Genomic DNA, 72,089 nt, shown 5'->3' with positions numbered 1-72,089 from the left:
AGAGGAGCAGAGGAGAATCTCCAGACACGAATTGGCAAAGCACAGACAGCATATTATATGTTAAGTAATATATGGAAATCTAATGAGATAAAACTGGACACCAAAGGAAAAATCTTTAATAGCAATGTAAAGGCAGTACTATTATACGGATCACAAACTTGGAGAATAAAAAAACACAACACTGGAAAGATTCAGTCCTTCATCAATAAATGCTTACGAAAACTTCTAAGAATATTTTGGCCCAGCAGAACTACAAACTCAGACTTATGGGAAAAAACCAAGCAAGAACCAATACATAAAGAAATAAGAAAGAGAAGATGGAAATGGGTGGGCCATACTCTGCGGAAACCAGACACAGACAGAACAAAACAAGCATTGGAATTCCAACCTCCAGAAAAACGGAAACAGGGGAGGCCGATAAATACATGGAAGAAAACAATTATTAAAGAAGCAGAAAACGTCGGCCTAACCTGGAAAGAAGTTAGAGAAAAAGCACAAGATCGGCAAAAATGGAGAATGACAGTAGATGCCCTATGTTCCAGTGGGAACGAAGAGGATAAGTAAGTAAGTGCAAATCCACAAACAAGGTAAATTGCCAATATTTTTCTTCGCGTTAGAGATAACGAAAAAAAGTTATTTGAACAAGTTGTTCCAAATATTATTCCAACCCCCCATAATAAATTTCATCACAAAATTCGCACTTTTAGTTTTTTTATCATTTGTAGTCAGGATCCTAAAATTGGTTGTCCCGAGAGCGGAGACTGCCGGCCGGCCAGCCTCCCTTGGTAAGTCTCCGGGCAGCGTGTGTTTTAAGCGATAATGCAGCGTTAAGAAGACCGGGTCTCCTTAAACGCTGCTGCGCTGCGCGGAGCATTAGCAAGTGAGGCTTTCCGGTCGGCAGCCTCCGCTCTCGGGACAACTAATTTTAGGATACTGACTACAAATAATGAAAAACTAAAACTGCGAATATTTTGATGAAATTTGGTATGTGGGGTTAGAATAATATTTGGAACAACTTGTTCAAATAACTTTTTCGATATCTCTAACGTAAAGCAAAATAGCAAAGTAACCAAATCAGTGTAGCATGTGTAAAAAATTCATGGGGAGGCTAAGCCTCCCTTGCCTCCTCTGACCAGCCACCACTGGTTCATGGTAGGCAACAATGGAATTATAAAATAAAAAAATATAAATGTATAAGTGTTACTATAAATTCTCGCATTTCAAAAATATAAAATATTTGTTTGAATTATAAACAAGCTACCAAAGTTATAATGTGAATACTATCTTGATGAATCTAAATTCCGATTTAGATATGCTTTTGGAATAAGAGAACTCGTGTTTGTTTTAAATAGGTACATTAGTATACTGCAACTGTCCGCATCAGATAAAAGAAATATTTTTATATTTTTAGGCAACGAAAAATTCTTTGTACTAGTATATCTCGCAAAATCGTAATAATTTATCAAAAAAAAGTGTACACACAAAAGATTTGCAAGCAGCAAAAAATAGATTGAGTTAACTTAGCTCGAAAGCCAGAGATAGTTGCATTCATTACATTGCTTTTTCATTTTTAATTAGGTAGAGGGTTTACGAGTAGGTTTACCTACATATAAAAAACGACGCACAAATTATGACTGAGTTTACAGGAATATTTATATACAGGTTGTCCAGAAACTCTACCGACAAACGAAGACAGGAGATTCCTCAAATAATTTTAAGACATTTTAACCCAATTCATGGGTTATGAGGGCCTATGAAATAGACGGATCAATATACTCACAGACAGCCAAGCATCACTGAAGGCACTAATGAGCCCGAAAGTGACGTCAAGGCTGGTATGGGAATGCCGGCAAGGACTGGAAGAACTGGCCGAAAGAAATAGTGTAACTCTATTCTGGGTGCCAGGACACACCGGGGTAGACGGTAATGAGAAAGCAGATGAGCTGGCAAGGAACGGTTCATCAACTTCATATTTTGGCCCAGAACCTGCTCTAGGAGTACCTAAAACAATAATTAGGGGACAAGTCAGGGAATGGGTCAAAAACAAACACAAATAATACTGAGGGAACGTACCTGGTCAGCGACACGGGAGGCCCTTAATGAGGGAACCCTCAAAATGGAGAGCTGAGGAACTAATAAAATTACATAGGAGTCAGCTCCGCATAATTACAGGTCTTATCACGGGTCACTGTGCCCTGAAAGGACACCTGAATAGAATTGGGCTGTACGAAGGGAACCTTAACTGCAGACTGTGCAATAGGGGAACTGAAACAGCATACCATGTACTGTATGAGTGTGAGGCTTTGGATCACAAGAGGCAGGCTATTTATGGACAACCAAAATTAAGTCCAGCAGAATATGCCACCCAACCCATGCTAAGGATGTACAATTTGGTACGTGGAACCAAGCTTGTGGATTGGGTGACATAAAAGGTAGGATGGTTGGCACAATAAGCTCATGAGGCTGCAGTGCCATCGGAGACATATGTCAGACGACCTCCAAAAAAAAACCCCAATTCATCTAGTCCGAAAATGCTTCCTAAATGAGCTAGAGCTATTTGAAGATGGCGTCTGGTAATTAGTTTTTCTTAAATATCTTCAGAACACTCCTATCTAGAAAGAGGAAAATTGGTACACGTATTAATCTTTTACAGATAAATCGATTCCATCCATTGCAAATTTCTGGTACCAGTCATAGGCGTCCGTTTTTGGTAGGGCAACAGTTATATTATCGCACAACTTTTTGTTTTTAATTTTTAAGCATTTTTGAGTCTGTATTATTAACATGTAAGGCATTATAGTACTAAAAGGTACTCTTACTATAAGTCGATAGGATACACCATTTTCTAGAAAAATTGATTTGAAAATTTTTCGTTTTTTGAATATCAAAAAAACATAAAAAAAACTATTTAGAAAAACAAAAAGTGGTACGTTTATTTATATTCCAGAGATGGATCGATTTCATTAATTGCGAATTTCTGATACCGGTCATATGCGTCCGTTTTGGGTAGGTCAACGGTTATTACATTGCATAACTTTTTTGTCTTTAATTTTTAAGAATTTTTAAATCTAGATTATTAAATTATAAGGTACTCTAGTACTAAATGTTACTCTTGCTTTAAGTTGGTAAAATAAACAGTTCTTTTTTGAAAATTGTGTTCAATTTTTTTTTTAAATTCAGGAAACGAAAAATTTTCAAGTCGATTTTTATAGAAAACGGTGTGTCCTACCAACTTAAAGCAAGAGTACTTTTTAGTACTAGAATACCTCACAATTTAATATTCCAGTATCAAAAATGCTTAAGAGTTAAAAACAAAACAGTTGTGCGATAAAATAACCGTTGCCCCACCCAAAACGGACGCCTACCACTGGTAATAGAAATTCATAATGGATGAAATCGATTTATCTCTGGAAGATAAATATGTGTACCAATTTTTGTTTTTCTAACTAAAAGCGTTCTGCAGGTATTTAAGAAAAACTAATTACAAGACGCCATCTTCAAAGAGCTATAGCTCCCTTAGGAAACATTTTCGGACTAGGTGTATTTGGTTAAATTGTCTTAAAATTATCTGAGGGATCTCCTGTCTTCATTTGTCGGTAGAGTTTCTGGACACCCTGTATAGGCGACCGGAACACCCCTAATTTGAGGCTTAGAAATTGAAAAAGCGACCATGATAGGAGAATGGCAAATTTTGGTCATTTTTTATATTTTCGAGGTCGGTGAATCCGAATAGGAAGTTTATTTTTATCTAGAGTGGGTGGAACATGTTCAAAAATCAAATTTTATGCAAAAATGCGAAAAATCTATTTTGATGATTTTTCATATTTACCTCGCTGTATCTTTGGTCGCTGTAAATATTTCCTTTTTAAAATTTTACTGTTTCATCTTTTGAGTATTTAGACGACAACGAGATTTGTCCAAAATGTTGTTGTTAATTTTTAAACATTTTGTCGTCAGATTTCGTTAGTTTCATGTTTAGTTAAACAAGTTGAGTGACAAAATATAATTTTAACCAACACAGCAACAAAACATAGTTCATGAAGAAGTTTTCTGGAAAATTTCAAGTCAAAATAAGCAATGAGAAAAAATTTATGGAACTTTAAAGACGAGTGGCACTTTTCAAAAAAAAAAACACGATTATTTCTCGAGATACTGACCACACCACGGTGTGGTGAATGGCTAATTTTTGTCTTGCTTTGTGTTTTTTATGGTGCTGAAAACAAAAATAAGGTTTATTTTGAATTATATGTGGGGGAAAATATATTAAAAAGCTAAATTTCAAATTTTGTCACTCAACTTTTGCGATCTAACTTTGAAAATCAGGAATCTGCACCTTTTACTTTAAACAATTCACAATTTTTATTATAACGAGACAGAAAGATTCACCCCTGTGATGTATCAAACAAGTTGTAAATAACGTGCACGTTATCCTTCATTTACGTTAAATTCTACAAATTGATGTGATGTATGACAAATAACGTTTCTCAAAAACGTTATCTGGTAACATAACAGGTACATTTTTAACGAGACCTATTTAACCTCTTGTTATAAAATAACGTGTAGTATAAAGAATACATAAATATAAAAATGGACAATTTAGTCCAGAATTTTGTCAGATTGTGAACGTCGGGTTATTAAAATAATTAGATGATGCCATTACAAGGTTTGTTAAAGTTATTTTTTAGAAATAGTTTATTTTTTTGAGGTTCTGTTATTTGTAAACAAAAACATTTTATTCATATAAATTAAGAAAACATAGAGACTATAGAGACCAGTTTGGCCAGATTGGGTAAATCCATTTGAATGTTCATTTTGTAGTTTATTTTAATCCTTGTTGAGCCATTTTATAACAACAACACGACAGGCAAAAATTAAATAAAATGCACAATAGAAATAACACCTCACTGCTCAAGGACCGAGAACCGGGAATTTCAAATAACATCTTGGTTTTGATACCAGATGTGCGATGAACAAGATGCGTACTTCGCTGCACGCTGCATGTTTATGTCTGTCTTCCTCTAACTTATTCAAGTTCTGTATACTGTTATTCTTGTCATGAAAGACGATACTTAAGGTTTGTTCCAAGACGACACATTTGTACGATCCCTTGAACCGTCACGAAATCGATTGGATTGTTTTAATGCGCAGAATCGCCCTTGAACGGTTTTCTTTCGATCCCGAACCGAATACCGGTACGTAACCCTCTTGGAACGTATTTGTGTACCATTTCAAGTTCGACATGCGCCTGAGCCATTTTCAGTACGAGTACCACAGTACCACTAATAGTTTGCTAGAACATGTTCATTAAACATCACTTCAGCTTCAAAATCTTCCTCAGAATCGATATCTGATATAAAATCGCTGTCTTCTATGAAAAAAAAATAATAAATTATCCATATTTTAAGACTAATTTGAAAAAAAAAAGAATTAATAATTATTTAAACGAAAATAAAGATTCACAGGTACTAATAGCGTGAATTGTGGATTATTCTATTATTGAATCATCAGCTGATCTAAGAGCAGTGACCACTAAAAATGAAAACAATCCTAACTGCGCAAGGCAGTACAAATAGTTTCTGCTTGAAGGCATGTATCAAAAGGACCGTTCAGTTACCGATTTCGAAACGGTACATGGATCGATTGGAACAACACAGTGTACGACACGAATCATCGTTCATGTTCGCTTGGAACGCATTTTTTATAATGCGCATGACGAGGGCAGTACGAAGGACGGTTTTCATGTCACTTGGAACGCGCCTTTAAACGTTTTGAAAATACCATGCTGGATAACGTACACGTTAAAAACATGATACATCACATCTAATGTTTGGCAACACGTTATACAAGCTGTTATAATCAAACGTTATGTTAACATAACGTGTACACATTATTTATAACGGGTTTGTTACATCACAGGGGTGAATATATACTGAATTTCAGAAAAAAAATATTAAAATGAAACAGAATTATTACATGCAAAAAATGTGATTTCATTTTTTTATTTTTAGGGTAAAATTGCGATTTTGCCAATGTTAATCCACGTAAAATTCTAAATAAACCTAATTTTCGTTTTCAGCACCATCAAAAACATAAAGTATGACCAAAATTAGCCATTCACCACAGCATGGTCATCGCACCACACAGTATCTCAAGAAATAAGCGTTTTTGTGGCATGCGGCTCGTCTATAAACTCATATAACTCTTTTCCTATTGCATATTTTGACTTAAAATTTGCCAGAAAACTTCTTCATGAATAATGTTTTATTACTGTGTTGGTTAAAATTATAAGCTTAAAGTTTGTCGCTTAACTTTTTTATGTAAACAGGAAACTAACGAAAATCTGACGACAAATTGTTTAAAAATTAACAACTCCTTTTAATTCGTACAAACATTTCGTACAAAGCTTGTTGATATCTAAATACTTCAAAGATGACACAGTAAAATTTTTAAAAGAAATGTTTACTGCGACCATAGATACAGCGAGATAAATTTGAAAAATCCTCAAAATTGATTTGTCGCATGTTTGCATAAAATTTGATTTTTGGACATGTTCCATCAATTCTAGATAAAAAATAAGCTTCATATTCAGATTCAACGACCTCGAAAACATAAAGAAGCACAAAAATTGGTCATTCACCTTAAAGTTGATTTTCGTGGTCGGTATAACTTAATTTTAGGGGTTGCTGCCGCTCGCCTAATATATTTGTTCCTTTCTTTACCTTAATGAATTATAAGTAGACATAATATTTAGCATCCAAATCCGCAAACTAAATCAGAACAAACATAAAACTTAGAACGAGAGAAAATGAATATATTGTGTAAAGTATGTCAAGATGTTTTCACGATACTTCACAAAGGGGTCCCTCTAACTCTAACTTCCCTCATATTCAACATCGACCCATATTCACCAAAATTTTCACAACCATACCAATAGTATCCACATTAACTCGATTATGATGTAATCTCCAAAAAGCTATAGTATTTTTACTACAAAAACGTTATTACGTAGGTCAAAATTTTTGACGTAAGAGAACTGTCAAAACATTAGATTGTGACTTTTCATTATTGCCATATTTATAATAAACATGACAGTAATGGAAAGTCACATTCTAATGTTTTGACAGTTCTCTTACGTCAAAAATTTTGACCTACGTAATAACGTTTTTGTAGTAAAAATACTATAATAGGATTGCATTTTGAAAAGACTTGGATAAAAGCCTAGTCTGAATCCCCCAAAAGCTGCACACTGAGAGAATTTTGCGAGCGCTGTCATAAACATAACCCAGAAACAGGTATGCCCAGAGGATACTGAAACTTGTTCATCAATGTACTTGAGCATGCTTCGAGGTCGCTGGAATGGGAAAATAGGAATACATATCGATGGCGAGATCCTTAGCCACCGAAAATTCGCAGATGACAATAAATATGTTTATTTCAGATGACTTCAGATTATTTCAGAGAAATCTTCTTCTTCTTTACGTTCCATCATTTCTATTCTAACTTTTGACACTACAGCCTGAAAGAGTTCAGTTGAGCTGCATCCAAAACATTCTCTGAGATTTTTCAGCCAGGACATTTTTCGTCTACCTTGAATATTTCCCTGCATTATTAGTTTTAGGAGCTCATATCTGTCACCACGTGTTATATGACCTAAGTATTGCAATTTTCTTATTTTGACGGAATCCAATATCACCCTCCTCTTCTCTTTTCTTCTGAGAAATCTATAAGAAATCTCCACTGATATGTTAAATGAACTCAGCGATGCAGCACGTAAGATAGATCTGAATATTAATATTTAAGTACTTACCAGAAGACAAAAATGACGAAAAATTTAATTCCGGGCCATCTTTTTAAGGTAGAAGACTTGAAAATTAAAAATATCACAAGGAAAAAATTCCTGTACTGGCTGTATACCATAAATCACAAAAAATAAAAACCTTATCTTGTACAAGGTATATTTAAAATCCCTAAAAAGGGCTGTATCACAACAAAACGTTTTCGGAATCAATATTCCATCATCAGTGTTATCACCTAAAATAAGTCTAACTCTATAAGGAAAACAAACGTGAGGTTGAATTTTGACAAAGGTAAAAAGGTGAATAGATAGTTATACTTACAGGTTTACATGCTTTAAGCCACCAAAATGTACGGGCAAAAACCCTAAAATTAATATTAAACAGTTGGGGTTACATTATATTATCTGATTTTAAAGGATGTTAAAAATATTTCCAGATTAACCCCTGGCATCACATGACATCAACCATATTGGTTGGGAAATTGTAAATGTAGGTAGAACCTTACATGACAGAGTTTAGGTGACAACTGACCGGAATGGCCCTCTGAAGCATGTCAGCACTAGACTGACACCGTACCCATAGAGGTATATATTAACATAGAGGGAGCCGTCACTCCGCGCTTCCTGACGACAAGATCTCGTCGACTGGTTTGCGGTATCTCTTTCTAGCACATTGTATCGATAAACTAAGATGACATTAAGTGTGAGTATAGGCACGGAAGGGAAGGACAACTGTCGCAGCTTTACTATGCGTAAGAGTGAAACAGCACTAATCCAAAGAAAAAAGATGGTGTCGTCACTTCACTCTGAATGACACTCTCTCTATGTTAATATATACCTCTATGACCGTACCTTGACAGAATGTAATAATATGTGTAGTTACTTCAACCAAAAGAATTTAAATTTTATGGTAATATTTAAAATAATAACAGTAGTGAAAAAATTTGTTGGGATTAAAATTAATCTACCCTAAACAAATATGATGGACAAAAGTTAAAAATTATAGAATCAAACAGAAGTGAACTAATACTTTCTTTAGGGTAGGCAATTATCATTACATAGTATTGAATATTATAGATTGTAAATACAGAGTTGTACTTTTCTAAGCTGATGTTATAAGCTTAATATTTGGTGTAATTTATTAATAGAAGGATCCAACAAAATAGATAAAAGATGATATATATTTAGTTTGGCTGAAGAAATATGTATTACCAGATGTGAATGTAAATAAGAAAAGTAGTAATGAGGAGACCGAGAAATTTAGAGACACGACATCAAAGTATCTGGAGATGAAAAACTAGTAATGATGGGACAGGAAGGATATAAGGTTATTAGTGTGTAAGAAATGAAAAAGAAGTAGTGATGAAAGAAGGAATGTAAGTTGATATTGGTGAGTTGGTCTGTTACAGAAAATTAGACTGTGAATGAGGTTTAAATGAGTGTAATAAGTCATAGGTATAACTTATCGAAAATGTAGTTTAGAGTCGAAGTTTAAATGAAGATGGATATGTAAAGAGGAATTGATGAATGGTGGATATTTTGACTATGAGAAAAGTTGGCGATGTAATGGAATGAAGTCTTGATTAAACGATATATGACGGTTAACGCAATTAGGGCTGTTTTGTTTTTCGTTGACTATTTCTAGGTCCTCATACAGGTCTAATTTTAGGTAGTCTTTCTGGAGAATGTTTCTTGAAAATTAAAGTTTTTTCAACTATATAAACAGTGGATTTATGGTAAAAAATTACTAGTCAAATTACAAGCTGCTAGAGAGAATAACTCTGAGATGGAAACACATGGAAAATTGTGTGATATTTCTAAAATATCTGGTATAGTTACCAACAAATTATTAGAAGAACCTTTTATTTTAGCTTATTACAAAGTCATTTGTATTTGAGTGGTGTCGTTAAATTCCGAGCGGTAAACATACTGAATAGCAGGTACCAATACTTAATAATTAAAAGTACAATAAACTAAAATATATAAAATATATATAAAATATGTATACTAAAATATCTTCCCTTTATAACAAACATAAGTACCTGTCTGATACAACTTCAAAATTTATTTAATAATTGAATCACTCTGTACATCGAATCCAAGCTCTTGTAGCCGTAGAATTAAATGCAGTATACAAAAGCCATAACTGATAATATTGCTTTTGCCTCATTGTTTTACAAACACTTCTAATTCGTATGCAAATGTTAAACACATTTTGGATCTACTAATTTTACGTTTCTAAATGTTATTACTACATTGTATGTATTATGCTGAATACTATAAAAAAAGATATTACTGATTGATTTAAATTCTATACAATAATTTATAGTAAATTACTCATTATATTAAGTCTGCTTTTTCTTTTAATGGCGCTACAACCCTTTGTGAGTCTTGGCTTGCTTAACAATGTTTTTACATTCTGCACTGTCGAACAGGGCCGTAAGTACGATGTTGGGGGCCCCGGGGCAAACTTGATCTGGTAGGGGGCCCCCAGCGGAAGGGTGGTCCGAAAAAGTGTTTGATATTTAACCCCTTGAAAACGCCTTTTAATGCATCCCATGACTGAAGTTTCTTGTACCTATATATTGCAATTTTAGTTGACCAACACAAAAAAAGAGACAAGAAAAGTCAAATAGGTACAAGCAATGAAAGAAGAAAAAAAAACGACAAATGGAAAATAATAGGCTATTAGCAGAAAGACAAGAAAACGCTTTAAAGAACTTAAAAGAAAAACAACAAAATGAATGGATGGTAAAACAAAATGAGATAATATTATATAAAAAGGTGAAAGGCAAATTACAACATAATATGCAGAACTTCGAAGACTGCAAAGAAATTATAAGAAGCCATCTAAAAGACGAAGATGGGTGCTAGACGATTAACCTGTCACACTAATTTAAGACATATTTTCATATAATAGAAGTATATTTACTACTAACCTTTTATTTATTGGTTTAAGTGGTGCAGGTGAAACAGGTTAAAATCGATCATTGAAGTTATTATAGTCTGGGCTGATTATCGGGGAATAGGCCATTTTTGGGAAAAGTTATTTACCAGCAATTTTATTGCTGGAATCGAATTATAAGATCCTATATATTAATAATATAGGTATGCAAAGTCCTCAGATAGTATGCTACTTTTTTTATAAACAAAATGGCGCCCGAAAATCGTGTTTTTTTTAATTATTGCTCTAGAACTCCGAAGATTTTAACTTTACAACAAAAATACTCAAATAAAAATTCACCGTGATTAAATTCTGCATAGAGACGTGTTTTTCCCGATCTGCTCCGACGAAAATTTTCCTCGGAAAATGCGGGTTTTCCCAACAAAATCTTTAATTTTCAAATAAAGTTTTAGATAAGTAACTATTTACCAATAATTAAATAATTTGGTGACTTCAAAGCCTTCTTGGTTTAGATTATAGTTCCAGAAGCTGGTGAAAATTAAACGAATATTTTAGCAACAATTCAATTGTTAATTAATAATTTACGGTCGCAATAATAACCAAAATAATTATGATGCACTGATCAAACTTTGAAATCTTACAAAGATGAGATGCCTATTTAACATTTTGTCGACAAAATATAAATTTTTTATTTTTTTGCATAATCTTTAAATGTTTAAAAAAAATAGTTATAAACAAATTAACGTTTCTCAGAACGTTTTTATTATATTATAATTTTAAAAAATAGCTAAAATGCGCATTTCAAATATCTTGAAAATGAATGCTTTAAAACTTTTTTGCAACCATTTGCAAAAAAGTTATGAAATAGCAAAATAAACATACTATTACTACGGTGTTAATAATTTTTTTTAATTCTTTCAAAGCGTAGAAGTGAGCTTAAATTTAATTATTTTTAAAACAATATCGATTATCAGCTTAATGGTTATATTTTAATTAAAGATTATAAATATATTTTTTTGTAATTTACACGCGCGAAAGTAGAATAATACAGTACCGTAGCTACCAGCCCACTTACACAACTCGCGCGAGTTTAAGCGTGTCAGTCGCTTCGAGTGAACATTATATCTCCGGCTCTGTATCAAGCCTACTTTCGCGCTAAAAATTACAAAAAAAAGTATTTTTAATCTTTGATTAAAATTTAACCATTGCACTAATTTTTGACATTCTTTGTGAGTAATTAGATTGTACCATAGACTCACTTTTAAGCTTTGAAACAATTAAAACAAATTATAAACAATGGAGATATCGTATATTTATTTTGCTGTTTCCTAACTTTTTTGCAAATGGTTGGAAAATTTTTTTAAAGCATTCGTTTTCAAGACCTATGAAATACGCATTTTAAGTATTTTTTAAAATTAGAATATAATAAACAATTTCTAAGAAATGTTAATTTGTTTATAACAATTTTTTTTAAACATTTAAAGATTATGCAAAAAATGAAAAATTTATATTTTGTCGACAAAATATTAAATAGGCATCACACCTTTATAATCTTTCTAAGTTTGATCAATGTCTCATGATTATTTTGGTTGTTATTGCGACTGTAAATTGTTAATTAACAATTGAATTGTTGCTAAAATATTCGTTTCATTTTAACCGGCTTCTGAATTTATAATCTATACCAAGAAAGCTTTTATTCCACCAAGCTATATAATTATTGATAAATAATTACTGGCCCAAAAAATTTATTTGAAAATTCGAGATTTTGTTGGGAAAACCCACATTTTCCGAGGAAAATTTTCGTCGGAGAAAATCGGGAAAAACATGCCTCTATGTAGAATTAAATTGGGGTGAATTTTTATTTGAGTATTTTTGGTGTGAAATTAAAATCTTCCGAGTTATAGAGCAATAATTGAAAAAAATACGATTTGTCGGCGCCATTTTGTTTATAAAAAAAGTAGCACACTATCTGTGGACTTTGCATACCTATATTAATAATATATAAGATCTTATAATTCGATTAAAGCAATAAAATTGCTGGTGAATAACCTTTCTTTGTACTTTACTAATTAGACCAACGTATTATAACTATTTTTTTTTTTCAAAATTTAAAGATTATGCAAATAAAAAGAAAAATTTATATTTTGTCGATAAAATATTAAACAAGCATCTCATCTTTATAATCTTTATAAGTTTGATCAATGTATCATGATTATTTTGGTTATTATTGCGATCGTAAATTGTTAATTAACAATTGAATTGTTGCTAAAATATTCGTTTAATTTTCACCGGCTTCTGGAATTACAATCTATACCAAGAAATGTTTGATGTCACTAAGTTATTTAATTATTGATTAATAATTACTTACCTAAAACTTTATTTGAAAATTATAGTTTTTGTTAGGAAAACCCGCATTTTCCGAGGAAAATTGTCGTCGGAACAAATCGTGAAAAACAGATCTCTATGCAGAATTTAATTGTGGTGAATTTTTATTTCGGTGTTTTTGTTGTAAAGTTAAAATCTTCGGAGTTATAGAGCAATAATTGAAAAAAATACGATTTGTCGGCGCCATTTTGTTTATAAAAAAGTAACACACTATCTGCGGACTTTGCATACCTATATTATTAATATATAGGATCTTATAATTCGATTCCAGCAATAAAATTGCTGGTAAATAACTTTTCCATGAATTTTGCTAATTAGCCCAGAGTATTACGACAACTCGAAGTAGAACTTGACTGAAAGTACTTTGAAAAGTTTATTTGACCTCGTTAAAATCTATACACGACCAACCAAACGGGGCCTCTGTGGGGCCCTCCTTGGCCGGTGGCCCCGTGGCACTGCCCCGGTTGCCCCAATGGTAGTTACGGCCCTGCTGTCAGATACTTTCCTTCGCCACTACCTGATGTTCATGGTTTTAAAATCTCTCTCTACGTCGTCTAGCGATATTTTATGGTGCCTTCCTCTTGTTCTATTTCCTTGAGGCTTCCATCTCTGGATTACTTCTACAGCTAGATTATCTGGCATTCTTTCTAAATGACCAAGCCAGTTTATGTAACTTTTTAAATCTAACAATATCTGCCCTCTGCATTAGTTCATCCAACTGGCAGTTCCTTTTAATTCGCCACGAATCATCGCTGCAATTGGTTGGTCCAAATATCTTCCTCAAGTATTTTGCGCTCAAATTTTCCAGTTAATTTTCATCAGTGATTGAGAGAGTCCACGTTTCACATCCATATGTGACCACTTATACTCTCGATTCAGTAACTTACTTTTCATTAAGTCTTTGTATGCATAAATGCAATTATTGCCGCTAAGAATCCGTGCTTGTATTTCTTGACTGGTGTTTTTGTCATATATTATTGAGCCTAAGTAGAGAAAAGGAAGGAAGGAATTAGTAACCATTATCCTACACAAGAAAGGGGACAAAACAGATATAAAAAACTACCGTCCTATAACACTCCTCAATGTAATGTATAAACTCCTAAAAAAATTTTAACCAATAGATTGACGACAAAATTCGACGGATACCAGCCGTAAAAACAAGCTGCTTTTAGAAAGGGATTTAGCTTAAATGACCATTTATTAAGTATGAAAATCCTTATATAGAACGAGTAAATGAATACCACATCCCTCTATATACAGGGCAAGGCAAATAAAGGGCCTATTAGAAATATCTCGAGAACTAAAGGCAACAGAATCATGCAAATTTGAATTAAGGGGTTTTGAAGAGTCATCTCTTTAATGAAAGTATTTTCATCTATTTGCTACTTCCGGTTATAACGGAAGTTGCTTATAACTTCGTTTTTTAATGGGACACCCTGTATACTTTTACATTTTTGGATTCTTTTCGATGTCTTCTTTCTTTAGAATATGAGGTTTTGTAATGTTATATAGGGTATTTTAAAAGATAATTACGTTTTTTTATTAATTTCGTAGCAATATTCACACCCTGTAGAATTGTAGTAGTTTGACATCTAAAACTCTACTTACGTTCTAATGATTTTTATTATAGTCTACTATTGTTAAGAATCATTAGTATAGCTAAATTTTTAATTTTAGTACACAGGGTTGGTCGAAACTAGGACTGAGTATTATCTGAGTTTTCTTAAATAGAACACCCTGTATTTTAGTATTGTAATTAAATGATATTTTATGGGACTTTTTTATTTCTTAAGCATTCCCTATACCTAACTGCTTTAATTTTTGCTTAATTGTTAATCGCACCAACAATCGTAACTACATAGGTATTTTGATAGCTAAACCATTATTGGTAATTTTAAGGATCAGTCTGGATTAATATGTATTTATTTCTGAAAAATTATTTGTGACTGAATTTTTTCACGGCCAACCTAATAAAATTTTACGTATTTTTTGTTGCAATTAATGTTTAGCTTGAATCAGCAATAACTTACAAATTAAAGCAATTAGGTATAGGGAATACTTATAAAATAAAAAAGTACCATGAAATATCATTTTATTACAATAATAAAATACAGGGTGTTTCATTTAAGAAAACTCAGAAAATATTCATTCCGAGTTTCGACCAACTCTGTATACTAAAATTTCAAAATTAGCTATACTAATGATTCTTAACAATAGTAGACTACATATATTAAAACTCACTTCAACGTAAGCAGAGTTTTTAATGTCAAACTATTACAATTCTACAGGGTGTGAATGTTGCTACGAAATTAATAAAAAAACGTAAATATCTTTTAAAATGCAAAAATGTAAAAATATACAGGGTGTCCCATTTAAAAAAAACGAAGTTATAAGCAACTTCCGGTATAACCGGAAGTTGCAAAGAGATGAAAATATTTTCGTTAAATAGATCATTCTTCAAAACCCCTTCATTACAATTTTCACGATTCTGTTGCCTTTAGTTCTCGAGATATTTCTAATGGGCCAGTTATCTGCCTCACCCTATATAGCATTCATCGATTTCGAAAAGGCTTTTGACAGTGTCGAACATTGGGCAGTGAAAAGTTCTTTGATTAACAACAGAATTGACCACAGATATACAGACCTAATAGCCAATATATTTAAAGAAGCCACAATAATTAAAGTATACGAAGGAACACAATAAATTCAAATAAATAGAGGCATAAGACAGGGTGACACAATATCACCGAAACTATTCAATCAGGCTCTGGAAGATATCTTTAAAAGATTAGAATGAGAAGATAAAGGTATAAAAATCTATGGACAACGCTTGAACCAGCTAAGGTACGCCGATGACATCGAATTGATAACCGATAAAAAAGAAGAATTGTTTGAAATGATGAAAGAACTGGACATAGAAACCGGAAAGATAGGCCTTAATATGAATTACAGCAAGACCAAAATCATAACAAATACAGATGAGGACATCACAATGAGGATCGGACAAGATGAAATAGAGCAAGTTTACGATTATATATATCTGGGTCAAATTATAAAACTTAACAAGGAAAACCAAACAGCAGAGATCAAAAGACGAGTTAGACTGGCATGGGAGGCATTTGGAACACTAAGCTCCTTAGTGAAGCTGCAGGGCGGGTGGAAAACATCCTTAAAAACAAAAGATATCCACAACATCTTAAGACCAAGGTATACAATCAATGCGTACTCCCTGTTCTCACTTACGGTTCCCAAACATGGACGTTTACGAAAGCAAACATGGACAAGATCATAAAAACTCAAAGAGCAATGGAAAGGCAATGGAAAGGCAAATGCATATAAGACTAATGGATAAAAAGAGAAACGAGTGGAAAAGAGAGAAAACCAAAAGTAGGGATGTTAGACAAGAAGTTGCAAAGTTGAAATGGAGATTTGCCGGACACACTATAAGATAAAAAGAAGACCAATGGAACAAAATTCTCATAAATTGGAGACCGTGGGAATATAAACGAAGCAGAGGAAGGCCACAAATGAGATGGGCAGATGATATCAAGAAGCACGTGGGCTCTAGGTGGATAACTGTAGCGACAGACAGAGAAGAATGGAAAAGGGTTGGGGAGGCCTATGTCCAAAGATGGACCAAAGAAGGCTAATTAGATAGAGAAGTAGAGAAAAGTGGGGGCATATTCGTAGGTATGGTTGTCTACCTCATGTTGATTCGGCTTTGTGCACTCTATATATTTTGTTTTACATAGTTTCATTATACAGGGTGAGTCATGAGGAACTGTACATACTCCTTTCTCGTATAGAGACCCCTATGGGGAATAACAAATGACCATTAAAAAGTGTCTGCTCCCATTGTTTAATAATATACAGGGCGAGTTTCGCATTTTGACAGAAATTTTTATTCGTCATAATTTTTGAACGGTCAGATCGATGTGTCTCTTATTTTGGTCAATCATTACACTATTGCCACCTAATCAACTGATTTATTCAAACTAGAAAAAAATCAGGTCCGGCTTTAAAAAAATTAGTTCGTTTGGGTCTTAGAAAAAATTTCACCCTGTATAAGCTTTTTGAAAACTCTAATATGAATTTTACAAATTAGACAAATAGGCAATTAAAATAACATATCTATTTTTTTTCGCACACGATTGCTTAATTTTTTATAAAAAAATTAAATTTGATTATGAATTAAAAGTTTGGTAAAGTGAACCATAGATTTAAAAAAATTAACTTTTATTACCAAAATTAATTTTTTTGGAACAAATATTTAATTTATGTTACCACCAATCAATTGATTTATTCAAACAAGAAAAAAATCAGGCCCGGATTTAAAAAATAAGTTCGTTTTGGTCTTAGAAAAAATTTCACCCTGTATACGCTTTTTGAAAACTCTAATATGATTTTTACAAATTAGACAAATAGGAAATTAAATGGCATATTTATTTTTGTCCCCACACGATTACTTATTTTTTTATAAAAAAAATCAAATTTGACTATGAATAATTAAAAGTTTGACAAAGTGAACCATAGATTTAAAAAAAATATCTTTTATTATAAAAATGAATTTTTTTTAACGAATATTTAATTTATGTTACCACCAATCAACTGATTTATTCAAACAAGAAAAAATCAGGCCCGGATTTAAAAAATAAGTTCGTTTTGGTCTTAGAAAAAATTTCACCCTGTATACGCTTTTTGAAAAATCTAATATGATTTTTACAAATTAGATAAATAGGCAATTAAAATGGCATATTTATTTTTTCCCCACACGATTACTTAATTTTTTATAAAAAAAATCATATTTGACTATGAATAATTAAAAGTTTGGTAAAGTGAACCACAGATTAAAAAAAAATAACTTTTATTACAAAAATGAATTTTTTTAACAAATATTTAATTTATGTTATCACCCAATCAACTGATTTATTCAAACTAGAAAAAAATCAGGCCCGGATTTAAAAAATTAGTTTGTTTGGGTCTTAGAAAAAATTTCACCTTGTATACGTTTTTTGAAAACTCTAATATAAATTTTACAAATAAGACAAATAGGCAATTAAAATGGCATATTTATTTTTTCCCCACACGATTACTTATTTTTTTATTAAAAAATCAAATTTGACTATGCATAAAAAGTTTGGCAAAGTTTTTGCAAAGATTTAAAAAAAATTAACTTTTTTACAAAAATTAATTTACAAAAACAACGTTTTTCTTAAAATTAAAAGTTTTACCATTTTTTTTTCTATAACACGTCTAGATCTAAAACTTCCCATAACACTTCTTTTGGACTCTATATTTTAACATAGACGTGATCAAATTGATAAATTTTAAATTTTTTCACCTAAGTTTTGCGATTTACAAGTTTGCAACTTTTACAAGAAGACTGAAAGTCTACAACAATTTTCATAGTCTTCATAATGGTAAGAGGTATGTGCTGTAAAAATTTCAGAAAAAAATATTAAAATGGAACAGAGTTGTAGCGAGTTAAACCGTGAGTTAATTTTTTTTTTCATTTTTAGAAAATTCCGATTTTGACAAATTTGATTTTTTAATAAAAAATTAAGTAATCGTGTGGGGAAAAAAACAAATATGCCATTTTAATTGCCTATCTGTCTTATTTGTAAAATTCATATTAGAGTTTTCAAAAAGGGTATACAGGGTGAAATTTTTTCTAAGACCAAAACGAACTAATTTTTTAAATCCAGACCTGATTTTTCTCTAGTTTGAATAAATCAGTTGATTGGATGGTAACATAAATTACTTAGTTGTGCAAAAAAAAATAATTTTTGTAAAAGAAGTTATTTTTTTTAATCTATGGTTCACTTAACCAAACTTTTAATTTATAGTAAAATTTGATTTTTTTATAAAAAATTAAGTAATCGTGTGCGGAAAAAAGTAAATATGCAATTTTAATTCCCTATTTGTCTTATTTGTAAAATTCATATTAGAGTTTTCAAAAAGCGTATACAGGGTAAAATTTTTTCTAAGACCCAAACGAACTAATTTTTTTAAAGCCGGACCTGATTTTTTTCTAGTTTGAATAAATTAGTTGATTAGGTGGTAATAGTGTAAAGATTGGCCAAAATAAGAGACACATCGATCTGACCGTTCAAAAATTATGACGAATACAAATTTCTGTCAAAATGCGAAACTCGCCCTGTATATTATTAAACAATGGGAGCAGACACTTTTTAACGGTTATTTGTTATTCCCCATAGGAGCCTCTATACGAGGTAGGAGTATGTACAGTTCCTCATGACTCACCCGGTATAGACATAGACCAAACGTAGAAGCTTCCCGTTTCAGCTCTATGGCTTTTTCGATTAAAAACCTTTTGTTGCGGCTTTATTATTATTATCACTCATTAAACATGTATTTTTCAGAAACTGAATTACTTTTTGGATACTGTTTAATTCATTTTTAAAATACCTCACAGTCTCAACTCAATTATATTTTTACATACTGAGCATGTAGTATATTACATAAATGTCAAAGTTGGACAAATGTATATTATCTAGAACGAGAAACGTGATTTCGCAAAAATAAATTTTATCTCTCATGTATAATGGTGTGCAATTATGTTCTGTATATTTTTGCAAGTAAAAATAATTCCGAATTAGCTATTTATGTAACAAATCGCCGAAACATGTGTTTTAAACTGTCCAACGTGAGGCATTGTTTAAAAAGTTCTTAGACAAATGGGAGCAAAATATTTCCCATAAATAAAAAATACACTTGTTATAAAAAGTTGTCTTTGCCGCACCAAGATACATAATAATATACAGATTACTCTTCATACTAGTATACAGGGTATTTAAAGAGTTATGACCATTTTTTTTTGAAGATCGCTCTGAAATAAATACTTGTAAATAAGGAATATATGAAAGAACTAATGAATGATATCATAAATAGAGCAGAATTACCAAAGGACTGGAAGAAAGACATTATACTACCAATGCACAAAAAGGGAGACAAGAGAAACTGTAATAATTACCGAGGTATCACCATATCAAGTATCCCTGGGAAGGTATTCGCAAGAATAATAGAGACAAGAATAAAACCCAAATAGAAACAACTATGGAAGACACACAGTGTGGATTCAGGAAGGACAGAAGCACGCAAGACCTAATATTCACATTAAGACAAGTAAGTGAGAAGGTAATCAAGAAGAATAGAGAGATACATATGTGCTTCATTGACCTGGAAAAGCCGTTTGACAGAATCCGAAGAAAGGACGTATGGAAGACACTAAAATAAAGGGGAGTCGACAGACACATAATAGAAGTAATAAAGGATATGTACAAAAATAATACAAATACAATAAGAACCAATAACGACGAATCCAGAGAATTTACTACAAGTCAAGGCGTCAAACAGGGATGCGTGCTCAGTCCACTGCTATTCTCAGTGGTACTGGATGAGGCGATAAAGAAAGCCAAGAGAAGAATGAGAAAACTAACATTAGGATACTGGCAAATGAAACGGACTCAATTATCGGAGCTACTATGTGCAGACGACATGGTATTGCTAGCAGAAAACAGAGAAGACTTACAGAACAATCTTGAAATCCTAGAAGAAGAACTATCAAACATAAATATGGAAATTAATACAGAGAAAAGAAAAACAATGATAATATCAAATACGATCAAGACACACGCAATAGAATTAGACGGGAAACAACTGGAGCAAGTAGAATATTTTAAATACCTAGGAGTAATAATCGAAGCAAATGGTAAACAAGACATGGAAATAAACGAGGGAATGGGACGAACAGGCAGCTTATTTAACGCTATGAAAACAGCATTTTTGGGGAAAAAAGAGATACCGGAGAAAGCAAAAACGGCAGTCGTTAAATCAGTAGTTAGACCAACAATCATGTATAGCAGCGAGACATGGACATTGACGGGGAGACAAAAATCCAGAGTCAATGCTATGGAAATGAGGTTCCTGAGGAAAATAGCAAACAGAAAGAGGATAGACAAAATACGAAACGAAACAATTAGACAAAACCTAAAACTGGAACCAATCAATGAAAAAATAGTGGAGGGATAACTAAGATGGTTCTGGCACGTGTGTAGAATGTCGAACGAGAGGCTTACAAAACGAGTGTTCGAAACGAGAGTGCAGGGGAGAAACAAAAGAGGAAGACCCAGAGTTATGTGTGTAGATGAAATCAGGAAAGAAGTCGAGAAGAAGGGATTGACATTGAAAAGTGCAAGAAACCTAACGCAAGATCGGAAAGCATGGAGACTACAATGCCAAACTCAACTCCATCAGCCTTACACCTAAAGGTATAAAGGCTTAGGACTAAGTAAAGTAAGTAAGTAAGTAAATAAGGAATATACAGGGGTTAGCATAAGTCAGTTTGTCGTCTGACTTGGTTCAAAAATAGTGTGGAAGTGGTAACGATGCTTGCCTTACCGAATTGGAGCAATGGGTGATGGGGAGTATGTGATTTATTCATGTTGTTAGTTTTAGTGATGTTGATTATAGTTACTTTCGAGTATTAGTTACAAATCGTTACTTTTGTATAAAGTAATCATTTACAGTATTCTTTACTTTGATTACTATGATTACTTTCGTTACTGTTGTATTTGAGTACCGGTAATCATATCGAGAGTCGTATTTCTCAGTAGGTAGGTATTTTGTATAGGTATTCCGATATAACAACGATCTTCACCGATCTGATTAAGGGATAGAAATGATTTGATTACTATGATTACTTTTGTTACTTTTGTATTTTGTAACGAAGTAATCAGAGTAATCAAAGTAGATACAATAGTCGTTACTTGCACTGTAGTACATTCTTTGACGGTAAAATATTGCAAAACCTCTAAATTTTAAAGAACTGCTTGTATTGACATGAGATTTGGCATACACATAGCTAATAAGTCAAAGAAAAAAAGTGATATTGTGCCGATGTGTGCTTTTGCCCTAGGGGTGACTTTCACCCCCTTTTGGGGGTGAAAAATATGTGTTCGAAATAAATCCTTAAATGAATAAAATGCCTAATTCTAAGCAACTTTCGTTCGATAAAGTTTTTTCACCAAGTTAATACTTTTCGAGTTATTTGCGAGTGAATATGTTAATTTTTTCTACAAAATAACTACGTTTTCAAACGGTTTTTCGCAAATAACTCAAAAAGTAAGTATTTGGTGGAAAAAAATTCTTATCAAAAATATAGCACATAAAAAAGTGAAAAACTTGGTGTATATATTAGGTCACTGTATCTCGTAGAAGCAGAGTTATAGCTAATGAAAAATAGGTTCATATTCGTCAAATTCCAAATCGTATATTTTAACGTGTCATAACCAAAAAACGAAGCACTTTTTGGGGAAAACTCATTTGAACTTTTTTAAAGTGTTTAAAAAAATGCTTATTTTTGTTTTTTAAATAAATTTTTAGCATCAAAAGTAAACAAGTTGCGCTCAAAATAAAGTTGGTCCCTTTTTTTTTGGTAAAAAATCTGGAAATTCAACCCCTAATTAGCATTTCAAATGAACTTAATTGTTATCACTTCACAAGTTTTTTACTCGCGTATGTATTGATCATACGATCTGTAAGTTTCATGGGTTCAAAGGCCTTATTTTTGAAAGAGCTCTAGTTAAAAGGGCTTGAACGAGTCACTTATCACGAGTGTATGCAAATTTAGAAACACCGAATCTTGACCAATTTTTGTCTTACAGAAAAACAAAAAAATACAAAATATTCAGAAAAGTAAAGCCGACTTTTTTATTGTTTAATACTTTTGGTATCTCTAACAATTTTTAAGTTATCTTGAAAAAAAAGCATTTTTTTCAAAATTAAAATTTCTAATATTTTACTTTAAAACCAGTTTTTTTTCAAAAATAAGCACTTTGAATCGATGAAACTTACAGATCATATAAACACAACATAAGTAAAGTAACCTGTGAAGCGATAACGATTAATTTCATTTAAGTTGCTAATTGGGGGGGTGATTTTCCTGATATTTTTTGTCAAAACAAAAGGGACCAACTTTATTTTGACCGTAACTTGCTTACATTTGATGCTAGAAATTTTTTTTATAAAAACAGAAATAAAGATTTTTTTTTCTATAATATAATAAATAATGTAATATAATATTTCTATAATATAATAAAGAATGTTTTCCCCAAGAATGCTTCATTATTTGGATATTTCACATTGAATTATTATATTTGGAATTTTTCGAATATGAACCTATTTCTCATTAGCTATAACTCTGCTTTTGCTAGGTATAGGGACCTAATGTATACACCATTTTTTTCACTTTTTTATAGGCTATAGTTTTGCTAAGAATATTTCTTTCGACAAAATGCTTACGTTTTGAGTTATTTGCGAAAAACCGTCTAAAAACATGGTTATTTTGTTGAAAAATGAACATATCCACTTGCAAATAACTCGAAAAGTATTGATTTGGTGAAAAAACTGTATAGAACAAAAGTTGCTTAAAATTAGTCAGTCTATCCATTTCGGAACTTATCTTGAACATATATTTTTTCACCCCCGAGATGGGGTGAAACTCACCCCCAGGGTAAAAGCACACATCGGCACCATATCACTTTTTTTCTATGACCTGTTAGCTATGCGCATGCCAAATTTCATGTCAATCCAAGCGGTTCTTTAAAATTTACAGCAAAAACCGTGAAAGAATTGACTACTGATACGATTGGTATTGTCCTTTTCATGATCATTTTTCAGTGCGTAACAAATGATAGGAAAAAGGGTAAGTCCGTGATAATACACATTTATGACATTTATTCTAACATGACATTTTAGTTAAATCTGACAGTTGTCACATTTTATTTTCAATTTGGAATAAAAACCAATCAAATGTGTTTCTTGCATTTATAAAATGGTATTTTCTTTGATTTGTATAGTCTTATAAATTATACAGATTATATTTGTAATATTATTATCTAATTAAAAAAAATATTTTTTTATTATGGCGCCATCTATCGACAACTAGAATAACTAGAATAAATGTTATAAAAATGTCACCGACGAAATTTAATCACCGACGTGCCTTTTTTTCTGTCACATACAATTTAATGCGTTAGAAGGAAATCGAAAAACTGTGACGCACTGAAAGATGATCATGAGAAATACTGTACGAAATAACGAAGTAATCAGAGTAATCAAAGTAACGATTGGCCTCTCTGTATAGTAATCGATACTTTCGGTATTCCTAAGTAACGAGTACCTTCTAATGAATAGTTACTTTTTCAACATCACTCGTTAGTTTACAATTATTATCGGTCACCGTGTTCACGTCGCTATAGCCAAAGACCCTGTAAAGTACACTACACAAAAAAGAATCTGTCGGTTGACTTCCTACCTGCGTTACCATGCATATTATTACCAGACGATATTCAATGCATTCACACGAAGTATTCAAATAGGCCTGTTAAGACAAAACATTTGTTGAGATGCCCAAGAATCCACAATTCTGTTTATTGGGCAGATGAAAACGCTCGCGAAACTATTGCTCGTGAGTTAAATATTCATGGAGTAAGAGTGTGGGCAGGGCTTCACGCCGGTGGTCTAGTTAGTCAGTATTTTTCTAAATGCGGCGTAAATGCAGAAAATCTTGAACTGCTTAGTGATTTAAAGAGGACATTTGAAAATAACACATAGTTTGCAGATATTCGCTATTTTTATAGAGCATGGACTTTAAATAAGAAGAAGAAGACAGAAGAGAAAGGAAGACAGGATAAGGGCAAGAGAGAACAACCAACAATAAATTAATGGCGTTATTAACGAAATTATTGTAATTAGTTATTCTTATGATTGTATTTACAAAAATTATTGTTATAGATCTTAATGGCCTGTTGCGCGTACTTATCAGTAAATGCCAGCAGTATAATACAAAATTGAAGATTAATAGACAAAGTGTCTAAATACAGATTAAAAATAGTTTTTAGGAGAACTACTTATAGGCCAGGAACCGAAGCTTTTTACCTCGCAATTTTTACAGAATGGATCGATTTGCTTGAAAATTTGAGAATAAGTAGTGGAAAGTCCAAGGATCAAAATTTATATTACGATTCCGAAAGGCGCTTTTACGATGGGGGTGGTTGCCCCCCATCTAGGGGATGGAAATTTTTTATTATATTTTGACCGCAAAAGTTGATAAAACATTCATTTTAAGAAAAAAACGTTTAATACATTTTTTTGATAAAATTAATAGTTTTCGATTTATTCGCTATCGAAAGTGTTAGTTTTGTATAGAAAAAATCAATGTTTTTCGATATAATCATTTACGATTCACTCAATTATTGCCGTAGAAAAAATATTTTCAAACCAATTTCTTAGAAACTAAATAACCTATAATTTTATATTAAAACATTTTTTCGGATCTCTGATGCTAATCTTTCTATTCTGAAGAAAATGGCATTTTTTAACAAACTATAAAAATTCGTTATTCGCTTTTAACTCCAGTTTTTTTAAAAACTAATCATTCTAAGCGAGTTAAACTTCTAAAATCTATCAATAATACATCAGTAAATAAGAAAAAATAAGGCCAATGATTAAAAACACAGCTAACTTACATTATTATGCTTCCAATTGGATTAATCCTTTTTTTTTCAAAAAATATATTGATTTTTTAACCATAACTTTTTATTTTTTATCTTAGAAAGTTTGGTAAAAATAATATGGTAGGTTTTTACAAGATCTATAAGCCTGTTAATAATAAAACTTTTTAAAATCCTCAGTCGCAAAAAGAGGTGACTTTGAAAAGGTTGGTAAAGGTGCTATTTTGCATGTTATTACAAGTTTTTATTGTCAATAGCTCACTCAACCTTCACCATAAAAAAATTGTTTTCAAACCAGGTTCTTGGGAATTAAATAAGCTACAATTTCATGTTGAAACAAATTTTCGTATCTCTGATGCTCATCTTGCTATTCTGAAGAAAAAGCCATTTTTTTCTAAACTGCAAAAATTCGTTATTCGCCTTTAACTAGATTTTTTTTAAAAACTAATCATTCCAAGCCAGTCAAATTTCTAGAACCTATTAGTAATACACAAATAAAAAAGAACCATTAGCGTCAATGACTAATTTTAATTAGAGTGGTGATTAGGGGGTTGCTTGCGATCACGTTTTAGCTGAAATAAACGGAGACTGACATTCTTTTCATTATGTCACTTAATTTTTGAGTCAGACACTTTTTTTTATTTCTGGATATAGATATATTTAAGTAATTTAAATTAGTTTGAACAAGTTGTCCTCGAAAAATGCATAGTTTTCCCGTCTTTTGACTTTGAAACTACAATATTAACGTTTTACGAAGAAGAGCCAACATAATATTATAATAAAGTATAGCTCGATTACTATTGGTCTAAAAGAAAGTTTCAAAAAATGGTTTTGTTTATTTTTTCAAAAGATACATTTTTGTTAAGTAAAGTTGTTATGATAAAACAAAAATTTTTTAGTTATTAGCAGAAAACTTATTAAAAACATTGAGTTTCTCGATAGCTAATAAATCGAAAACTATCAATTTTATCAAAAAAATGTATAGAACCTTTTTTGCTTAGTACGCACGTATTTACCAACTTTTGCGATTAAAATATAATAAAAAATTTCCACCCCGAGATGAGGTGGCAGCCACCCCCATGGTAAAAGCGCCTTTCGGCATGATATAGATTTTGATCCTTGGACTATCCACTAGTTATTCTCAAATTTTCAAGCAAATCGATCCATTCTGTAAAAATTGCGAGGTTTTGTCCTATTTTAAGCTTCATTACTTGGACTATTATAAATTCGAAACGTTATTTTTTTGTAAAAAGGATAATTCATTTATTAAATAATATTAGAAAATAAAAGAACAAAATTATCAAAATAATGATAACATCCTAACCTCAAAAGCAAAATGTTGTTATTAGAGCACTCTACAATAAACGAAATTTTCTGAGAGACCAAGGAAAGATACGATCTATTTAAGAATGGCATTATAATGTGAGTCCCCAAGATTTGAACGAACCTAACACCCACATAGAGAAAGGTGGTCCATAATTTGAGAGAGCTACGCTTTTCACACGTGGGGTACAAACTAAGTTAGACTAAGAGTGGGGATAAAATGGATTATTGTGTTCTTAACTAATATTAAAGCCTAAATATGCTTTCACTGGGAGAGGTTTTAGGCCATTGGGGTGGCAATGGAGATATAACAGGTACAAAAGAGTCATTATTTACGTATTGTACGATTTAAATTACGGTAAATAAGTGACTTGCTCGGAAATTAATTTGTGGATTCAAAGTTGTCCTTCACCTTTATTCAATTGTAGGTTAACTCCTGTTCATTGTAAAATTTAACAAAAGTACATTAAACAGGGTTTTAGGAGATTTTCCAATAAACGCCCAACTCATCTGACATTAATAAAAATAAATCGCTTCCAAGGCGAAGAACTCCATGGTTCTGTACAGAAGTAAAGGAAAAATATAAATAAAAAAGAGACAAAAGCCCACCCGAAATACATGTCAAGCAAGACACAATAGGCATACGATAATAATTATAAGACAATTATAAGAGGTCAAAGAACGGAGGTAAAGGAACTAATAGAACCAAAACACAGAAAATGATAAATGGTTTCAATATCTAAAAAAACTCTATGCAGAGCAAAAACAAATGACGCTAGAACCGGAAATACAAGAAATTGACACAAATGAAGAAGTTAATACAGTATGTCCCTGTAAGTTGTATCCATATGGAAAACTTTTTTATTATTAATTTTACGAAAAAAAGTTATTCGTTATAAAAAGTTGTGCATGATCCAAAACTCAAGATTCAACCATCAGATATCAAATTTTATGAATGTTATTCAAGGTATGTCAAAAAGTTTGAATTTCACTCAAGATGAAAGTAGCTCTATTTTTCACAATATTGAAAATTGCTATTATGAAAAGTTGTTTGGAACCAAAAACTATATTCTAATATGCAATTACATCCTTCTAATTGAAAAAAAATTATTTAAATTATGGATAACATTATTTTTAGTTATTTCAATTCTGATAACTCTTTCATTATTAATTTTACGAAAAAAAGTGATTCTAAATAAACAATTCTGGATGCTCTAAAACCTAAAATACAACCATCTTATATCAAATTTTATCAATTTTATACGAGGTATGCCAAAAACGATAAATTTAGATAAAAAGTAAAGTACCTTTAGGCAGGCCACACATCAAAGAAACATGAAACGTAAATTACGTTTCATGGAAATAAAACAGTGTTAACAAATATACGTCCGGCCATTTATGAAACTCACCGAAAATAAAAATGTGTCATGAGCATGAATCACACTCGTTTCATTGGTAGGCGGACTTTGAGATTTGTTTAGCAGTGTTTTAGTTTCATGAAACATGTTTTTCGTTTCGTGTTTCATGTTTTTCGTTTCATGTTTCTTTGGTGTGCGGCTTGGCTTATAGTTCAGAATATTTCAACTAGAAGGATGTAATTACATATTGCAACATAGTTTTTAATTCTAAATAACTTTTCATAATAACAATTTTCGATATTGTGAAAAATAAACGTATTTTACTCTTGAGCGAAAATCATATTTTGTGACATACTTCTTATAATATTAATAGAATTTGACATAAGATGGTTGTATTTTAGCTTTTAGACCATACAGAACTTTTTATTAAGAATCACTTATTTTCGTAAAGTTAATAATAAAAGAGTTATCTGAATTGAAATAACTGAAAATTAGGTTAGTTATCCATAATTTTTCAAAAAAAAAAAATTTTTTTTAATTAGAAGTATGTAATTGCATACTAGAATAGAGTTTTTAATTCCAAACAACTTTTCATAACAGCAATTTTCAATATTGTGGAAAATAAAGCTATTTTACTCTTGAGTGAAATTCAAACTTTTTGACATACCTCGTATAATATTCAAAAAATTTGATATTTGATGGTTGAATCTCAGGTTTTGGACCATGCAGAGCTTTTTATGAAGAATAACTTTTTTTCGTAAAATTAATAATAAAAAATTTACCAACATGGATACAACTTACAGGGACATACTGTATATAGCGAAAAAATATGCCAGGAAGTTCTCCTAGAGCAAAACATTTGTATGAGCATTAATGTAGAATTAATTAGCCATATACGATAAGCTGATGACACGCTAATAGCAACAGATAACCTATTAAATTTACAGTATTTACTGGAAAGCATACACACTCATTCTAACAAGTATGGTCTAAAACTGAAGCTCAAAAAGATTAACTTTATGATTGTAGCAAAGAAGCTATAGACCAACGAGAATGTAACCATAAATGATAAGCATGGTGAAAGAGTTAGGTCCTACAATTGGACACTAAAAAAAGATAAACATCATAAACATTGAGGCATTCGAGATGTTGTACTACAGGAGAATGTGGAAAATAGCATGGACAGAGAGAGTAACAAATGAAGGTGTTTTGCTGAAGATGGGGAAGAAATGCGAAGTCATAAAAACCATAAAAACGAGAAAACTGGAATATCTAGGTAACATAATAAGAGGGGAAAAGTACTCCCTCTTAAGGCTCATAATCCAAGGAAAAATCTCGGGAAAGATAAATGTGGGACGTAGGAGGATTTCCTGGTTGCAAAATTTAAGGAAGTGGTACGGGTGCAGTTCAATAAAATTGTTTAGAGCTGCAGCCAACAAACTTAAGATTGCTGTGATGGTAGCCGATAGGAGACGGTACTGCAAGAAGAATTACTAAAATAATTCTGGAGCAGCAAACAAAACAGCAATTAACAATATTAATTAAAAAAAATATATAAAACATAATAAAATACCGGAAGAATGGAGAATGAGTGAAAAAATTTTACTATTCAAGAAAAGAAGATAAAACAGCTAGAAAACTACAGCGGTATCAACTTGTAAAACACTACCCTAAAACTTACAACAAAAATTTTACTGGAAGATCATGTACAGATGCAATATTTGTCATAAAGCAAATTACTGAGAAATCACAAGATTGGTTTGAAGGAAGCAAAGCACACAAATATTTAAACCATCTTCTATATAATAGATAAGTTCCCCTGGATATCATAAAAACTATTAAAAATATCTAATAAAACAATGAAAGCGAAATCAGAATAGATAGACAACTTACAGCACCTATAGTCAGAGGCAGCGGAATAAGGGAGGGGGACTCATTGAGCCCTAGTCGCTTCAATTTAATTATAGACGAAATCATCAAAAGCGTCAACAAAGGAAGAGGATACACAATACACAATGACAAACAAAGAAATAAAAATACTCTCAGACGACGCAATATTGATAACCCAAGATGAAGATTAATGTGTAAAGTGTGATTAGTGTGTAAAGATTAGTCCATAAATTTAACATAGGACTAAAAAAACTCAATATCAGAATCTCATCTCAAAAACTAAAACAATAATAATAAGCAAAGGATCATTTTACTATTCAAGAAAGGAAGATAAAAACAGCTAGAAAACTACAGAGGTATTAATCATTTATTGTACATGGATGATTTGAAATTAATGGCTTCCACTCGAAACCAACTCGATGAGATGCTAAAAACTGTAGAAACATTTTCTAATGATATTAGTATGCACTTCGGACTAGACAAGTGCCTTATTTTAAATATAGTCAGAGGAAAAGTACAGTCCGGAGGATTCGATATGGAAAATGGCCAGAACATCGAGGCCATGGGTGAAAACGATATGCATAGATATCTTGGAGTAAAGCAAGCGCGTAAAATTGACCATAAACAAAAGAAAACAGAGATAACTACTGAGTTTATATGAAGGGTAAAACAGCTGCTTCACTCACACCTTAACAGTAGAAATTTGTTTATAGTCCAGAAAGCCACTGCGCATCCGCTAGGAAAAATATTCTAATTCGGATTTTTTGCACAATCTTACTCAAAAAGGACTCCTTTTAACAAATTTGCATGTTGCCAGGACCAAAAGGTGGTCAAAAATTTTTTTAAAGTTTTTTTTTTTTTCCTAAAATTATTATTTTTGCATGGAAAAAAGTTTTTTTAGGTTTTTTGGATCATTCCAAACAGAAAAGGTCTTTAGTGACTTTTCTCTAAAAATGATAGTTTTTGACATATAAGCGATTAAAAATTGAAAAGTTGCGAAATCGGCCATTTTTAACCCTCAAAAACTATGTGAAAAATTGAAAATTTGAATGTTACCAAGGTAGGCAGATATTCTTAAAACATCGATTGATGAAATCCCGAAGAGTTTTTTGCAATACAATATTCAAAACTCCTTTGTTTTTTAATTGCTAATCAAGCGTGCGCGACACTATTTTCCACCGACGACAGTATGGTGCAAATGAAAGGAATAAATTCGTTATTTCGTAAACTAGCGACTTTAAGGAAAAATCCCGAAACATGTCGATTTTTATTTTTAAGTTATAATATTGTGGCATATATGGTATACTAGTGACGTCATCCGTCTGGGCGTGATGACGTAATCGATGATTTTTTTAAATGAGAATAGGGGTCGTGTTGTAGCTCATTTGAACCGTTCTTCAATTCTCTATTCACAAATGTAAACATTTACATAATTATTTATACAGGGTGTCCTTCTACTTCTTTTTTTGTCAAATAATTTAATTTAATAAACATTTTTTGGACACCCTGTATAAATAATTATGTAAATGTTTTTATTGCTGAATAGAGAATTGAAGAACCTTTCAAATGAACTAGCATGTAACCCCTATTCTCATTTAAAAAAATCATCGATTACGTCATCACGTCCAGATGGATGACGTCACTAGTATACCATATATGCCACAATATCATAACTTAAAAATAAAAATCGACCTATTTCAGGATTTTTTCTTAAAGTCGCCGGTTTACGAAATATCGAATTTATTCCTTCCATTTGCACCATACTGTCGGTGGAAAATAGTGTCGCGCACATTTGATTAGCAATTAAAACACAAAGGAGTTTTGAATATTGTATTGCAAAAAACTCTTCGGGATTTCATCAATCGATGTTTAAAGAATAACTACCTACCTTGGCAACATTCAAATTTTCAGTTTTTCACATAGTTTTTGAGGGTTAAAAATGGCCGATTTCGCAATTTTTCAATTTTTAATCGCTTATATGTCAAAAACTATCATTTTTAGAGAAAAGTCACTAATGCCTGGTTGCACCAACAGATCTTAAGCTCCAGCTTTGCTAAGCTCTACTTATAGATAGGGCCTTCTTGAGTATCACTTACGTTGCACCATAATTTTAGATTCTTACCTTATTATCAATTATATCTATTATTATATTATGGTATTCTTATTGTAATATATTATAATTGTATTATAATAATTCTTATGATATTTTCGACTTAAGTTTAAGATCTGTTGGTGCAATCGGGCATAAAGACCTTTTCTGTTTGGAATGATCCAAAAAACCTAAAAAAACTTTTTGACATGTAAAAAAAATAATTTTAGGATAAAAACAAAAAAAAAACGTTAAAAAATTTTTGACCACCTTTTGGTCCTGGCAACATGCAAATTTGTTAAAAGGAGTCCTTTTTGAGTAAGATTGTGCAAAAAATCCGAATTAGAATATTTTTCCTAGCGGATGCGCAGTGGCTTTCTGGACTATTAATGCTCTAAACACCTACGCATATTCCGCGCTTAGCTACTTATTTGGCATTGTTAAGTGGACAAAAACGGACATCTTCAACGGAAAATCTTCAACGAAAAGTAATGACGCACCTCACAAAGGCACAAAAACACCATCCCAAAAGTGCAGTAGAAAGAACGACATTACCACGGAATTTAGGAGGAAGAGGACTTATGGATATAGGTAAGCAATTAGACAAACAAATTGCTACCTTAAGAACTTATTTTCAGATGCAAGCTGAAACATCTACTCTACATTGGGCTATCTGCGCAGTAAATGACACAACACAGATCAAACTGAGAGAACCACAAATGCGCATAAACCACCTCACTAAAGACGAAAAAATGCGGACCTGGATGGGTAAACCTCTACACGGGCGACATCCCAATGAGGTCAGCCAAGACTATGTCGACAATATAGCGTCGAACTATTGGTTGACATCAGGAAGGATGTTCCTTGAAACGGAGGGATCATTACTGGCCATTCAGGATCAGGTTATACCAACCAAAAATTACCTGAAATATATCGTCAAAGACCCTCAGGTTCAAAACGACAGATGCCGATATCGAGGTCAAGCCCAAGAAACTATCCAACATATTACCGGGGGCTGCCAGGCATTTGCTGCAACTGAATACAAGGAACGGCATGACTCAGTTGGAAAGATCCTTCATCAAGAGATAGCTATCAAACTGGGAATTCTCCAAACGGACCATCTCCCATATTATCAATACGTTCCTGAGAGTATGCTTGAGGATGGCAACTACAAGCTATACTGGGACCGCACTGTGCTCACAGACCAAACAGTGGCACATAACAGACCAGATCTCGTACTAGTTAATAAATTAACAAGACAAACAGCACTAATTGATATGGCGATACGTAACAACAATAATCTACGTAGTTGAAAAGATCGCCAAGTACAGAGATCTGGAAATTCAAATACGGAGACAATGGAGAATGCAAAGTACCTAGACCGATTATATACCGATTATTATGTCTACTACTGGAGTCATTCCGAAGACCCTCCTCGAAAGCATCAAAAAGCTGGGTCTGAATGAACATCTTTATAAGACCATGCAGAAAACTGTACTGTTCGCGACGGCCAAAAGTGTACGAAAATTTTTGGGAGATACACCTGCATACCCAGTCACCTAGGGCTCGATAACACTAGGGAAAGAGTCCCACCAGAGCTCAATCCTTTTGATACCGTAGGTATCTTAGATGAGTCAATTTTTCCCTTAGAGGTAGTGTGAGCCGTATGGCTAAATCTGGAGCAAAGAATCGATCAGATGTAAAATGTAAATTGATTAATAGCATGAGTATTGAACAAGGAATGGATTGGAATAAAATACATTGCAATTACATTGTCCAGCTACTAAGACCTGGACAAAGAAGTAAGAAGTCAAGTTCAAATCAAATAGACTGGAAGGATACCTTAATAACGCTATAATATGGCAAAACCGATATATTATTAACACTGAGGTGAAGTTAGGAATTTATAAAGCCAGCGTAAGACCATACTGACATAATATGCATCAGAAACAAGACCCGATACAGCCACAACACAAAGAATACTGTAAATGACAGAGATGATAGTAATGAAAAGAATTAATGGAAAAGTGCTGAGAAATGCAAAAGGGGAGTGAAGACATTAGAAAAAAATATACACGTACATGTAACGTAAAGTGTATAAACCATTGGACAGGCAGTAGAAAATAATAATGGAATAATCACGTAAGCAGTATGGACACAGTATGGAGGAAACAAGTGTGGTCAAAAGAGTAAGGGATAAATCCCCAATCAGTAGAATAAAGATTGGTCGACTGCGCAAAAAATGGAGTGACAAGTTTCCACAGAGGTATCAATCCGCCAAGGAAAAAGCAGAATTGATTATAAAGAGCAAGAAGAAGTTATCTCAAATATGCCATGCGTAAGCTTATTATCATTGTTGGTATTAATTCTCTTCTCAAGCCTTTAATTTATAGCCCAATAAATGACCGTTTTGGAGTGTAATTTCCAGGGGCAACTCCGAATTGCATGAAAATTTGGATTTAAGTTCTACTTACCCTCCACTTCAAAGTTGAATTTGTGTTGTTGGTTGCTTTTACTTGGGGGGTGACATTTACCCCTTCTCGGGGGGTGAAAAACGCGTGTTTAAAATAAGGCCAGAAATGGATAAATTGATTTATTTTAAGCACCTTTTGTTCTATAAAGTTTTTTACGTAAATCAATATTTTTCGAGTTATTCGCGATTTAAAATGTTGATTTTTCGACAAAAAAACAACGTTTTCAGACCGTTTTTCCCAAAACTCAAAAAGTAAATATTTTGTCGAAAAAAATATTTTTAGCAAAAGTGTAGCCTATAAAAAAACGAAAAAAATGGTGTACCAGTAAAGTCTACAAATTGAGTAGAAGCAAAGTTGTAGCTCATGAAAAATACGTTCTTATTCGTCTAATTCCAAATCGAATAATTCAACACGAAATCACCGAAGAAAGAAGCGTTTTTCGGGAAAACCTTATTAAAATTTTTAAAGTATCGAAAAAAAGCTTATTATTTGTTTTTTACAAAAGTTTACAGCATCAAAAATAAACGAGTTACACTGAAAAAAAAAAGTTGGCCCCTTTTTTTTGGTAAAAAAAATCGTGAAAACCTCCCTCTATTTAGCACCCTAAATGAAATTAATCGTTTGGATTTACCATCTATTTTAACTGTATGTGTATTGTTTATATGATCTGTAAGTTTGATTGGTTTGAAGTGCTTATTTTTAAAACATTTGGTTTTATAGTAAAAAAAAAAATTTCTAAAAATTTTTGAAAAATTTCATTTTTTCAAAATAACTTAAAAAGTATTAGTGATAAGAAAAATCTTAAAGAGTAAAAAAATGTAGGTTTTGCTATTATAAATATGCTAGTTTCATTTTGATTCTCCGCAGGACAAAAATTGGTTAAGATATGGCTGTTCAAAATTTGCATACACTCGTGATTAGTGACCCATTCAAGCTTTCTCAATTATAACCCTTTCAAAAATAAACACTTTAAACCGGTGAGACTGACAGATCATATAAAAAATAGCAGTGGCGGCTCGTGATTTTTACAATAGGGGAGGCTATACCTAACTGTAAAATATCTAGACAAATTCAAAAAAATGCGCCAAAAAATGTAATTTAAGGCCCCATCTTTTGACCATTTTTTATTTACATTTCATAATATCATCCTAATTCATAATTTCATGATATCATCATTTTAAAAATAGTAAAAGTCTAATAGTAAAAGTTTAATACCAAAGTTTGTGTCGTTTATTTGTTAACAATTCCATCTATTTGTAAATAGATACCTATGCATATCAAAATAAATAGATTTGAAGTTTTGCAGTCCATACATAATGAAGCTTCAAATTTTTTAAGATACTCAACTGAATTTTTTTAATTCTAAACGCGGCCTACTGCGAATTCAAAAACACGATAAATTACCGATATTTTGCTTTGAGTTAGAGATATCGGAAAAATTTATTTGAGCAAGTTGTTCCAAATATTATTATAATCCCACATACCAAATTTCATAACAAAATTCGCACTTTTAGATTTTTCATTATTTTTAGTCAGGACCCTAAAATTCGTTGTTCCGAGACGCACCCAACCACCCAACGGAGCTGAGAAGCTACACTGCCTCCCTTGGTATATCTCCGGGCAGCGTGTGATGGCGCCGTAGATGCCACTGTTAGGAGACCGGGTCTCCTTAAACGCCTGCTGCGCTGCACGGAGCATTAGCAACGGAGAATGCTGGGCTTCTCGGCTCCGTTCGTGCATCTCGGGATAACCCAGGGTCCTGCCTACACTAATATATGTAATAAAACTAAGACGCGATCATGCGTTCTAATGCTAAGGCTCCGTACGTATGGATAATTAGTGATAATATGGAATTTACACGTTGTATAATAGTGAGAGTAATTGTTGTTTTCGCGATTCATGATAAACAAAACAGTATAGAGTGTGTAAAAAATTTATGGGGAGGCTGAGCCTCCCTTGCCTCCTCTGACGAGCCGCCACTGAAAAATAGATAGGTAAGTAACTTGTTTGTAAAGCGGTAGAGATTAATTTCATTTGGGGAGCTAAACACGGCGAGATTTTCATGATTTTTTATAAAAAAAGAGGGCCAACTTTATTTTGAGCGTAATTCGCCTATTTTTAATGCTAAAATTTTTGTTAACAATTAAAACAAAGCTTTTTATAAACACTTTAAAAAAGTTTAAATGGGTTTTTCAAGAAAAGTGCTTAATTTTTCGGTGATTTCACCTTGAAATATTCGATTTGGAATTAGACGAATAAGAACGTATTTTTCATGAGCTACAACTTTGTTTTTATTTAATTGATGGACTTTACTGATACACCATTTTTTTGGGTTTTTTAGACTTTTGCTAAGGATATTTTTTCGATAAAATATTTACTTTTTGAGTTAATTGCGAAAAACCGTCTGAAAACGTAGTTTTTTTTGTCGAAAAATCAACATTTTCAATGGCAAATAACTCGAAAAGTATTGACTTGAGTAAAAAACTCTATAGAACAAAAGTTGCTTAAAATCAGTCAATTTATCCATTTCCGGTCTTATCTTGAACGTATGTTTTTTCACCCCCGAGAAGGAATGACTGTCACCCCTTAACTAAAAGCAACCAACGGCACAATTTCAACTTTGAAGTGGAGGGTAAGTAGAACCTAAATTCAAATTTTCATGCAATTCGGAGTTGCCCCTGAAAATTACACGGTATCACCGAATTTCCCGTTCATTTACTGGGCTATTAGTGCCCTATTTCTGTCTAATACGTCGGGTAACTCGGGTTTTAACGTTAAAACTAGTCCTATAGAAAAATAAAGGTAATTTTTCACGTCAAACATTGTTGTATATATTTCGTTTACATTCTTTTTGCTTATTCAAAATTACAGATTATGTAAAATTCGATAATAAGCACACAGTTTCCTAGAAATTCCTCCCAATCTTTTGTAATCGATATAGAATCAAAAGACAGAGTTATCAATATTTTCAATTTTTAAGAGAAATTGTGTTACCGCCGCATTGTATAGTGAAAACGGTTCAAAGCAATCTAGTGCAAAATCGGCGCCAAGTCCCAGTCGACTTTAGATGTATGGTCCCGAGGGAACATCACTTGTCTACGTTTCCCCATGGAACGGGAGAGAATCGAAAGTAATGTTTACATACAAACCGTAAAGAGGCATCAAGCCGTTGATACACAACTCTAATGTTATGAACTAAAATATACTATAATCCGTTTAATTATTTTAAATCACATTATATTATTCAGTGTAAGTGTTACCGTTAAGACCCGATTTCAGTTAAAACTCGAATTTACTATTAAAAACTAGTTTTAACTAAGCGCTTTAGACCAGTGGCGGCCGGTCAGGGTCGGCAGTGCCGACCCACACATTTATAGATATAGAATTTTTAATATTTATATCTGTGAAGTAAAAAAAAATCTGTTAGATAATACAGACTAAATTTTATTCATGGTTTTTAACCTTCGGAGTACGAAGACTGGGTCAAGCGTGACCCGAAATTCAGTTATTTCTTAATACTTTATGAAATAATTTTTTTACAAATCCGATTGATCGTAAGTTCTCCTTATTTGTTTCAATCTATTTTTTCGTATATAATTCGTGAACATGCAAATTACAGTTTTTCCTCTACGTAACATCTATGATGCCGGGTCAGTCTTGACCCGGTCTTCGGATTTCGAAGAATATTTTCAATATGTTTGTAGGTACACGTAAATCGCAGCCGTCTCTGTTTACGGGTATATGTACAGTGGAACCCCGATAAGTCGGCCTCCGATAACCCGGAAGTCTGGCTAACCCGAACCGATTTTCATCAGACAAAACAAACATTTTTTCACTTTGACCAAGTTTTTTACCAAGAAATAAACAATACTGTATACAACTGTACGTAATTTAGATGTATGGTGCATATTTTATGTATTTCATGTTTTTGCAATTATAATGGAGTTTATCTGTAAGTATACCGTGTTTTATTAATTTTTACCATATTCTCCGGCTAACTCGGATTTTCGATAACTCGGATCGGCCGCAGTCTCGATTAATCCAACTTATCGAGGTTCCACTGTATTCAAATATATGGCCGGAGCAAATTTACCTATGCCCGTTTTCTGTAAGGTATTAAAATCTGGCCGCCGGAGCGAACTAGTATATGCCCATGGGTAACCATCTTAAACAAATTAAATACAATAATTTAGGATTTTGTTTGTTTTTTGTTGAATTAAAGATACTGTTTAATAATACTGGCTATTTAAAACAATCTTATAAATAAAATGAAAATGGGTCACGCTTGACCCATCATCGTAATCTAAGTAAGTCAAATAATCTCCGTACTCCGAAGGTTAAAAGGATTTGATCAATCCGAGCGTTAAAAGTGATCCCTGCGCATAACAGACTTCTCAAAAAATCAATGATCCGAGCCATATATCTGACTTTTCGGCTAGCCGTCCCTAACTCATCCGTAGCTTGACAATTTACACGTAAAACTCAACGAAATAACAAGTCGATGAGCAAGCGAACATTACTTCTCTCCGTGGGCAATAGCAGATACGGCATGGCAGGTTAAGCGGCAAGTACAGCACATTTCGGTCTGCCGGTCGGTGTTTCATTTGAAAGCATGCATCGGTAGAAATTGTCAAAAATAATCACGCCGTTTTACGTCGTTTAATCGATATTGTAATTTTTTTAAGTTGTCAGGAATTATCATTTAGTGGACATGATGGATCGAAGCATTTGTTAAAAATCAAACTAATTATAGAGAATTAATAAAATTGTTTTAGAAATACCTATTTACTTTCTGATTCGAAGTGAATTCGTAATACAGAATGAACTAATACATATAATCAAATAGTTACATTTTGAATAACGTTGTTGAATCTGAGATTTAGAAAACCATTTGCTTTTCACTGAAAATAGATGAAACTTCTGATTATCATGTCATTCACAATTATCAATTATTGTTGTTACGTGGTAATATTTATGAGAGGTTTTTAGGTTTTAGAGATGTGAGTAAAAGCAATAAGGCAGAATATATTTTTGGTGTTTTAAAGAACATATTCAAATTTTTTGATCCCAAAAATAAATTGGTAGGGCAAACTGGGACAATCTTATGACGGCGTTGCTGTGATGAGTGGTGAATTGAATAGTCTCCAGGCAAAAGTTAAAACTATTGCATCACAAGCTTTATTTACTCACTATTATGCGCATATAATGAATTTAGTTTTACATGATACGTGTAAAAAAATAAAGAATATCGTCTTTTCTTGCCAGTTTAGCTCACCTAAACGGATTACTGCTTTAGAACAAATTTGTTTCGAAAAAAATGCGAACAGTTTGTCAGACGCGATGAAATTTTAAATCTCGGTTAGTTTTATCTAAGCAGATTATCTCTTCTAGTTTTAGTATCTGTAGCAGATTTTCGTGAACAGCTTTTGGAAGTTTTTGATTTTATTATCGAAGGCGATGATTTTGAAAGTGGCGATACCTCGATCCGTGAAGCAATCGGTTTGAGAACTTTATTAAATACTAATGACTCTTTCAATATTTTTTTAAATATTTTTAAGACAGAGTTTGCCCAAGATATTCCTTGTTGTTCAAAATCAGTCAACTGACATTATTTATTCTAAAAATAGAATACGAAAGCTGGTGCAAAATCTCAGAGATTTTCGTAATGATAGTAGTTTCCAATATATACGCAGTGACGTTTTGGATTCGCTTGATATTTCCGAATCACCCCAAAAAAGACAACGACATGATACATATCTCGAAAAACGAGTAAGTATATCTTGAAATTTTGGATACCTACAATTATATGCAAATAGATATTCGTTTTTCGAATTTTGAAGATTTGCAAATTTTTGACCTCTTTGACGATATAAAATTTAAAAGTTACCTTCGCCAAAGAATTTCCAAGATAATTATTATTACAAGTTAGGTACTTAAAAATTATGCTGGTCCAAATATTTTTAGAAAGTGGGATAAGTTGCACAATATATATGTATAATTCTATGTAGTAAGTACTGCAATTCATTACAACAAACTGTTTATCAATTTTCTTATTACCACCAATTTCTGCCTAAAAAAAACGGGATTTACCTTGTCTCAAAAGAATCAACACGTATTGTCGAAACACCATGAAACAAGAGAGAATGTCAAGTACATCAAATAAAAAAAAGCAAAAAACAACAAAATCTCCTATGATGAATTAAGCCTTTTAGTTTGATGGTATACCTATATGAGGAGACAAAAACACCTTGCCGACCCTGTCTCCAAGGCCATGAGCCGCCACTGCTTTAGACAATTCTAGTTTTAACTAGTCAAAACTAGATTTGACTGCTAAATTCAGTTAAAACTAGAAATCCAGAACAAATTTCATTTAGAGTAGTTTATACTAGTTGAAACTAGTTTTTACTGGAATTACTAGCGAATACCAGTTAAAATCGTTGCGAGAAGAGACAAATATGATTTGGCGTTTTCGTGGTAGGGTTACAAACGGTAACAAACTAGTGTGTGCAGCTGTTGATTTTTCTGCATCGTTTTTATTGGTTATATTATCATTATTACACTACTGTGTATTATTCACCATGAGTGATAATGTCGAAGATCAGGTTGAGAGCAGGGATATAAGAACTTGGAAAGAACGTTTTTGGAAAAGATCTTACAAAAGGAATAGACCAAGAAGAAAGAAAGTCACTACAATGTTGTAACCAAAGCATGTATAATAAATTAGTGCCCGAAGTACAAGATGCGGAACTGTCTGCCGAGAAAACACTAAAACGATTTAGAATTGTTGAAGTTGGCGAAATAAAAAAGTTGACTTCTAGGATTGAACCCATCAAAATTTGAAGAGAATTTTGACACAATTGAAGCAGCCCACGTTGCTATTGGTCATGGAAGTTGGGGTCGGTTGAAGACTAAAACCATCAGAAAAAACGAAAATATAACAATTCGTATGTTCAATAATTTTATATCAATTTGTGAGACCTGCCAACGGAAGAAGAGTAAAGAGAAGAGGGGTCTTGTGTCGAAACCTTTATTGCATTCAGAAATGAATAGTCGCTCTTAGGTATATTTGATCGATATGCAATCACAAGAGGATCACGGCTACAAGTTTATTATGGTTTATCAAGATCATTTAACCAAATTTGTTTTGTTGAGACCATTACAAATTAAGAGGAACGAAGTTGCTTATCAATAAATAACGGATATATTCTTGATTTTTACATTCATGCATTTTACTTTTCGATAATGGCCGAGAGTTCGGTAATGTAGTTATTAAAAATGCGGTAATGTCATACTTGCCTAAGGACATTTTAGTTCATGGAAAACCAAGGCACAACCAGAGTTAAGGTTCAGTAGAGCGAGCTAGCCAAAACATCGAGAAAATGTTAGCATTCTGGATGCAAGACAATAAAAACAAGTAGTAAAAGGACTTGCGTTTTTTATGTTAACAATCTTGTCCAGTATTTTACGTTTTAGAGAAATTATTTACAAACAACCAGAGCAGCAAATTATTTACCGAGTTTTAGTTGAATCCAGAAATTACTGAAAAGTTTAGTAAAGACTAGTTTTGACTGAAATATGTATAGTTTCAACTAGAATTAACTGAAAATATTTGATAGTTCTAGTTTTCACTAGTTAAAACTAGAATTGTCTAAAACTCATAGTTAAAACTAGTTTTTCCTAGTAAATTCGGGTTTTAACTGAAATTGGGTTTTTACAATAACATATATATTATTCAATTGCTGCTTCAATAAAAACGGGCACAAATAAAAAAACACCACAGGCTCAGAAAAAATCAAAATAAATGTCGGCATTAGAAAAGGGTACAACCTCAGTCCATGATTATTTAATTTAATAATGGATGAAGTCATAGCTCGTTTACAAAATGAATCAGGAGTACAAAATGGGTAACCTAACCATGAGAATACTTTGCTACGCAGATGATGCAATATTAATAGCCGAAAACGAAGATGACTTACGACGCCTACTACAACAATTTAAAATAACCGCCGAAAAGTACAACCTGACACTATCAACAGATAAAATCCAATCGATGGTAATATCCAAGAACCCAATTAGATGTAAATTAGAAGTGGACGACCATATAATTGAACAGATAATAGATTGTAGATACTTGGGTGTGGAAATATCTAGCAACAGGCATATATGTGGCAATAAACAAAACAGCACAGGCAACGAAAGCAGCGAGAATATCAATCTGGTTTCCTAAGGAATCTAATCTGGCGGAATAAATATATGAGCACCGAAAGCAAAATCCGCATTTATAAGACATGTGTTAAACCCGTACTGCCATACGCAGCTGACACAAGGGCTGAGACAACAAAGACCAAACAAATAATGAGAACAACAGAGATGAAAACCCTAAGATTCATAAGAGGTATCACACTTAAGTTGTACTCACTACTCACTACGGAGAACAATGGATTGTATCCTCGCTCCGACCCTTGCTCCCTGGTGTTTATATTCGTTATATTCGTGAATTCTCGCATTTAAAATAATGTATTTATTTTACATAGCGATCGATAATAGAGTTTCGATCGTTAGGTATGTAAAATAAATACATTATTTTAAATGCGAGAATTCATGAATATAAATACCAGGAAATAAGGGTCGGAGCGAGGATACAATCCAATGCTCTCCGTAGTGAGCAAACCCTTAGAGATAGAATACGAAACGAAGACACATTGAGAGAGCTAGGCGTTTAAGACGTAGTGAGATGGACAAGACTACGACAACGCATGTAGAGAGACCACGTAGATGGGATGGGCCCTGAACGTATGGCGAAATGGGCGAAGACACAGAAGCCCAACACCAGAGACTGTAACAGAAGAAACAGAACATGGTCCTATTAAAATAAGAAGAAGAAGAATAAGAATAGGAAGAAGTAGAAGAAGAAGAAGAAGAAGAAGAAGAAAAAGAAAAAGAAGAGGAAGAAGAAGAAGAAGAAGAAGAAGAAGAATAAATAAAAGGACCAAATCGCTTTTATTCAGAAAATGTAATCTTGAGTCATATTTTTATGCTCTTCTTTATATGCTATATCAGAATTATCCGACGATAGCGATCACCGATCACCATTGTGACGGCTTCTCGTTCTTCTGCAACATGAAATAATTGTCCTGCATTTTATATCTGAGTCCATTCACGATTGTTTTTTAAGCAAGAACCTTGTTTTCTTCCTATACTTCTATGACCCCCTATTTAGCCTTTAAGGATCAGTTGTAGTAGTCCATATAAACTTCCCCTCACGATTTTTTTTTAAATATTTTTCGTTTAGTAGTTCTTTATCTTTGTTAGCCCTCCTTAGTACTTTCTCATTAGTTTTTCTTGTTTTCCAAGGTATCTTCAACATCCGTCTACGAATCCACATTTCCATTGCTTCAATTCTGCTCATATTCGACACTCTTAGTGGCTCCACTTCTGCACCATACAAAAGTACAGACCAAACATAGCACTCAACCGTTCTTTGTTTTAGTTCTTGTCGTGTTGCAGGGTTGTAATATCGAGTTGGAAGGAGCCGTGTCGAGTGGTCGTGTTGGATCACGACCTTAGGAAAACACTGACTCTAACTTATAACTTTATTTACAGGTTACAACATCCATCAACGTAAGGTTACTAATATGTTGTTTCGCGGGGTATTCTTTCAGACACTTATCTCGCACGACTGCTCACTAGCATAGTAACGATCTTAATCTTAACTTGAATAATAATAATACTATAATCCTTATATTAATCCCTCTGTGGGCTTTTTATATCTTCTTATAATTTGGACTTTGAAAGTAAACGATACGTGAGTCTCCGCGAGGTTACACAAACAAACTCGGTCAATCAAACTTCGTTTTGTTTGTGATTGTAGAAACAACATCTTTTGTAACGACCTAATTATACTTAAATTATATACATTTTTTAGATACATATTATATTATACAGTAAGAGTTTCTTCCCTTACTGTACATTCTAAACTGAGTTGATTATTCCATAGAAATGTCTTCATTTTTATATAAGTAGTTTTAGTCATGGCTATTCTGCGATTTATTTCTATGAAGCTATGAATCTGGACGTGGGTTACGACTAAAGACTAAACATTTGGTTTTGAGTTTATTTTAATGCCCTCTACTACTTCGTGAATACGATCAAGTAGAATTTGGACACCTTCAATATTTTTTGACAGAATTACTGATCGTCCGGGTATCTAATTAACTACTTCTAATTAAGGACTTCGCCGTTGGTTTTTATTCCATATGGCTGTGTTTTAAGTACCTTTTTAAATAAATGGTTGGTTAATATTATACAATGTTGGGTACAAAATACAATCTTGTCTGACTCCTCGTTGTATGGAGATGTCGTTTGTGTAGTTATCTCAAATTTTTTACGATAGTAGTTTGATTCCAGTACAAAGTTTTAATGCCACGAATATCTGTGACATCTATTCCTATATTTTTTAGCATCTGCATTAATTTTACATGCTGTACTTTATCGAACGCCTTTTCGAAGTACTCGAAGCATACAAATACATTAAAAATCCACGAGGAAAATAAAATTCCTGTAGCTGGCTGTATACCATAAATAAAAAAAATACAAGATCCTTTGTAAAAGGTATATTTAAAAGACCCCAATAAGGGTTACATCACAAAACAAAACGTTTTCGGATTAATAGGTAATCTGTCATCAGTGTTAAGCCAATAGCATGCATGCGTGAGTCACCAAAAAGTTATGGGTGAAAACCCTTTAAAAGTTTCAAGATCTTAAATGATACTACATATTATTATTAATACAGATGGATGTTGCAAATATTCCTGGATATAACCCAAGGCAACACAGGACTCTAACCCACGTGGATGTGATATGCAATGAACGAACCTCACATATTGAAAATTTGTCAGTTTTGAGTCAAATTTGAGTGTCAGTTGACACTCAATTTTCAATATGTGAGGTTCATTCCTTGCATATCACATCCACGTGGGTTAGAGTCCTGTGTTGCCCTGGGTTATATCCAGGAATATTTGCAACATCCTTCTGTATTAATATCTAATAATATGTAGTATCATTTAAGATCTTGAAACTTTTAAAGGGTTTTTACCCATAACTTTTTGGTGGCTCACGCATGCATGCTATTGGCTTAACACTGATGATGGATTACCTATTAATCCGAAAACGTTTTGTTTTGTGATGTAAGCCTTATTGGGGTCTTTTAAATATACCTTTTACAAAGGAACAAATACATTATTTTCTATATATTTTACAATTTTCTTTCTTAGTAAGACCATCTAAAACAGTGATGAGCAAAGTACGGCCCGCGGGTCAACTCCGGCCCGCGAAAGTATTTAATCCGGTCCGTCGAGGGTCCATAAACATAGATAGTAAGATAGTATACATATAGCCTTAACACAAAATGCATTTTTTCTGTAATTCTGATCCTCCTATAGAATTTCTTGAACTTTGTGGTCCCCCATTAAAAAAGTTTGCCCACCACTGATCTAAAAAATATTTGATACGCCACTCAACTCGTCCAGAATATACCTATCTAAAGTTTTTTTTATTTACTTATAAAAGATCTCTACCCCTGTTGTTTTCGACATTTTTCAATAATCGCCCTGTATCTCGCTAATCTGGGGAGATACTGATGGTGTGATTGGCAATCGTTCCTTTTAACGACAAAGAAGTCAGGACATATTATTTATCTTCACGATGTTTTTTCTATCTCCTCTTCGATCTCCTCTAATTTTGGGCGTAAAATCTGTAAAACCTACCAGTTCGGGACACCCTGTACATAGAATTATATTATAAGAACTATTACAAAAATAATGTTTTAGCTTTTTTACTAAGTAAACCGCGTGAACCATGAAATGTTATTGGTGGAGGAGACTTGTACGTTTATCTCGCATGTCGAGATATTGTCACACATTATCGAAATATACAATGTAATAATTTTAAATATTGAAAAATTATCAATAAAAAATAAAAAAAAATTTTGGGCTCGTCCGGGATTTGAACCCGGGACCTCCCGCACCCTAAGCGGAAATCATACCCCTAGACCAACGAGCCATGAACATTGTTTTCGAATTATCGATTCGAGCGGAACGATCATTGACCTCTATTATCAATAATAACAATTTTAATTATATTATTTATTTATTTAACAATATTATTTATTTTGATAACGAATAGTATATAATAATATATAAAGTTTAATAATGTTATAATATTAATACTTACAGAATAAATACGAGTAAAACATAATAAAATTTTCCTATCTGTTTTTAGTAAATTTTTTTAACTAAAAATTTTTGACATTCGCTTTGCATTTGACACAACATGGCTCGTTGGTCTAGGGGTATGATTTCCGCTTAGGGTGCGGGAGGTCCCGGGTTCAAATCCCGGACGAGCCCAACTTTTTAATGATTCATTAATAAAAATTAGGTAAAAATTATTAAATTAAATTATTTGGAATGTTCTTCGCTCTTCTCCAAGATAGCACTTTCATGGTACCTAGCTACAATCCCTCTTCTAATCTCTGCTTCAATCCCTTTCAGGTTACAAAACACAACCCACAAACCCTGGTTGTTATTTTTGTCAATTTTTATTTTTGTTTTGGGTTGATTGTAGGTGTACCTACCTAGTACTTGGATGTCTTTTATTAGTACTTATAGTATGCCACCTAATATTCGTACTTTCCATTGATTATCAATTATCACAGCTTCTTCAGTGGAACAATATCTTAGGTTTTCCGTAAGTAGATAGGATAGAGATTTCTTGATTCATTGCTATATTTGTTATTTGTCTATTATTTGGATTAAGGAGAAAATGTGGTCAATAGTTGATCGCCCTCCATACGAAATCCTGTTTGTTCTCTTGCTTCAGAATATAAATAATAATAAATATTCTTTTTGGGTTCGATTCTTCAAAACTTTCCCATAACTAATATTCTACTCATATATCCAGATCCTCGGTACTTTTCACAATTTATTGTTCTTATCTCTCTTTTTATGTCTAGTATTGAGATATGATTTTTCCACCTACCTCTACCGAAAGTATACTTTTCCGGACCTGATTGTAGGGAGCAAAGTTGTACTTTTCCTCCCTAGGGAGGAAAATATTTTTCCTCCCTAGGGAGGAAAAGTAAAAGTGACGTCATGGTATTTCATTCATGAAATGTAACTTATTGACGCCCTGTACAATATCTATTTTCTATTACGTAAGTTTCTATACATTTTAACGTTTATTTATAAAACACTCTGTATTTTGCAGAATGGTAAAAAACAGTAAATTGTTATTTTAATTTAACAATGTTTACATTATTAATTTGACTTATATTTGACAGTTGACAGTTATATTGTACGTACTTGTTAGTTTTAGTTCTAATAAATTTTGTTGGTTAGTTACATAAATAAATTAAGTAAAAATGAAAAAATGACTTGTTATTTGAGGAAGGTGGAAAAACCATATGTATAACATGGGAGTAAAGTGCCTTTTCCTCCCTTGAATGATTACTGCCCTCCGCTACGCGTCGGGCAGTAAACTTCATTCTTGGGAGGAAAAGTAGCACTTTCCTCCCTTGTTATACAAATAGCTATTTCATTCCATAGGGATTTCGCTTGTGTATAATATACATATTAATATGCATTCTTGAAATAGTTGCCGAATAAATATATGTACTTATTTAAAACTTAAAATTTTTCATTACTCAACCTTGAATGTATCAAAGAATTACAGACTATATCATTATAGCTATGGTCGATTCTAAATAATTTGATTTATTTAATTTTTATTAATGAATGATAAAAAAGCTGGACTCGTCCGGGATCTGAACCCGGGACCTCCCGCACCCTAGGCGGAAATCATACCCCTTGACTCTAGACTAGACCATTGACCCATGTGTCAAATGCGAAGCAATTGTCAAAAATTTTTAGCGACTTTTTTAACTAAAAAAATAATAAATTTGATTATGCTTACTCTTATTTATCTTGTATTAATATTATAACATCAATAAACTTTATAATATTACCGGTAAACATAACTCTGAATAGTGTTTTCCAAAGCTGATCTTAAACTTTGCGTATATGACTACATTTACTCAAGGATTCACATGGCTCGTTGGTCTAGGGGTATGATTTCCGCTTAGGGTGCGGGAGGTCCCGGGTTCAAATCCCGGACGAGCCCAATCTCTTTTTGTTTTTTTCTTTATAAAAAATATCTGTTTTTAGAGATTAATAAAACACTGATACAAGCCCATTGAAAATATGGCAAAGAAGTATGAAAATAGTCTTATCAAGCCCAGTGGCGGCTGGTGACTCAAAAATTTGGTAGTTCTGCAGTATTTTTTGGTTTTTTTTAATTCAATATCTTTTAATCGTTGTATTTTACAACGAGGCTTTTAGTTTGATATTTTACACCATATATTTATTCATTATGTTATATCTATTAAAAAATAATAAAGAACTTACCGATTTTCTTCTTTTCAAATTGAAGATAAATCCAATTATATCAAAAATAGCAATGGTACATTATGGCACACTAGTAATTGTTTTATAGTTTATGTTTTTAGTAGAATTTTATCGATAAATACGCGAAACTAAGGAATGCAAACGAAAAAACACTACAAACAAAATCGCCACAACAATAATTGCATTATAGGGTCTTACGAACTAACTACACACAGAGCCAAATATATTATTTTTTTTATAAATAAGCTCGATTCGTCGATTTTTTTTAAAGCAAACTTGTCTATAACTTTTTCATTAAAGTTTGGTATTTCTTTTATAAGTGTTTTTTCTACCGACAACATGGTTAATGCTACAAGTCGGTCTTCAGTCATGGAATTTCGCAAGAATGTTTTAATCCGTTTTAAACTCGAAAAGCACCTTTCAGCTTCTGCCGTACTCATGGGCACTGTAATTAGAATTTGAAGCAGTTTTACAGTTTCTTGAAAAGGCTCTGTTAAATTATTTTCAATTAAAAATTTTAAAAAAGGTATTGCCCCATTAATGTCTCTACAGTCTCTTCTAAAATAAATAACAGATAATTCAGTCTTCAAGCGCTCCCTATCTAAATTTGGATATGACGCGCAAGTCAGGCTTAAATTATCATCTGGGAAATTAGCACAATAATTATCAAATTGCTCAGGATAAAGCAATGAAGTTGCAAGTAGGTGATTTTTAAAAGCAAATCTATCATTTGCACAATTATTTATGATTATATCACAAACTTCGCTAGATGCTCTCCGATGATCTACTGGACTGTTATCCTTCCGTAACCTTTTAGTTGGTAATGGTTCAACGCATAAACTAGAACCTTGGTCAATGGTATCATCTATTGAATTTCTAACTGAATTCATGTATCTTTCGAAATCTGTCACCTTTTTATTGATTTCCAAAGGATCCGTTTTAGTCTTTTGAAGGGCATTATACAAAACGTCTACTTGTGGCATTATGCGATGGAAAAATGTTAACCAAAAAACAAAATTTTGATCCACTAGTATTCTTCGAATGGAAGACGCTGAACTACAGACAGCTGCCTTATCAAACGATTCTTCTATTTCTTCCATACATTCGATAAAAGAAGATCGATGTTCAAACACAACATTAACAGTTCGAATATTGAAGTTCCAGCGAGTTGGAGCGCCATGAGGAATTTTCTTTTGGACGATTTTATCTAAAACTGCCACTCGTTGTGGCGAATTTTTAAAAAAGGTAGGGATTTCATTTAAATTTCCAAAAAAAAGTCTAACTTGAGAGTTTTCGGAACAAGCCTTAGACATTATTAAATTTAATTGATGCGCGTAACAGTGTACAAAATGAGCAAATGGATATTTTTCTTTGATTCTGGCTTGAACTCCTGCGTGCTGTCCACACATGACCGCTGCCCCATCATAACTCTGAGCAATTAGTTTATTATTTGAGTTTTCCAGGATAGGATCCAAAACACTGAAAATGTTTTTGCTTAAAGTATCTGCATTTAATTTTGAAGGTACCAAATATCTAAATACTACAACCATTTGTGATTTTGCTGAAATGTCTGTAGTCTCGTCGGTCATGACAGCTAGATATGGAGATTCCCGAATTTCCTCCAAAATTTTATCCTGGCATAATTCCAACATGCAGTCCAAAATATCATTTTGAATTTCTTTAGAAATGCCCTTAAAAACCGTCGATTCTTCCAAGTGTTGTGCTAAAGTTCTATCCAATTCAGCAGTAAAATTTATGAGGCCGCGAAAAATTCCAGGATTGTCGGATGTTTGTGTCTCGTCGTGTCCCCGAAGCGCCAATTCGAAAACACTACAAAATTTTATGCAGTCTATAATTTTTGAGAGAACATACCTATTTTTTGTTACAGCTTCATTGAATTTTTGAACATTTATCCAGTATGCAGAATCTAACTGTTCTTTAATATTCACGGAGCCTAATAAAGCATATTCCATTTGATTGTGCAAATGATGCTTAGGAGTTTCGTGCTTTTTTATTTTATCACTTAAATGTACTAAGTCTGTTACACCAACTTGCGTCCATGACTTATCACCTCCAAAGAGTACACAAGGAAAACAGAAAAGAGCGTTTTTTCTGTTGCAGCCACATATCCAACTATTTCTCGTATAAATATCGCAATTAAATTGTCGTTTGTAATTTTTCCCTCGGCTTGATCCTTCTTTTTCGATTTTAATATCCGGCAAAGGACGTCCTTTGCATTTTAATTCTAGTTTTTCGTCATAAGAATATTTAAAGAATCTCTCAACATTAATCAAATTATAAATAACATCCATCCTGAACAGCACTTTTATTCTCATATACTTAATATAAATACCGAATTACGTGCAGGACAACTTATTTTAACAGTCGTCGCGTGGCGATCACCGATTATTTAAAATTACAATAAACGTAGGTTTCTACACACTAGTTCGAACTGCGACAAATGCAGCTCAAATATTGCTTTCAGTCGTCGTCTGAAAAGTGTAGGCGAGGGTTGAGCGGGTGTTATCGGGGATATCTTTAACAGTTCACAGCTCGGAGTAGCACCGGTCCGGTCAAATAAGTGGGACTTGCTATCGCCATGAGATGCGACGGACGACAGATTAAAATAAAGGCGGCCATGCACGAAAACCATCTAAATGAATTTAGATTTTATAAGTAGTGATATTTTTTATTTAATTTTCAAAGTAATTTTGTTTGGATTATTTTGGTGGTTCTGCAGCTCCGCAGCACTTATATACCAACCGCCACTGATCAAGCCCCTAGTAGCCTAGTCAACATGCTGAACGAAGTGATATTTTTTGGTTTGACATTGTTAATGATGGTAGACGGAGAGCTAGAGCCGAAAAATCATCGTCATAAGTAATATGGAGTTTTTCCTGTGAAATGTGTCCATTGTATATTGACAATTATGACCTCTTTCAGGCTGACACCTCAGTGGATACAGAAAGTAGCAATAAGTCATGAAAGGGGAAAGTTAGTGCAGTCATTAAAGGTTTTCACTTCCTATTTTGTTAAACCTCCATCGATTTGCATGAAAATTGGTGACTAGTTAGAGCATATCTCAAGAAACAAAACTGATTTGGTGCCACTTGCACTTTTACCCTGGTGGTGAATACCACCCCTTCCCGCGGGTGAAAACTATTTTATTAAAAATAACTCCACAAATCGATAGAGGACAAATTTTAAGTAAAATTTGTTATATCATGTTATTAAAATAAATCAATACTTTTTGAGTTATTAAAGATCAAAGATTTGTCTATTTAAGAGCATATGCGTGAAGTTACGGATGATGAAAAGAACATGGTAATTAATTGTATGTTAGTAAAATATTATTTTTGTATTATTTCGATATTTAATTGAATTTTTTTTTCATTATAAATGTCCAGAAACTGGGGGTGTCCAATAATGGGTACATTTGACATATTCGAATACATTTTTGCTAAATTTAAAATATCGAAATAATATAAAAATAATATTTTAGTAACATACAATTAATTAATATGTTCTTTTTATCATCCGTAACTTCACGCATGTGCTCTTAAACAGACAAATCTTTGATCTTTAATAACTCAAAAAGTATTGATTTATTTTAATAACATGATATAACAAATTTTACTTATAATTTGTCCCTCTATCGATTTGTGGGGTTATTTTTAATAAAATCGTTTTCACCCTCGAGAAGGGGTGGTATCCACCCCCAGGGTAAAAGTGCAAGTTGGCACCAAATCATTTTTATTTCCTGAGGTATGTTCTAACTAGTCACCAATTTTCATGCAAATCGATGGAGGTTTAACAAAATAGGAGGTGAAAACCTTTAAAGACTACACTAACTTTCCCCTTTCATCCCTTATTGCTACTTCCTGTAGCAAAGGGGTCATAATTATCAATATACAATAGACACATTGCACATGCCAAACTCCATATTACTTATGACGATGATTTTTCCGCTCTAGCTCTTAGACTATTGGTAAGGTAAGACAATAAGTCGAGCAATATCTGTTAATAGAGGTATTTTCTTCGAGATATACTTAAAAATTCTTAATTTTCGTACCGTTACAACTAGGGATGAGAAAAACCTACCGGTTTAAACATAAAACCGGTTTTTTTACTTCGCAATAACCGGTTTTACCGGTTGTTTTTTTTTGTCCCGGTTATAACCGGTTTTTTCTTTTTAAAGTAAAAACCGGTTATTAGGTTTGTACGGTGATTAGGATTACGTTAGGTATTATTTCGGATCCCAATCATAATTATTATTCTCAAGTAATTATTCCAAACAAAACCATAATTCAAATTTTATTTTATTTTATAAAATACAGAAGCAAACTGAAAGTGCAATCTCACATCAGCCAGAAACAATTAATTATTAAGTTTTATTATAATATTTCCTTGAAAAGGTATTTGTAATCATAATATTTACATAAGAAGTGATCTGGTTGAATTAGACGCAAACATCATCTATTTTTCACACTTAACTCTTGACATTGAAAGTGGGCGAATGAGTTTTTCCGATTACCAAAAATATGCTCTGACTATGAATATCGAATTACTGATTACGAATACGAATCTCCAAGAATTTCACTACGTTTTCAAAACGATACACTCATACAGGAAGTATTAAATGAGTTAAAATGTACCTATTCTACAAATATACAAACGTGTTAAAAGTAATACACGTCCTTTCGATAGTACTAATTTTGATCATATTGATATCGAGTCGAATGGAGTATCGCAAACTAAAGTGACGTGTAAATGTAACTTTGTAATCTATTGGATTAAAAAAACCGAAAACCGGTTTTTCCAAAAACCGGTTTTTTTGGCCGGTTATAACCGCCAGGTTAAACCGTAAGCAAAAAAAACGGTATAACCGAAAACCGGTGTTTTGTCAAAAACCGCCATCCCTAGTTACAACCTGTCCCAATAGATGATACAACTATGGGCCATTCCACGAACATACGCCTGTTTTGGATTACTTCGACAACGAATATTTTAATGTGCAACATAAGAAGTACGAAAGTAAATGGCGCTAATAATTATTCCAATAAACAACAATGTAATTTGCAATTTACTTTTGTTCTTATTTTGCACAGTAAAATATTCGTTGTCAAAGTAATCCAAAACAGGCGTATGTTCGTGGAATAGGGTATAGCACCAAGCGCGGGGTAAGTTATAACTTTATAACAATGAACTTTTGTGGTAAAATGCTAGTTGATTAATAAATATCAGTCTTTTTAACTATTCTTCAGTTCAGTTTTGTTCAGAAAGAGTTAAACTAGCGTTTAATGTTTAATTAGTGATAATTGCTAACAGCGCTGTCAAGATATTTATATTTGATTTTATGAAAATTATTACAATTACTTCCTGCTCTTCTACTTTTATTGATTTTATTGTTACGCGCTCTTTTCGTTGTTGCAGGATTTAAAATGACCTCAACATGTAACTTTTGTTTTAATTCTCAAGTCTTACAGCTTAACCTTGCTCGTTAGAATAAATAGCTTAAATTTCTGAAGGTAATTTATGTACGAACATTGTATGAAGCAAAACGTTTAACTCTGGACGGAGAGCTATCTTTATTTTCCGTAGTTACATATATAAATTAGTGTAATGACACTAAATAGTTACCGCTTGTAATACCAAAGAGTAACCGGTTAATTTTCCGCATGACCTATTTTGCAAAACAGTTTATCTTCTAATTCGCCGGGATTATACTACATATATTTTAGGTTAAAGTTTATTTGCCGTTAATCCAGTAACATGATCATATAAAATATATGTGTATATATAATTTTTACATTGTAAGGGAGATTATGCTTTAACTGTGAGTAATATTAAAATAGTAAATTAAGGCGAATCGTTACCTCCTTTACTTAGAGCTGTTGGCATTTAAATTATTGTATTTGTTTAACCTCCTCAATAGTAGAGGATCCGATATAAGGTCGATTTGCACCGATCTGTTTACAAGATCAGACATTAGTCTAGAGCTCAGAATGCGAATGATCAGATGTTATATGTTTTGCTATATGGCTGTGAAAGTTGGACAATGGACTCTGAAACAGAAAAAAGAATAGATACCTTTGAGATGTATATGTATATTTACAGTTCAAGTTGATTATCCTGTAGGAGTTGACTATTCCCAGACGGTTTATATTTATCTTTATTATTATTATCCCTATCGCTACATATTCTATATTTAGAATTCAGTTTCAGTTGAATTACCTAAAAGTACAGGCTGAAGGATGAGAGTGCTATAAACACGAGTATCGAACATTGAGTATTGGGATTATTTTTATGACCCACCGTACAAAACTTGCATTGACCAGTTTCCGAATTTCTGCAACTTTGTAGTTTACCTACAACTTATTACTTATTCATGGATCGTGCTAATATAAAAAAATACAAGTGTTTGAGTTAGCACGTGTAGGCAGGCACCGGCGGTTAGTCTTTAAACAAGTGTTGAAACAAGGTCTTCGGTAATCAGGTAAAACGAGTAAGGAACCTAGCAAAAGCGTTCCCTTTGTTTCTTAATAAATTTTGTTTTATTTTTTGATGAATATTTATTCTTTGTTACGAAAATGTTATACATAAAATTTAAAACAAAAAAGGTCCTCTACATAATTGTTATAAAACCAACGGTTCCCGAGTTATGAAGGGGTGAAAAGTGGAGGTTTTCGATACTTTTTATATTTTTTGGGCAATTTATAATATTAGTACTGATGAAAGAAATTTTCTTTAACAGGATTGTGTTTTGTAAATAAAATTTGCTATTTCAGTGGCCGATGGTATGTCAGTGATGGTTCCATGACATCTCGTAACGCGACACTTCGTAACCGGACAGTTGGTAACGGACAATTCGTAACAGCGACAGTTCGTAACGGCGACAATTCGTAACGGCGACAGTTCGTAACTATACAAATTCGTAACGGACAATTCGTAACCTCTAAATTGAATTATTCTGTTTATTGTTGTTAACGTGGAAACTAACTGTTATTACAGTTATAAATGAAATTATGTTCATCAATTTAAGGAATCAGTATCAGGATAAACATTTTTAAGGCATTTCATATTTCGTGTTTCAGAACATAATAAAAGTAGTTAAACCAAGTATTAAAGTATTACAAGCCATCCCTCTTATCAGCTATAACCGTTGATTGAATGCCCCAAAGCTATTACCAATCACAAGGTTTATTATAATAACAGGTAAATATAGTCGTTCCTTTAAAAAATGTTTATTTAAAAAGTTTGGAATGTCTATAAACGGTTGTCAGATTAAGGATTTCAGGAATTAAGTACGTCATTGTTCCTTTGTCTAGGTATCAAGAGCGTCATTTGAAATTTTGATAGGGGGGGGGGCAAGCATTATATACAATACATTTATATGCAAACATAATACAAAATTGATCTATTTTTTGTAAATTTCAATAATTTTCAGGGTCAGGGGGGGCAAATGCGCCCCCTGCCCCCTATCAAATGACGCCCCTGCTAGGTATATGCAAATTTAAGGAACAATAAGAGTGATAAAATTTTAAAAATAATGTCAAAAGTTTCTATGTATTTAAATATATTTGTTTATGTTTAAAGACTTTTAAATATTCTGAAACACGAAATATAAAATGTGTTAAACATGTTTATCCGTACATATTCGTTAAATTGATAAACATAATTTCAATTATAACTGTAATAACAGTTAGTCTCCACGTTAACAAAAATAAACACAATAATTCAATTTGGACGTTACGAATTGTCCGTTACGAATTTGTATAGTTACGAACTCTCGGAGTTACTAAGTGTCGCCGTTACGAACTGTCGCTGTTAAGAATTGTCCGTTACCAACTGTCCGGTTACGAACTGTCGCGTTACGAGGTGTCTGGTCACGGTTAGTGATAAGCCCTTGAAGCAACGTCAACCTCACCACCCAAAGCCATGCCTCAATTACCCAAATATTGTAAAAAGTATCGAAAACCTCCACTTTTCACCCTCCCTAACTCTGCAACCGTTGAATTTATAACACATATGTATACAACCTTTTCTGTCTAAAATTTGATGTAGAACATTTTCGTATAGAACATTGTTTACGCTAAACCATAGTTTTAGAAATATTGACGAAAAACGTAAAAAGACTACTAATTTACCGACTTTTACCCCATCTCTCCCCCAAACCGGACGCTCAAAATTATGTAACTTTTTATTGAACAATATGTGGAGTATGGGAGGTTGTTCATGCTAAACCGCATAGTTTTAGAAATATTGACGAAAAACGTAAAATACTACGAATTTACCGACTTCTCCCCCCTCTCCCCCCAAACCCGACGCTCAAAATGGTGTAACTTTTAACTGAAGAATATGTGGACCATATAGAACAATTTGGTTTTGGAGGATAACTTTCACTTTGAATGTCTGGGTTATGCCATTATTTGGATCAATTGTATTAGGTATATTAATATTCGAGCATTCAACAACTTCCTATGTTACCGGATATGTTCAAATCGGGTTAAATAGTTGAAACGGCCAAAACAAAGAGACGCACACTCATCAAAAAAGCACGTGAGATTATACTCGTATAATCTACATTTACTGAATCGATCCAGGAATCGTCAACTCAAACTAGTAAGAGTTGATTTTATTTTTCCCACGATCTATTTTTACTAACGAGGGTTAGGAAGAGTACTTCAACTAGTAAAAGTTGAATTAATTTTTTCAAATGAATAACTCTTATTGTTCGTTTTAGTTTGAGTTGACACGAACTAGGAATAGTCAACTCTAACTGAGAATCAACTAGAACTGTAACATATACAAACGGATGCTGAGAATTCAATGGGTACAATAAGTTTCTAACAATGAGGTACTTCGGCGCATGAACAAACAAAAAGAATTACTAAGAATAATCCAAGACAGAAAGATACAATACTTAGACCATGTGTTGGGAGGGGATAGATATGAGCAACTTCAAATCATATTGGACGGTAAAGTGCAGGGCAAAAGATCAGTAGGAAGACGCCAGAACTCATGGCTGAAAGAGATGAGAAGATAGTTTGACCGTTCATCAGCAGAGATTTTTCGTGCAGCAGTTTCCAAAGCTGCAGTTTCCATTATGGCACCCATAATTCAGTCTCTTTTATTTATCTCCTATATTTTCCTATTTTTATTATATTTTTATATTTATTCTATCTTTTTTATAAGCCTCTCTTTTTATATTTTCTTGTTCTAGTCATCATCCCTCTTTAGATTGAGCTACTGTTCTTTGACAGGCATGCAAATGAGCCGTACCCATCCTTGAGTGTCAAGCTGTTCTCTTGTATCTCTTGCTAGCCAATTCTATTTAGTTTGCCTCTGTCTCTCCTTACTTCTATTATCAGTTCATCACTCTTCCTTCACTTATTTCATCTTATCATTTTCGTTCTACAAATACTACTGCAAAGTAGTAATTTTGCTACAATTGGCAAAGGTAACATTATTGTTATGATCTTAGACAAATATAGCTTTTATATAACATATGTCATTTTAGAGTCACATTATATTTAATTTGTCTAACTCAGAGATTGTTAAAAATCTGGTAGTTAATTTTAATAAATGTTTATTTATTTTGTATATCATGAATTTTATTATTCTTTTATGTTCATTATTACAGGTTTGATATATGTAATATTTGACAGCAGTATAAGATATCTGGGAAAATGATCGAAGATCATTTTCATGGCGCCCATGATTTGTTAGATTTATTTATCTTGTTCGTCTTTAGAAATTATTTATCTTCATTCCTCTTCAGTACATTATTCTTATTTTATTAGTTCACCTTTTAGTCATCATTACTATCTACATAGAGCTACTGTTCTTCGACAGGCATGCAAACGAGCCGTATCCATCCTTGAGTGTCAAGTTGTTCTCTTGTATCTCTTGCTAGCCAACTCTATTCAGTTTGCCTCTGTCTCTTCCCACTTCTACTATTATCCCTTTTAATACCCCCTTCTTGATATTTTTTTCCTTACTTCTTTTGGAGTATATCTTTCTTTTTACTTTCACTCCAACAGAAGTTTTCTTCTTCTGTTTGTTACAGTCGCCAACCTTCGAAAGGAGACGGCGCAATATAAGAAGAAGAAGAAGAACAATAATTTATTTTGAAATGTATAGATATTTTCAATTTCTTTGCAACACGAAAATGCAGCAGCTGCATGATACTCTGGTTAAATCGGAGAGTGCAGGAAGAGTTTATACCGGTTTCGTAGGTTTTTTCCTCCTCATCAGTAGTCCCATAATTATCATCTTCTCTCAGATTTCCCCAGGCATCATAATTTAGGCCCTTCCGAATTGCAAAGAACGAAATGTCACGAATGTACTAGAGCCACCTATCTAAAAACAAAGTAAGTTATCAATCGAAGTAGCACAGAAAACGACAATAAATATCGTTCCCATACCACCAGATTGACAATAGGTGGAATACTTTCTTTGGTTACAACCTTACGAGATTTTCAAAAATTATAAATCATACAGGATGCCAAGGAAATAAAGATGAGAGAATTTTAAATAATTCACAACCCATCTGCTCAGCGTGGTAAAAGTTCCAACAAGAAAAATTCCTTAGTACTCAACAAAAGAGTAAATGAATTAAAACGTATAAACATTTTCAATTTCTTTGCAACACGAAAATGCAGGAGCTGCATAATACTCTGGTTAAATCCGAGAGTACAGGAAGAGTCTATACCGGTTTCGGAGGTTTTTTACTTACTTTGTTTTTCGGTAGATGGCTCTAGTACTAGTACATCCGTGACATTTCGTTCTTTGCAATTCGGAAGGCCCAAAGAATGATGCCTGGGGAAATAGGAGAGAAGAGGATATGGGACTACTGATGAGGAGAAAAAAACCTACGAAACCGGTATAGACTCTTCCTGCACTCTCCTATTTAACCAGAGTATTATGCAGCTGCTGCATTTTCGTGTTGCAAAGAAATTCAAAATGTTTTTACATTTTAATTCAGTTACTCTTTTGTTGAGTACTAAGGAATCTTTCTTGTTGGAACTTTTACCACGCTGAGCAGATGGGTTGTGAATTATTTAAAATTCTCTCATCTTAATTTCCTCGGCATCCTGTATGATTTATAATTTTTGAAAATCTCGGGAGGTTGTAACCGAAGAAAGTATTCCACCTGTTGTCACTCTGGTGGTATGGGAACGATATTTATTGTCGTTTTCCGTGCTACTTCGATTGATAACTTACTTTAATTTATTTTTATTTTATCTATACCGCTGATAAAAGTAAGTAAATCTGATTTTATGTGTATTGTTCCTATGAATATCTTTCAATAAACCAACACAAGCGAAACTCTCATTTACATTCAAAGCGAAAAATTATTTAAGGGATATGCAAGAGAATCGAAACTATTAAAGACGTCAGCAGTTACAACATTAAACTTATATATTCGTATATGAATTTGGATTGTATGCAAATTTCTGCACTAAAGTTGGAGCATTCGTTTCTCGAATCCAACGAATAGGGAAATGAACAAGTGAATTTATTGTACGGGAGGCATGCATGCGTGTACAGGGATTTATCCGCTGGAAAATTATCGAAGAATCTTTGGTGGATGTAGATATGAAGGCCGGAAATATAGATACGAAAAACTTTTATATGGAATACCAGTTAGAAAACTATTTATTTTAAAAAACGTCTATTCTTATAAAGTTTGTGCAGAAACTCTCAAAGTAAAAAGAGAGCAAAAAGAAAAATTATTAAAATACTTTAACATTAAAAATGAAAACTTCTTATGTAATTGTTAGAAATATTTCATTAAAAATTAAGCTGAACGTTTTTGGATCTATCTGTCCATCTTGAGTGCACTTTAAAGTACTTCCGCTAATAACTGCAAACCCAGACCGTTATTGGGTATAAAGTGAAGACTACATAATTAAAAGTATTAAATTAAACGACATAAGTCGATAAAAATTGATATAAATATTCGGGAACGAATATGTCCCTACTCGAAACAGAGACTAAATCTGTCTTGGGTCTTGGTCTGCAAATCTTCTGAAAATCTCCGGCGCAGCCAAGTAAGAAAAAGTAAAATAAACTTGGAAAATTATTAACACAAAGAAACGCAACATGAAGCAACTCAACCAATTTCCAGTAATAATGCTAGGAGCTCTGAATTCTAGAGCAGCAACTAATCATATACCGCTGAGGAAACTGAAGCAAAATAGGTAAAAAAGGACGCCTAATATTTAGATAAACAAAGATAGAATTTCGCCAGTAAATGGCTAAAGGATGTGAAATAATATAGGAATAGCTTGCAATAAAATAAGGAATGAAAAAGGAAGCCGTAGATACGAATTTCTGACTATTTGTCTTTATCAGTAAGGCGCAGCCAAGTTGGAAAAAGTAAAATAAACTTGGAAAATGATCAATATAAAGAAACACAGTAGGAAGCAACGCAACCAATTTGCAATAACAATCCTAGGAGCTCTGAATTCCAGAGTTTCAACCAATCATACACCACGGAGGAAGCTAAAGAATCTGGGTAAAAAAGACGCAGGCTGTGTAACCCAGATTTCTTATTAAGTTAAGTAGGTGGTTAGGTGTTCTAATGTTTTCCATTATACTCCACGGGGCTGCTCATTTTACTGAATCCAAAGCCTGTGTGTAATCCACGAAACAAAGCAACATTGGTATATTATGTTTCCTTGCTTTTTAATTAGTTATCTGTCTGGTGTTCAATATTTGTTCACGCATTCCTTTTTCTGGCACGAATCCGCATTTTTCTTAGGCTATCTTTGGTACTAGAAAGTTCTTTAGCTGTTTATTGATTATAAGCAGCAGGATTTTTAGCAGGATATTTGCTGAACACCAACAGTGATCCTTTTTTATCGATGGGAATAAAAATTGATTCACAACACTCATCAGACCATTCATCTGTGATCCTTATCATGTTGCACACATCCAGTTTTGCATCTACACCAATCTCACCTATTGCTTTATTAGAGTCTCTGCTAGTACGTTATCGATCCCTGCTGTTTTTTTCTTAGTTTAGTGATAGATTTCTCTACTTCTGTCCATAAAACGATTGGTTCTGCCTCTGTCATTGCATGATTCTTGTGTTCTGAACCTAATGCATCTTTTGAACTGTGTTTCTTTAGAAAGAATGTATTTATTAAGGGATTGTATGCAAAGGGTACCCCCCGTTAAGATAGGCAAAATGCCCTCACTCTCAGAATTCAATTTTTTTAATTTTTTTACGTTCTGTGCAATTAAAAATGAGATAACGCGGATTTTTAGCTCGCCACCCCCCCTTACACAGCTCCCCCCACATCCAAAAACGTAGATTTTTAGATTTAATTTTTTTTAGTTGGGTTGCAATTGATTTAAAAATTTCAAAAAATTGTCACGTGTAGCTGAGGCTTTTACAAAACATGTCCATTTTTTGTGGACCCTTAGGTCGAGTGTACATAACCTCAATTTTTTTTTTAAATTTTTTAAAACCTATAACTTTTTTGGAGGGGGCTGCAGGTCCAATTTTTTTTGCATTTTGTGTATTTTATCAAAAGCTATCTCTCTGATTTTTTTCAGATTTTTCTGTCAGGTGCGCCATCTTAAAAATCCGGAAAACTGTTTTTTTAGGGGGTTTTTAGGGATTTTCTCCATTTTATAGACTGCAACATAGATCAACTCAAGGTTTTGTTAATAGATTATGTATAATTTGAAATAAATGAGTATTTTAGGATTATCAAAAATTGGGCAAAATACCTTTAAACCCCCCAAAAACCATGTTATTTTAAGTTATGTAAGGGTTTTTGCGGGTTTAATGATATTATTTTTTGAGATCGATACAGCCTGAATATTTTTTTTTTCATTTTTTTTACGTTATATGTGAATAAAAAATAAGACTAATCGCATTTTTAGCACACCACCCCTCCCATGCCCCCACAAAAACGTCAATTTTTCTATTTTTTTTTTTTTTTTGTTTAAAGTTGCAATTAAGTTAAAATTTTTATGAGGTGTCTACAAAACATATCTATTTTTTATAGACCCGTGTAGGTCGAGTGTACAATACATATAACCTCAAAATTCCTTTTTTATTTTTTTAAAACGTATTTTTGACTTAGAATCGATATTTTTTTTAAAACGTCCAATGAATATTGTACATCCCTCTCTCGCGGACGGTCGCTTCAATACATGCTTAGCGCTCATTTTTAATTATTAAAAATAATAGTTAGCAATAAAATAATGACAAAAATTTCTTTAGGCTATTGCAGGGGGCTTTAAACTTTGTGTTGGTCACTTTATGACTTTCATAATAATAATTTTTAATCGAGTTATTAAGCCTTGAAAATGGCCATTTTCGCGTTTTTCAAATTTGAAATTGCATGTAACTCGACAACAGTCAATTTTATAGAAAAATCACAAGATACCTTTTTTGCTCAGCTTGATCCAGAGAATCTAAAACAAATTTGTCCGAAGTGAAAAAATTGATTTTTTGAATTCGTTTAAAAAAATGTTTAAACAATTTTCCGATCGCGGTACTGCCTGGCACCTTGTGGATTTGTTATAAGGACCTGTTTTTGAGTAAGTTTGTGCAAAAAAATTAATCGGAATAATTTACCTAACGGGACAAGCATACATCGTGGACTATTTGCATTAGGAGCCAAACGTAGATGGTTTGTAAAATACACAAAAGACAAAAAAAATTAGCAGCCATCGCCAAAAAAAGTTATACGTACCTATTAAAAAACAAAAAAAATGAGGTTATAATATGTACACTCGACCTTCGGGTCCATAAAATAGACGTTCTGTAACAGCCTCAGCTCTGCGTGTGAATTTTTTGTAATTTATAATTTAATAACTAGGTACTAACTATTCTAAATGCGACATAAGCCACAATTTAACTAAAAAATGATTTTATTAACGTTTCGACGTCCACCACGGACGTCGTTGTCAAAATACAAAATATTAATAAATTAAACAAAAAGGTTGCTTGGTAAAAAAATCTTCTAATAATTTAATTTGATCTGACTTATTTATATAGATCGTCCCAAACCATTTTTTCAGTGCGTCACAGATTATCGAATTCTCTCTATCGCATTACAGATGGAAAATAAAATCATTTTTTAGTTAAATTGTGGCTTATTTCCCATTTAGAATAGTTAATTACAAAAATGCCACAAAGAAATAGCTTCAGAACAACATGTTTAATCTAATTGCAAACCAAATTAAAAAAAATAAAATCGAAAAATTGACATTTTTGGCTGTGGGGGAGGGGGAATAGGGGAAGTGGGCTAGAATTGCGGTGAGTCCTAATTTTTTAAAATCATATAGAACGTAAAAAAATACAAAATATATTCAGGCTGTATCGACCTCAAAAAATATCATTAAGCCCGCAAAAACCCTTACATAACTTAAAAAAACATGGTTTTTTGGGGGGTTTAAAGGTATTTTGCCCAATTTTTGATAATCCTAAAATACTCATTTATTTCAAATTATACATAATCTATTAACAAAACCTTGAGTTGATCTATGTTGCAGTCTATAAAATGGAGAAAATCCCTAAAAACCCCCTAAAAAAACAGTTTTCCGAATTTTTAAAGATGGCGCACCTGACGGAAAAATCTAAAAAAATCAGAGAGATAGCTTTTGATAAAATACACGAAATTCAAAAAAATTGGATCTGCAGCCCCCCCCAAAAAAAAGTTATAGGTTTTAAAAAAGTTAAACAAAAATTTGAGGTTATGTACACTCGACCTAAAGGTCCATAAAAAATGGACATGTTTTGTAAAAGCCTCAGTTACACGTGTGAATTTTTTGAAATTATTAAATCAATTGCAACCCAACTAAAAAAAATTAAATCTAAAAATCTACGTTTTAGGCTGTGGGGGGAGGGTAAGGGGTGGCGAGCTAAAAATCCGCGTTATCTCATTTTTTAATTGCACAGAACGTAAAAAAATTAAAAAGATTGAATTCTGAGAGTGAGGGCATTTTGCCTATCTTAACAGGTATCCTTTCTTCACTGTATGCAAAGTTGGAGCATTCGTTTCTCGAATCCAACGAATAGGGAAATGAACAAGTGAATTTATTGTACGAGAGGCATGCATGCGTGTTCAGGGATTTATCCGCTGGAAAATTGTGGAAGAATCTTTGGTGGATGTAGATAGGAAGACCGGAAATATAGATACGAAAAACTTTCATGTGGAATACCAGGTAGAAAACTATTTATTTCAAAAGAAAAATTATTCTTATAAAGTTTGTGCAGAAACTTTGAAAGTGAAAAGCGAGCCAAAATAAGACTTCTGAAAATACTTTAACATCGAATTGACAACTTTTGATTTAATTATTTAAAACTTACAATATAGTCTGAGCTAGTGAACCCTCCGACTAACGGTCGTCCTGTAAGGCTAGAAATTTTTCTAGTGATAATTCATAGCACATCAAGGCCAAAAACCATGACCTGGCAGGCATCAGCGGTGCACGTGTATCTACCAGGTGAATCGAAAAGTGCAAATTTAGGGGGTAAAATAAACTTTCTCCTGTAAGGTTTAAATTTAAATATGTGTTTGAGTAAGTCATTTAGAAGAAATGTGTACAATGACAGGCGATTCTGAAGAGCATAAGACCTTGCCAGGCGAGGGGAAAGATTAGGGGTTTTTCCTAAAATTATTCTTTTTGCATCGAACAAATTTTGTTTAGGTTTTTTGAGTAATTCCAAACACAAAAAAGGTCTTTAGTGATTTTTCTCTTAAGTTAATAGTTTTTGTTATATAAGCGATTGAAAATTTTGAAAATTGCGAAATCGGCCATTTTTAACCCTAAATCGGACATTTATCTAAAAATTTCAAAGTTGCCAAGGTAGGCAGATATTCTTTAAACATTGATTGATGAAATCCTAAAGAGTTTTTTTTAATACGATATCGGAAACGCCTTTGTATTTTAATTGCTTATCAAGCGGGCGCGACACTGTGGTATAAGTGAGGACGTTTGAGTTGGCATAAATTCATTATCTCGAGAATGGGCAAATTTTGAGAGAAATCCTCAGACAGGTCGATTTTTATTTTCAAATTAGGACTTTTTGGCATATATGTAATACTAGTGACGTCATCCATCTGAGCGTGATGACGTAATCGATGATTTTTTTAAATGAGAGTAGAGGTTGTGTGATAGCTCATTTGAAAGGTTATTTAATTCTCTATTCACTAATATAAACATTAACATAATTATTTATACAGGGTGTACAAAAAAAATGTTTTTTTATTAAATTAACTTTGATTAAATTTGACCAAGAGAAAAAAAAAATTTTGTACACCCTGTATAAATAATTATGTTAATGTTTATTTTACTGCATAGAGAATTAAATAACCTTTCAAATGAGCTATCAAACAACCTCTACTCTTATTTAAAAAAATCATCGATTACGTCATCACGACCAGATGGATGACGTCACTAGTATTATATATATGCCAACAAGTCCTAATTCAAAAATAAAAATCGACCTATCTGAGGATTTCTCTTGAAATTTGCCCATTCTCGAGATAATGAATTTATGAACTCAAACGTCCTCACTTATACTACAGTGACGCGCCCGCTTGATTAGCAATTAAAAAAACAAATGGGTATTCGATATTTTATTGCAAATTACTCTTCGGGATTTCATCAATCAATGTTTAAAGAATATCTACATACCTTGGCAACATTGAAATTTTTAGATAAATGTCCGATTTAGGGTAAAAAATGGCCGACTTCGCAATTTTCAAAATTTTCAATCGCTTATATAACAAAAACTATTAACTTAAGAGAAAAATCAATAAAGACGTTTTCTGTTTGGAATGTATCAAAAAACCCAAAAAAAAATGTTTGATGCAAAAAGAATAATTTTAGGAAACACCCCTAATCTTTCCCCTCGCCTGGCAAGGTCTTATGCTCTTCAGAATCGCCTGTCATTGTACACATTTCTTCTAAATGACTTACTCAAACAAATATTTAAATTTAAACCTTACAGGAGAAAGTTTATTTTACCCCCTAAATTTGCACTTTTCGATTCACCTGGTAGATACACGTGCACCGCTGATGCCTGCCAGGTCATGGTTTTTAGCCTTGGTGTGATATGAATTATCACTAGGCAAATTTCTAGCCTTACAGGACGACCGTTAGTCGGAGGGTTCACTAGCTCTTAGACTAATATGATTACAACTTATTATGATTACAATACAGTGGAACCCCGATAAGTCGGAATAATCGGTACCGCGGCCGATCCGGGTTATCGAAAGTTCGAATGTGCCGGTGAATATGGTAAAAATTAATAAAATACATATAAATAATAAAACAATTACACATTATAATTGCAAATATAGAAATACATATGCATAATACATTTAAATCACGTACAGGTGTATATTACAATATTGTTTATTTCTTGGTAAAAAACGCAGTGAAAATTAAAAAATGTTGGTTTTGTCTGATAAAAATCGGTCCGGGTTAGCCGGACTTCCGGTTTATCGGAGGCTGACGTATCGGGGTTCCACTGTAATTGATTATTGTTCAGCACGAACGTTTTAGGACTTATCAGTTCATCTTCAGTGAACTTTAAAGCAGTTGCGCTAATTACCGCAAAACCAAACCATGGTTAGGTTTAAATTGAACACGACATACTTAGAAGTATTAAATTAAACGACATAAGTTGATTAAAATCAATATGACTATCCGGGAATAGTAGGTGTCCATACTCGAAATGGCAATTACATGTGTCTTTGGCTACAATATAGGAGGATGTCTTATTTTTTTGCATAGATTAATTACTTCTTCATTGGCTCGCTTTCCATTATTATCAATATCCAATTGACAGATTGCTTATGTGTTCTGTTCAGGAAACGTATCGAATTCTTCTGTAGACCCACATTTTGAGGGTTTCTTACTTCTATTCAGATTTCAGTTGATTTCTGAGGAGTAATTACGATTGTTGGTTATCAGGGAGTCCAAGTATACAAATCTGTCTACTACTTCGATATTCACCATTTGGTGTATGCGCAGTAGATTACTAATTGTACTGTCGACGATCATTATTTTTGTTTTTCCGGTATTGACATAAAGTCAGAATAGTCAGAATTCTTTATTTAACCGGCTTAGTCATTCGGTGATGTTAATTATTTCGACTTCATTAGCTTCTAGTTTAATTATTTCATGTGCGTACCATTAGTTACTGATTTTTCTGCTTCCTATAGCGATTCTTCAATCCCATTTATTTAGGAGTTTCCTCCTTATATATTCAGAATATACGTTGTATAATAATGGTGATACTACACAACCCTGTCTAGTTCCTCTCTTTGTTTTTATTGCACTTGAATATATGCCGTGTACTTTTTAACTTTGAGTTTTTATTATACTGATTTCTTATTAGATTAACTGTTCCGTGTCCTTATAGTTTAGTTAATTTTGTTTGTCGATTTTATTTTACGCTGCAAATTCATAATTCATATCAGTAACTCTTAAAGTTTGGGTAAATTAGTTTACAGAAATATCTTAAAAGATTCTGGGTAACATTTCTCATTTGTATCATAATCCTGATCTTTAGAAAGTAGGTATTTGGAAAGTAACTGTTAGACGAGTCAAGCTTTTATTGTCAGCTTCTGAGAAGCACAGTGATGACGATTTTTTAATTACGTTTTTCCCAAGGTGAAATTATTGTGTAGGACAGATAAACATTTTTGTGTTCTCCACCATCAGGGATTTCTGGTTGGGAGTCGTTTTGTAATTTTAGTAGTATTCAGTAGCCAGCGAAAATTAGATCTGTAAACACGTATAGTAATCAATAAAGAGTTCTATCGGAAAGTGTCGTCGTATATTATTTTAATTTGCTGAAGTAATATTTTATAGCAACGTATACTCACGGCAAACTAATCGTGGGTCAATACGCCAGTCAATGGGAGCAAGAATAGGATATTACCTCCGAGTTCTATCCTACTGCATAGATTTTAATGAAATTTTGGGCCTAGCCTCTACTTATCTTCTAACTCAAAGTCTACCCTATGCCGATGTGTGCTTTTATCTTGGGGGTGTGTATTAAATAGTGCGATGTTATGCCTTCTGGTCCCAATTAATTAAAACTCAGGTTTTCCGATAACATTATATTTAATTCGAAGTCGATGATTCACTACATAAGTTGTTTACAATATTAACTTGACCTATCCTATACGTGAATACCTTCCAACTACATCAATACTTATAATAATCTTTCTCGACCGAGTTAATGTTTATATACACATTTAAATAATAACAAAACATGACAATTCAATGTTACTTGCGGTTATTGAATCCAAGAACAGATACTACATGGATTAATGACTTTGAATGAGTTTTAAACATCTTTTGTACAGGGTGATATTATAATACCACACCTCCCCGTTTTGTTAAAATTACATATTTTTAAAATGTGATGCTCCTCTTTCCCTTTTACAAAAATGTTTATGGTTACCTAATACTATTTTCAAAAATTAAATTTCCTAACTATCCTAACTAACTGTAACATGGTACGTTTCAGATCAATCAATTTTTCCCTAAACATGTATATTCTTTTTCCTATTTTACACAAAAGTTCATATTTTCCCTATACTAAAACTGGTATTTTATAACCTATTACTAGTTCACGTACTTTCACGTCGTGTCTTTTCGTCCTTTTTTTTTTCGTTCACTAATTCACTTCATCAAAACAGTGTCCACAGTGAATGAAATTGATTCTTACTTTTAAATAGTCTTTTAGTACCTATAAGCCGTAACTACGTAACTAATCTAATTGTAATAAAATCTCTAATTTAATACTTCCTAAGCTAAGCTAAATATTACTCGAATAAGTAAAAAAATGTATGCTTTACTCTATTAATAATTCCTATTTCAGTCTTCTTTTGATTTATTTATCTTACTAACTTTAAAATAATGTACCTATAATAAAAATGTAATCTCTCTAAAAAACTTCTATGTCTCTAAAAAACATCTAATAACTCTCTTGTACCTATAATAAAGATTTAATCTCTCTAAGAACTTCACTTTTTGTGTCCCTTTGCTTACTATCTACTAACACTATTGTAAGATATTGTCTATCCTTAATTCAAATACCTACTTCCATTTTACGCGAAAATACCTGAATTCATTATCTACCTTTAAAAATAAGTTATTTATAATTTATGTTACTTTAGAGAAAACAAAATTACAACTTTAATTCTTAGACATAATTCAATGATTAGCTACTTATTTGCTTATTATCTTCTTAATTTTGCTTCTTTTCTTGCAATTTTTATGTGTCTTCTTTCATTTTTCCCACATATTTTACTAAAAATTCTCTTTTTTTTTATTCTTCTTCTTGTCTGGTACTACAACTATATATTTCTTCATTTTCCTCCACATAATAACACTTCTACAGTGTACATAATTCATCTTCATATACATCTTTCATATAACAATCATATATCATTTATCTCATATATCATTTTATATAACATCATAATCATCACTTCATATACTAGCTCCAATACCTTCGTTTTACCTTAATAAAAGAGGTTTCACTCGGATGTCTTAGTTCTCCGCCAATATTAACCCGAATTTTCGCCCTGATCTGTACGCACCATTTAGGTGGTATAGTTAACTCAAAACACGAAATAGGTATTTTATGCGGTTCAAATTCTTCTAAAAATATCACAACCTCAATCCCTTGCTTTGAGGCCGTTGTTTATTCACGAATAATCATGAATAAAATAGGTACCCTTCAAAACACAGAGTGGGTCTCTAATAAGCGTTCAAGCTTCTATAAATCATTAGTACCTTCCTAATTTGACAAGAGCAGTGGGTTTCTTATTGTCTCTAGTTGTCTCATAATATTTAGCTTATAATATTGTTAGTTCTTCTTCTTATCTATATAGTCCTCCAGATTCTTTATCTCGACCGAGTTAATGTTTATATACACATTTAAATAATAACAAAACATGACAATTCAATGTTACTTGCGGTTATTGAATCCAAGAACAGATACTACATGGATTAATGACTTTGAATGAGTTTTAAACATCTTTTGTACAGGGTGATATTATAATACCACAGGTGGTTCCCACCCCTTCTTATGGGTGGAAAATTTTTTGGTTACAATTAACACGGAATTTGCTAGAGAACCTAATTATAAGCAAAAACTCTTCTATAATTTTTTTTTGAAAACTCAATACATTTTGAGATATTCGTGCTTGAAAATTGGCCATTTTCATTGAAACATAATACCTTTTAGAACGGTTTTTTGCGAATACCTTAAAAACTATGCATCTAACTAAAAAAACTATATTAAACATTTTTGTAGGTTATAAAAAAACAAAGAGACACTTGCCTTCACAAATCTTCTAGTTATAATACAAAAAGAGGGTTTACTGTAAAGATACCGAAATCATTAGACCGAAAGCAGTAGACCGAACTCATTAGACCGAAAAGCACTTTACCGAAATCTCACTATACCGAACAGCAGAAGCCGAAAAGCAGTTCTTTTTACTTGTCGCAGTAAAAGAGATAAGACTAATGTAATTACAACTAAATATTATTTGGATGGTTATTATAAACAGTTAAAATGGTGTTAACGTCACTCTACTCTTAATTTATTTGTACCTTCACTAATTTGTTTAACGGATGAAAATTTTTTCATATCAGACTGTACAGAGTAACAATTTACACAGTCTATAATATAAAAAAGCACAAAAAAATACAATAAACAAAAAGACATATATACAAAATCTTAGCATAACTTACTGCAATCTTTTTTAATTTATGTACCATTTCGGTCCAATGCTGTTCGGTCTAGTGAGGTTTCGGTAAAGCGCTTTTCGGTCTAATGAGTTCGATCTACTACTGCTTTCGGCCTAATGA

General features: G+C 32.7%; 3 non-coding genes across 3 annotated transcripts; 2 read left to right on the top strand and 1 right to left on the bottom strand.

The window, feature by feature from the left end:
• Positions 1 to 46,743: 46,743 nt before the first annotated feature.
• Trnap-agg (transfer RNA proline (anticodon AGG)) lies at positions 46,744 to 46,815 on the bottom strand. The gene has a single exon. It is a non-coding gene; the product is annotated as a tRNA-Pro (tRNA).
• Positions 46,816 to 47,087: 272 nt separating this feature from the next.
• On the top strand, positions 47,088 to 47,159 carry Trnap-agg (transfer RNA proline (anticodon AGG)). The gene has a single exon. It is a non-coding gene; the product is annotated as a tRNA-Pro (tRNA).
• Positions 47,160 to 48,858: 1,699 nt separating this feature from the next.
• Trnap-agg (transfer RNA proline (anticodon AGG)) lies at positions 48,859 to 48,930 on the top strand. The gene has a single exon. It is a non-coding gene; the product is annotated as a tRNA-Pro (tRNA).
• Positions 48,931 to 72,089: the final 23,159 nt, after the last annotated feature.

The sequence above is a fragment of the Diabrotica virgifera genome, chromosome 8, assembly GCF_917563875.1.
Source record: "Diabrotica virgifera virgifera chromosome 8, PGI_DIABVI_V3a".
Classification (NCBI taxonomy): Eukaryota; Metazoa; Arthropoda; class Insecta; order Coleoptera; family Chrysomelidae; genus Diabrotica; species Diabrotica virgifera.
The sequence above is the reverse complement of the archived record's forward strand: the minus strand, read 5'-3'. Positions and strand labels throughout refer to the sequence as shown.